Genomic DNA, 60,948 nt, shown 5'->3' with positions numbered 1-60,948 from the left:
TATCCTCCCTTTTATAGTGCCTTGCAATAGACTTGCTTAGAGAGCATTAACCCATGGGACACCAGGAGGAAGTGTGGTGCCTGGTGACAGACAACAGCCCAGGAGCAAGGGCAAGGACGTTGTCCCACTCCAGCGCTGTACCCCACACCCTCACCACCTCCTAAATCTTCCTGCACCGTCACCTGGCATTTCACACCGTGTCCCCCAAAAAAGGCAAGCTAACCACAGCCTAAGGAGGTCCCAGCACCCAGGATCAGCAGCAGCTTGGAGCAGAATCAAGACTTGGTGCAGAAGCTCTTGTCACACCCACTGCACGAGGGATCTGCCTTTGAGAGAACAATGGCAAAACGTAAGAAACTCGAGGCACCCTCAGCCACTGCAGACTGACTGTTCCGTCCCATTCCCCGCTTTGAGTAAATGCTTTACAGCGGACCGCAGGAATAGCGATTAAGCTGAACTAATATTTACGGTTCCACAACACCCAAAGCTGTCACTCTCTTCAAAACGCAACTAAACAAGACAACTGCCTTTCATCCTCACCTCTACTTAATGCCAACTATTCCCAAAACACGGATTTAATTTGCAACCAAACATTTGATACTCCTGGGCTATTGCGCTGAGATCACCGAGCGTCACAAGGATCCACATTGTCTCATTAGGCTGTCACGCAATCCCCATACCATCTTCAGTGTTATACTTAGAAACTGTCAGCTCTCCAGAGCAGGAACTACTTGATCTACATGAGCAGAAGCATTTGGAACAACCTGTGACTCCTCAAAAAAAAATAATAAAGGTAACAAATCATTTGTAATAAATTTATTTTATATATTGGCTTACAAAGCTAAATTGAACGTGTAATAAACAGCACCAAGCCAGTTAAATTTATTCTACAAAAACAATTGTAATACAAAAACATGACTGCAATGCTTAACCTTTCACTCCGGGTTTGGACGGTTAAAAAAAGTTAACCCAAAACCTGCAAACATTAAAAAAGGCTTAAGAATGTAGGCACTGGTGTTTGGAAAGATGACAGCAGTGAAGATCTCGTTACAACATTTCAGAAGAATCAAGGCTGCCTTCGCTTTATTCCCTGTTTAGTGGTTAATGCCTTGAAGACAGCTGTCGATTCTCCTCTTTTGGTCAAACACCCTACCTTTGCAACCAAAACCGAAATACAGGGATAAGAATCAACTCTGTTCAGGACACCTCCCACGTAATGCACAAGACCTCCTGTGTTTTGTTCCTCTCTCCACCCATTTTGGCTGATGTCTAGCAGGAGGCATGCAAGGAGTCTCTGCCTTCCTTCCGCTGCAGCCTGCAGGATGCACAGTGCAACACCCCACCAAAACCAGCAGCGGGGGGAAGAGGTGCAGACTTCATACAGGGAGGTAAGCAGGGATTGGCACAAGGAACCAGCCTTCCACGTGGCATCCCCAACCTGTAAACCAGGCAGGAGAGCTCTGACAGCCATCCTAAGCTTACCTGCCAGCACAAAGCATGGAGAGGAAGCTCTCCACCCATCCAGCATCAGAGATGAACGCAAACATTCACATGGTACCCAGAATGGTAAGATTAAAAACATCTGCTGGTTACATGGGTTCAAATATCTGCTGGCTTCTCTCTGCAGGTTTTACCAGCTTATGCCAGAAATGAATTTGGTCCCTGCTGTCTCAGTGGTGACTTGGACAGCAGTTTTATAGCACTGGGAAAAGTAGATTAACAGTATCTCTGCCCAGTCTAAGCTGCCATGCACTGGAGCTGTTTTCTTTGGAAGAAAAAAAAAATAAACACACACACACAAAAAAAAACAAAACACAAAAACAAAAAACAGTCCTTTGCTGGATATAAAACCAAACTTAAGTAATTAAATTATGGCAGATACAAAAGACAATGCCTGCAGCATGCACAGAGGATTGATCGCTGCTCCTTGTACCGGTCGCGAGGCTGCAGGAACATTGACTTGGCAACCCCTGCACTGACACTCCAAGCATTGTAATAGCTCTGCTCTGACACACAGCACACACATTGCAGCTGCCCAGGATAAACATGTACATTCAGCCCTAATAAACTTTCCAAAGCTGCTCTTCAATAGCCCACAAAGCAGTCCCTTTGGCTGTAGCCACAAGAAAGCGCTTTCTGATACTTCCTATATTCTTTGCTTTCCACCCAAATTCCCCCCACCCCCCAGAAAACATAAAGCACAGAGATTGCAGACTTAAAAAGTGAAGCAGGATCACAAACGCTCCTCCATCCCTCCCTCCCCAGCCCAGCCCAAACCATCAAGGCACATCAAACTGCCCTCCCTCTACGACGACCTCCACCTGATTTTTTTTATTACTCATTTTCCCCATTTTTGAAGGGTGAAGTGGACACAAACATTCTCCCTTTAAGGAAGCAGCAAGTGCTTTCATCACTACCTTTGTACTGATAAAATCAAATTCTAACAAAATGTATCTTTACTGCCACCCTAATGTTTCCATGGGAAATGTTAATCTCCTTTAAACACATTCCTTGATGGATGTTGCCACCAATTGGCTTTTGCAAAATTGAGGTCAAATTTTAAAAACCTAACCATTGTCAGAGAGATCCTAAGTCTCTTGATATCAAGTATAAAAATTTGTTCTTTTTAAAAAATTGTTTTAGGCATGCTTGCCTACAGAAGCCAGATATCTGCTGGAAGGCTTTGGTGTGATTCTAGCTTCCCACCAGCTCAAGCCCATATTCTTTCCGAGCCAACATTATTGCCCTGAATTTTTGTGTGTGAAGATTTTCAGAAAGAAGAGCAAACAGATACGTGCAATCCCCAACCCAAGGAGAGTAGGACCGTGACCTGCTCTTTCCCACTACCAGAGAAGGGACTGCCCCCTTGCAGAGGAACATATCAACAGTTGCTCAACTTCTGCTCCTCTTTAGTGTTCTGAATCTGAGACGTACGAAGGCTGAGTCCATCTCCATACTAGCATATCCTCTCCTGCTACCCTGTGTGACTCTGTCTGAATCCGTGACTCATTTGAAGCCAGAAACTCCACAGCTCTGTTCCAGACCCGCTTCATTTTTTTTCTGCAAGAAACAGCGACAAAAAGAAAATAAATTAGAATTGTATCTTTATTGTGCTTTCCTGCTCACAGCCATTGTGGCTGCTGATCAAGCTAGGGCTGGCTTCCTCCTGTTCCCTTTGCAGACAGCAAAGGAGATTAAACCAGAATTCTAGTTTAGAGGTGATTTCAGCTCAGGACATGAACACACGAGTCCTGCCAGTGGGGAAGATGAGACCCTCTGGCAGCACAAGCAATTGATGACTGCCCTGGATTTCCAGCCCGCTTCATGTTGCAGAGGCACTCGATCTGCAAGCTGCCGCCACCCCCTTGATCTCTCCCCTGCAGAGATCTCTCAGACCAAGGAGAGCAAATTGGAGTTCACTCCAGTTTCGAATCAGTTTTCTAGTAATTCTGGGCACCACATACACAGAGATCAATTAAAACCAGCTGAAATAACTCCTTTTCCTACTGGTTGTATTGTGACTAATACAGAGGGAGAGCATTTAAGACTGCAGCGCACACAGCATTCTGTGCTGTCAGGCAAACAAAGCAACGCCATTTAACCAGAAGGAAAAAAAAAAATCCTGCAAAGATGAAATAAGTGGCATGTAAACCACCAAGAGCCAGGCTGCAGCCCTCTGGCCTCACCACCACCTTGACCACGCTTCCTTTTCAAAAAGGCATCAAAATCACCTATCAAAACCACCATCAAAACCAACCACTTCAGAAGAGCCTCCCAATACCCTATTCAATTCATGTAAAGTTTTGCCCTAAGAAGTGCAGCACCTTCTGCAGAACAAGATACAACGGCTCAGAAAAAGGAGAGCACCCTAACACAGATCGGATGAAGGAGAGAAAATAAGATGCACCATGCCCAGAAAAAGCAAAATCCACTTACTGTGTAACAGAATAACGACAATAAAACCGTGTGACTGCACAAAATATCAGCCTCTGGACTGTCATATTAATCTGCAGCAGGTTGAGACAAAGCCTGAGTTATGTCAAAATCCTTTATGAAGTGAAAGGCCAGACAGACTTCTTGCAGTCCAGCTTCCCAGCAATTGTCTGCTCATGGTCTCTTAGCCAGGAACTGTAGTTTTGAGCTGAGGTGAATAACATCGTGCTGACAACGCTCCTTAAAGAACAAAGTTCAGCTCACCTGCTCTGAGGAGGGATGAGGCTGTCCCGAACGTGGAGGATGCCGACATAGGGGTAACGCTCCAAGTTACGTTCCCATTCCTTGTAATGGTCCTGGACAACGGCTAGAAGGCAGGAGGACAAAACAATGAGAGACCTCAATGCTGCAGAGAGGAGAACAGTGCTACCTGGGTTTAGAAAGCTACTGGATTCTACCTATGATCTTCTTCACCATCTCATACATGGCTTGCTCCTCTTCCTCCATCTTCCGCCAGCGGTACCTAAGGAAGATCAGGATTCCCCAAAGAGTTACCAGACCTAGAAGAATAGAAAAGAAATAGAATTCAATACTGACATCTGCGTACATGCTCAATGCTAGCAGTTTTATTTTTGACACCTCCCTGGAAGCAGCATTCTTCCTGCCAGCTACTCAGGCCTGCTTGGAACTGAATCCAAGCATTTCATTTTGTTCACCACGGCCGCTGCACCCCATAAAACTGTTGGTACTGACAACACCTGCAGCAGCAGAACATGCGTGCATGTGGGAGGTGGTCAGAAGGCCTCATCACAGACTTTTTCTCCCCTACTAGAAACCTCAGCATGACCACAGGGCTGTAATTGTCTAAATCCCAGAGCTCTCTCCTTGCTAGAGGCCTCCCCCACAATAATCACTTAGGAAGACTGTCAAGCTCCACTGCTCTGAAGATAGCTTCTTGATAAGGAGATAAAGCCTGGGGCTCCAGTGCCAGCCTGAAATTCAGATCTATAGTGAAGGTTTAGCATTGACAAATGTCCCTGTTACAACATGAGCTAACTTTAGCATCTCAGTCTCTACAATAAACATAACTATCCCCTTTCACCCCCACCTTGTCTGGCTAGATTATCAACTATTCAACACTCATCTCTCGTTATCACCTTGCTCAGTAAGACTTCTGTCTCAGCTGGGGCATGACAGACTATTCCAATAAAACCTGTAACACTGGAATGCTACAAGTCATTACTAAAGAGTCCAGAAGACTTTGTAGCCTTGTGCACAAAGAAAAAGAAAAAATGAACCTTTCAGGTAGGTTAACGTACTTATTTTGCAGACCACAGTAATGGGTACTTGAGGAATACTCAGAGAGCTAATCAGCTTGCTGATTTAAAGTAAGTGTTAAGCACTCACAGCACAAGAGCAGGTCCACAGGTCTCTCTCTATTGCCAGAACAAAGGTTAATTAGAAATTAACTCATCAGCAGATTTATTTCACCTCTGTTAGTAATTTCATACAGCTGGAAAAATGTGTGAGCACATGCGTGTTCATCTCTACAGCCAGCAAGGGGAAAAGCTGATTAGAAACACTGACAACTTACTCCAGAAAAACAGGAAAAGGTTCATGATGGCAGTGACCACTGCCCGACGGAAACGGCAGCCAAGACCCATCTGAGGATGGGCGGATTCGAGACAGACCACTTGCTCCACCTTGGTAACTGGTTCAGAAAGGTCTGTGCCTCTCAACCTGATGGGAAGAGGCAGAAAATCTTCAGTGAAGAGAGAACACACTCCAACTGCAGTCTTTAATCAAGAGAGGGAGAACAAACAGACTGCAGATGCAGTAACTCGTTCTATACACCACAAAGAAAATACACCAACATCCTTGCAACTTCTCTTTTCCAGAACATTTTGGGACTGGCTGCTTAGCAAGGAATGGATATGGCTTTAGAAAAGGCAGCAGGGCTGGAACTCCCACTGGTAAACTGAAGTCTCCCTCTGCAGACTCTTTGACAGCACCTCTCAGCGTGTAGAAGATTAAACTTTAAATTGGATTCCCACCTCCCAGCACAGAGAAATGGAAATGTTTACTGAGTCACTCATCAGCAATTGCAGAGAGAGCAGTTGAGGGAGACTGCAAATGTCCACAGAGGTTGCGCTGTTTTCCTCAGTACAGATGAGCATAAACAGTTTAGCTAGAAAAGTGACAACACATCAACTGTATCTGCAGTGAGAAACAGACACACCCTCAGAAAGCATTCACGGCAAAATCGATAACACATCCTCCTGCAAAATCACTCGTCCACACCTGCTGCGCTAGCCGATATGCTTTTAACTCCCTTCTTTATATATAGATCTACACTGATGTGGTTTCCTTATTAGATACTCTAAGCCAACAGGCATCAAGCAAACCAAGTGAGAGCCATCAGATTCAGAGGAATTAGACTAAAGGGGATTTCATTTTTTTAAGCTACTAATTCATTCTAGGTTTGCAATGAATAACCTATTAGACAAAGACATTTTCTCAATTTACTAGCGCACAGCTCACAAACTGCTGACAGCTTGTATTTGGTTACTGGATTCTACAGTAGCTGGAGACGCACAGTTGTTTCCCACCCCTTGTCTTATTTACAATCCAAATTCCATGAAAATATTTAAAATATGCAGGAGAATCACCGAGTGCAGAGCTCATTTTCAGTTCTGCCTCTCAGACTAGCACCTAGAAAAATAACCTCACGTAGCGTTTGCTAAAAATGCCACCCGCAGGTTTTTAAGCATGCTGAACACTCGTTCTGCACGCTACGCAGACTTCATGAAAGTGGATCCATTTGGCGAACAGCCGGCAAAATTGCTAATTATGAAAATAAAAAAAATGGAAATATATCGTACCACAAGGCTCCTGACACGAGCACTGCTCCCGTATGAAAATATAAATTTGAAAACTCTGGATCCCAGCCCACCCACAAATCCGAGCCTGCCACCAGGAAAGCAATATCCTGTCCTGGGAATTTGCCACACACCAGGAATCAAAGTAGTAGACACTGTCTGATCATTAAATCACAGCAGCAGCCACCGAAATTTTTTTAGGGAAAAAAATAAAGCAGTGGCAATTCATACAAGCTATGCCCATAAGCTCTAGCATTACTACTGTAATGCTACAATTCATTTAATCAGAGATACATTCAGCAATATTAAAACGCAAACAAATGTTCAACTTCAGAGGTAACATACAGTGGAGGCAGCCCACACTTCCCAGAGGCAGATAATAATGTCTGTGGACTCTGGATAACAGTCTTTCATTAGATTATGGCCTGAATGTTGTGTTTTTTCACCTGAAGAAACTAGTATTTCTGCCATTTCTCATGTACTGAAGTGGGTGGTAGCCAAGAAACCCAAAAGAATAAAGCCCCACTGGTGACTGACCAACCCCTACATAGTCCCAGTTTGTTCCTTTTAACATGTACTGTGTGTTCTGCCAGAAAGACAACTGACACTAAAGAAAAGATACCAACCATTCAACAATCTATTTCCTCTCTTCCTCACAAGAACTTCCTCCAAAGGATCCCAAAGCATGTGGGCTGTTACCTACTGAAGAGAACGTTTCACTGACCTAAATAACTCGATCCCTCTGGTCAAAGGATGCAGTTCTACACAATACTGAAGCTCTGGCTACAGTAAGAGTACTGAAGGAATGCATTATTTGGGCAAAAAGTGGGTACATGGGCATGTTTAACATGAGTACTGTAGTCAAAAGACTGTGAGCAAGACACCAGGACCATTACTTCTAAACCCTGCAGTAAGCACAACGTAGCAGTTGAGAGCCACAAGCAGCCATGACCTCAGATTTCTACTTCATCTGCGAAACAGTGTGTTCGTGAACGCAATGTCCCCCAGCACACAGGCTGGGAAACACGCTCAGAAGGAATGTCTGCAGTTGCCAATCTCTGCAGCAGGACCGTACGTTTTATTTGGAATCTTGCCTACCAAACACTGACAAAGCCAATCTCAGATTATCTTTGGAAATCTAATGAGGAATGGAAGCATTTTGTGCACACCACACAGGATGTCAAATTACGTAGCAGCCAACACCAAGAAACGAGATTTTGAAACAGTGGGTTTCCACTTACCATATTCCTAAATCCTTGTTACTGTTCAGTATCCAGTGCAGGGCAGCCTCAAACTTCTGCGGGGAACTACCAGTTATATTCTGCACAGAAGAATCCATAAGAAGATTGGTTCTCCATTCATTTAAAATACCAAATAACATTATTTTATTACAGTAGGGGGAGAATTTATTCTATACAGTCTGTCCCTAGGTTAATTCTTATCATAATTCTGCAAACCGAAGGAAGGAAAACTACGTCTGAAGCTTGGTCTGGACTAAAATCTTCTGACTCTGGTAGATGATGCATGAAGCACTCTGTAAAATAACACTATCCCAGACTGTTAAGACTAACCACTAAATACAACATAATCTTACTGACAGTTTACCATGAAAGAAATGGAATGCTAGATCAAAGCAGTCTGTCTTCTGACACTTTTGGGTATAGAAAAATCTTTCTTCTGCCCAGCCCTCAATCCAGGGAAATTTCTGGTTTCACAAGACTGATGACTATGGCGAAACAACAAACCATTAAGTTAGATTTACAGGGGCTGAATCAGAGATGTAGGAGAAGATTATTTTCAAACGAACTGCTGAGAACAGGACTGGCCAAAGGGGAGACTAGAGATATGGGAAAGAATCAAAACAGGATGAGGAAGTAAAACAGATGGTGAATTGCTTTAGTGTCTATTATTTATTGCCTTGTAAGAGACTAAGCACTACGTTATAACAATAGCTGTTCACAGCCTACTCACCACCACGTGATCCCTTGCTTCACTAACCCAAATGCATTTGCTTTTTAGATTCTCAGGGTTTCCGCATTCAAAATTACCTGGTAAAAAAGTCAAAGAGAAATCATGTTTTTTTAAAAAAGCCTTCGAACACTTCAGAAGCACACTGAACTGTCTATAAATGCTACCCTTTAAATTCAACTATAGCTCTGGGCAAAATGATTACAAGGTGGGATTTATATGGTAGGCAGATAAGATTATGACTATTAATAAAACCCTCAACCACTGCATATAGGTTGGAAAGGGGCAATCAAACCTCATGTTTCAGCGTGTGAACTACTCTGCGCAGAACGAGGGGAAAAAATGCCATTTCTTCCCTTTGAGGAGCATGTAACTGCCTCTCTGACCTAAAGCCCTGCAGAGGGGCTCTTTCCATCAAGCACCAAAGACTGCACTGCTGAAGTTCCAGATTAACACACAAAATGCTTCTAAGAAGCCTATAGCCCAGCTCTGCCTTCTACACAGGCAAAGGAATATTGGCCAGGAACTTGGGTTTCTACATCGTGCTTCACAAAGCTGACTAAACAAATGTGCTAAGAGACTATGTAAAACTGGTGGGCATTTCACAATACGAAGTCTGGTTTGAAAAGCTTTAGCAATTCTATGAAATTCCAGTTATCTAAAGGATTCAGCCCTGCTGAGGTCTGAAATCTGAAAAATGGAACTTATGCACCATCGCTGATTAACACTATTATCTAAAAACCACCACCAACAAAAAGGTTTTATTTGTCCACTGAACTTCTAGCAGCCTTCTCCATCACAAAATACTAGTAATGGATTGGACTGGCACATATATGGTAGAGACTGGCTAACTACTGCGTGGGGTTAGCTCCTCAGCCAAGTGAACCTGCCTTACTCAAGACCGAGAAAACACAGAAGCATTCACATAGTCAGCTACCACACTTCAGCAGAGAACTGGCAAATTTCTTAAGTCGCTTCAACTCCATTTGTAGGAACACGCTGTAAGTTTATACTTACTGGCTCTGAGTGTCTTGAAGACAATTTCAAGATACTTGTAGAAAAGAACCATAAAGCTGAATATTTGTACCTCAAGTTCCCAATACATCAAGTGCAAGGAACACTTGCTCCACAAGAGCACAGTGATATAAGCGCATTAGCTAAGCACTGTTCAGATTAAAAATAAACACATCTTTTTCTATTTTTCTATTACCTGACTTTCTCAGAGCTCCTCAAGTGGAACTGACTGTTCTGCAAACCCCTCTCTTCAAACTAAGGTTAAAAACGTCCAGACAGCTGGGAGAGGCAGTTTGTGGAACGTTCACAAGTGCTTTATAATGACAATTGGAACTCACCGGCTTGTATGGACAAGTAGTTATACAACTCATGCAGTATGTTCATTATTATGTCCTTGTGCTTGGCTTGACAGAACTGAAAGTCAGAAACAGGTAACGAACATGAATAAACTGGCAGCAACAGGGCAGCAGTCAGACTAGCTAAAAAACATCAAAATGAAATACCAGCAGTGGGGTTTGGCTCAGTTCTGCATCACTAGTTCAAATTAAGCACGCCTACAGCAAAGAGCTGCAGTTTCTGAGTCAAAAGTGAGCTTGCACATCCTGTACAAGTGCCACTGACTCCCCCAGCTCATTGCCCAGGCTGCACCACAGACACCCCCTCAGACAGACCGCAGATCAACTCTGCATGCCCCAAACACCACAGGAGACCAACCATAATGCTGAATCCAACACATTTTTTTTCTCTCAAAATAATGCATTATGATAAAAAAAAAAAAAAAAAAAGGCTGTACAAACAATTTGAAATGAAGTTCAGGGAATTGGATTAAGTCTTGCATTGTTGAAGCTGAACACAGGTAGGGCTTTGTCTGTAAACCAATATTACTTCTGTTACAACTATTAAAGAAATTGATTCACATAATCAGGAATTTAATTTTTTATCTTTCAGAGTCTCATATACAATCCCAATTTAATCTGGCCCATTAATTCCAACTCATGAAATCAAAAGATAGAACTAATAATTTTATAGTGATACTGATAGTGGTGGAAGCTTCCCAGAATAATTACTCTTCTGTGAGAATCCCCAATCCCCAATACTTGAAGATAAATAAGTATATGCTTACATCATCTGTTCTTTTGTCACAATCCACATGCAAAAGATTAACTACGGGAGAGAAGAAGGGGAATAAAAGTTAGCTGGCTGCAAAACAATAGCTTTGATCAAGAAAGCAATTATGTCTTTTAAAAAAGGCTCTACTTTCAAGTCTGATTCTGCTGTTCTTAATTTACTTTGCACAGTACCTTGCACATTCAAAGCACTGCTTTGGTAGGCAGTGCTGAAAGCAAAACAAATAGAAGTGGTTTTGTATCAGGGTGAAAACAATGAACCCCATTCATCTGCAAAGTAAAAATTGTGGCCCAGGTGTTTTAACAGCTCCTGTTTAAGTAGATGCGAGTAGATGAGAACTTGCACTGATCTTTTGCAATCTAGTAATGCCACCCACTGTATGCCACGGTCACCTGACATATCACGGTAGTAACAAGGATTTAAACTGAGACTTTGCAAGGCAGAAGCAGCAGGTCTATTTCACTCGGAGCTGTTAGTTCTGCAGCTTATGGCCTCTGGTTTAACAGCTGCCTCCTGCCCTGACAATTGGATACGGACTGGCCACGGGTTGGTCATACACTCCCTTCTAGCACTGTTAACTACCTGTGTACTTAAAAGAGTGCTCAGCTGTGCTGTATGACTTCTTGCTTTAAAGTATCACTGGTTTAGCAATTACCTAACAACGTCCTAAAGGGCCCATCAGAAATTCAGTGACATTGGATAGCTTTATTCTGGCTTTGAGGAACCAGGACACATCCTGGCACACACAAAGCGCACAAACATCTACAAGCAGTACGCCCAGTTTCAGTTCCAAATCAAAACTCCTCGTTCAGTTCAAAGCCATAAAGCGTCAGTATTTCAATTTGCTTTAGCTGGGGAACTCTGCTCTATAAGCAAGGCAATGGGGAAGCCCGTTGTCATATCCCACTGAAGCTCTGCCACACTCGAGGTGCAGAAGTACCAATTCCAACTCTGTACTTCTCTGCGGTCAGTGCTTTGCAGAGTCTAACATTAAAACACGCCACAGGCAGTTACACGGGCATTATGTGACACAATGGACAGTCATAAAATACTTCCTAGCAGGAACGTTGCTCTCCATAAAACCTGGGGTTTTGAAAAACTGAAGGCCAAACTCATTTGAGCGGGGAAAAATAAGCACACACTTGACTGACTTTCAATGACACTAACAAGGTTTCCCAAGGACAAGGGGAAAGGGAAATAGGGACAGAAATAGAGGTGTCAAGTTATGGCACTGATAATGATAAATCTGACGGTGATAGAAGTAATAAAGGGAAATCATGAAAAGTAAAGTTTAAAAACTGGATTAAAACAGTGCACGTACAGTTCTCCTCTCCCTTGTCAAGCCAGCCTGACCCAATCATCTTCACCATGAGGATGCCCAGAAAAATCATCAGCAGCACAAAGCTGGCAAGGAAAAGGAACTTGGAGAGGTAGTACTCGAGGCCTTTGCCCTTTCCTTCCGTCCGCTGCCTGGGGGTTGTCCGCAGCAGCTTCGTGCGGGGCGTTATTCCCTGTCCTGCTGCCGATGCATCCCAGCGGCTGCCCGAGGCCAGCCCTGCATTGCTTGCAGAGCTCCAGGGGAGCCGCCGGGCCAGGCCCCCTGCCCAGCCGCCAGGCTTCGGCTCCCTGTCCTCCTTCCTCCGAACACTGGACAGCAAATCCTCTTCCCCTCTCCCAAACTGGTGGCTCAAGCCAGAACGTGCCGCTGCAGATCCCCAGTGGGTGCTGGGCGCTACCTCGCTCTCCTGCTTCCACCAGCTGTAGGAGGACAGACCCTTCCTATCTCCTGCTGCCTCTGACAGAGACGGGGAGCTCTGCCCTGTAACTCGTCCTAGCGACGCACCCCAACCGCTCCTAGATGGCAGGTACCCGCTCCCATCGCTGGAAAGGGGTTTGGAGCTCAGCCCCCCACTTCTGCTTGTGGATGTGCCCCAGGAGGATTCGGAGCTCAGCCCCCCGGCCCCATCCAGGGATGTCCTCAGTCCAGCCCTGGCGCTGAGCCCCCCACCCCTCTCCACAGATGTGCTCCACTGGGATGAGGAGCTCGACTCCCGAAACCCATCCAGGGACGGCCTAGACACTTCGCTGAGCCCCCTGCTTCTCTCCACTGAGCTCCCCCCAAACACTGAGGAGCCCGAAACCCGAAACCCATCGGTGTCCAGCGCTGACCCCGCACTCAGCGCTCCCCCTCTCTCTGCAGACGTGCCCCATGGCGACACGGGGCTCAGCCCCCCAAACCCATCCAGGGCTGGCTCTGGCCGAGCCGTGCGCCCCCTGCTCCTGTCCTCGTCCAGGTACCACTCGTAACCGGAGCCGAGCCCCCGGGCCGAGCCCCCCTCAGCCCTGCCGCTGTACCGGGCCCCCCCCCAGACCAGCCTGCCGCCCTTCCCTGAGGCCTCCCTGCGGGACACTGGCGGCTGCCCCCTCTCCTCCTCCTCGTCCTCCTCCATCTCCTCGTCCTCCATCTCCTCCTCATCCTCCTCCTCCTCCTCCTTCTCCCTGCCGCTGGGGCTGAAGCCGAGGCGAGGCCGGGAGGGCGAGGCCTGCTGCGGCCTGCCGGCGCTGCGGGCCGGGCTAGGCGGGGCTCCGCGGCCCCTGCGCTTCGCCGCCGCCACCTCGGCCCGCAGGCAGCTCAGCTTCTTCACGTAGACCTTGCGGGTGGTGTCGGTGATGGGCCCCGGCCGGTAGCCGAGCGCCACCAGCTCCTTGCGGAGCTCCGCGTCCGTCAGCTCCGCCATGGCCGCGGCCGGGCTCCGGGCCTCGCCGGAAGGACTCGGCCGACGAGGAAGCGCCGCCGCCATCTTGGGGGGGGCTCGCGGCCCCCTCCGGGCGGCCATGTTGGGAAGGGCGGGAGGGGGCCTCAGGCGGTGTCCCTCGGCCCCCGTGGGTGGCGCCGTATGAATAGAGTTACCGAGGTTGGGAGAGACCTCCAAGATCATCTGCTCCAACCATCCCCTGCCACCACTGTCCCCACTGAGCCGTGTCCCCAAGCACCAGCCCCAACCTCTCCTGGAGCCCCCCCAGGGACGGGGACTCCCCCACCTCCCTGGGCAACCCGTCCCAACGCCTGCCCGCTCTGTCTGAGCAGAAATGGCTCCTCATTGCCCACCTCAACCTCCCCTGGCACAACTCCAGGCTGTTCCCTCGGGTCCTGTCCCTGGTTATCTGCGAGCAGAGGCCGACCCCCAGCTCCCCACAGCTTCCTCTCAGGGAGCTGCAGAGAGCCATGAGCTCTGCCCTGAGCCTCCTCTTCCCCAGCCCAAACACCCCCAGTGCCCTCAGCCTCTCCTCACAGGACTTGTGTCCCAGGCCCTTCCCCAGCCTCATAGCCCTGCTTTGGGCACACTCCAGGGCCTTGATAACCTTCTTGTAGAAGATTGTGCAGATCGAGTGAAGGTGCTTCTCACGGAGGGAATGGTGCTGCCCACTCCAGGAGAGGGGACAGGGGGAGGAACGGGGAAAGCAAGATGAGAGCAACCTTATCATTCCCAGCCGACCAGTGCCACTGCCCCATCACGCTGGGAGCCAAACTGCACTGGAGCGAGTAGGGGTGGTGAGCTCCTCTCGCCTCGCTCCAACCAAGCTGTACCAATTTTTGACACTTTTAGGGACATTTATGGAGTAAGAAGTGTCTTTCCCTGCCACCTGCCACCCCCCTACACATGTTTTCCTCATCCCTTTCCTCTCTGCCAAGTTACAGTCGTTGAACTGGCACCTGCCAGGCGGGCTGGCACTTTGCCACCGCTTTGGGCAGGATCAGGATCTGGGTCCTGGGGATTTTTGCCGGGGAAGGAGGTTCCTTACGTACTTGAAGCCTAAAAAGGCAAAACCAAATGTCAACTCAAAAATTTATTTTGGCACAGCAGTGATGTACAGTAATTGCTTTTTCCTGCTGCCGCCTGTAAAGAAAGTAATGAAAGTGGCTGAAATACTGTGGCTTAATATCAGAATTTAATTAAAGATAATGAAAAAGTGGTGATGAATGCTTGCAGACTGTCTGTACATTGCTGTTTTTGTGATCGACAGATGATACCAGAGCCGTGGAAACATCGCAGTGCCACAGGAGTGGGACCTGTGGGGAAGGGGCTGTGGAAGAGCCCTGGCATGGCTGCCTGCCACTCACAACTGTGAGGATGGAGTACAGAAGGACACAGAAACCTCCGCTGTGTCCTCAGCTTAGATGTTGCATCTTGTACAATTCCAGCAAGTGAGGGCATCTTTGATTTTAATGAATGCCTTAAATACAAGGCAAGTCAGCGAGGCTCTCAGCTTCCTCTCGCCCTCCTTTCATGCTCACTTTGCTGTCGTGCCCTTCGTCTAATTCAGGGCATCAGACAAGGCTTGCCTTGCTCTTCCTGATTTATGTGAGAAAGCAGCAACGAGATACTGAGATTTGTTAATCTGGTTAGCAACAACAAATATACACTTAGTAGAGGCCAGGGAGCCCATTAAAAGAGCATACTCCGTTCCGATGGGAAGTGTGAATGTGCGAAGCCGAGCCTCCCCTGCTCACTAAGTGGAAAGCACAACTGACAGCTAATAATTTGGAGTAGTGTCTAATGTAAATACAGAATTAGAATATGCTCTTAGTACACAGTTTCTGAAAGCTCACAGCTTGCAGACAGTTTGGAGAAGCTCTGCCTAGACTTGCAGATGCATGCTGGTATCTAAGCATGAGCTCATACAAGCTCATGAATTAAGTGAATTTATCTTGCTTGAGGAGAGCGGAGCAGAGCAGAGAAGAGCACCACTCTTCATCTTCATTTGCTTCTGGAAGTCAGGGAAGTTGCAGCAGTTGGCCCAGCATTGGTGACCTTCACAGTGGAGAACATGGAAGTGGTGTTTGAGAGTTGGAGGACTGGGGAAAAGTTGTGATTCTTTTGCAGAAGGGAGGTTGGCAGGACCAATGCTCAGCAGAAACAGATGTCTCCTTGTGGAGAGAAATCCACTGCCCCTCTTCCTTCTTCCCTAGCAAGCCAGACCCTGGGAACATCACTGCCTTCCCTAGACGTACCTGGACACCATGGAGAAGGAGGCAGGAGAAGACAGCCTCTTGGAGATGACAGAGGGCATAGCCCCATGTACAAACACCTATTTGTTCCCATTATCTTGCCAACAGTGCTGCTGGTGAGGTTGACAGTGGACCCTCTGTTTTGTGCAGCCCCTCCATCAGCCACACAGCTCTGGGCAGCAGCAAAGGCTGCCGGGGCGAGCACAGCCCTGCCAGTGCTGCAGATGGGCTGTGATGCTCAGAGATCCTTGGCTAAGGAAAGCCAGTTCCCAGCCCACGGTGGGAATATCTTGGCTCTAAATATCCTGAGCTGGCTGTGGGAAGATGGGACAGTGAGGACGGGACACCCTCCACCTGTCCTGCTAGCCCAGAAGCTGTCTTAGGCCAGCTGGCAGTGACTCAGCTATCGAATGGGAAGAGCAGGAGTGCCATGCTGTCTGCTTCTCCTCCTGAAGCACCAAGACAGGAGTGGTAAAAGCAGAGGGGTAGAAATAGATCTGCACCATCTTTACACAGTGCCTTAAGAGGGGAGCGTGCTGCATCCCAAAAAGCAAGTCAGCAGATGACTGCCCACCCCTGACAGAGGGGCTGCCAGAGAAACCGCCATCCCACCCCCACCTCTTATCCCATGGTATTTGGGTGACAGTCCTGCATATGCCACTAGGGGAAGTGTCAAATCTTACTTGGGAGCCGACTGTGCCGATTTAACACCCTGTCACTCACAGCCGCGGCACAGGTGTGACCCAAGAACACCACTTCTTGTCCTCCTCGTATGTCGTGTCCTCAGCCTGACAAGCTTAGGTTAGAAAGGGGGTGCCACTTTCATCCTTTTCTCTCATTCTCCTCCTTTCCAGCCTCTCTTCCCCCAGCTGTTCATCCTGCCATGGGACTTGTTTGGTTTCTGGAGCAGCAACATCTTCCTACCTGCTTGCAGGCATGGACTTCAGCGCTGCTGGCTGAGCCATGCCAAAGCAGCCTGCTGGGGGCACTGTGCATACAGATGTGTCCCGCGATTTGGAACCCCTTTTTCTTCTTAACCAGATACATCCCTGACTGCAGGAGTCATGTTTGGGAGGGTGGTTGGGGTGAATATCTGCTTTGTTCCCACTACTCAAGCCTGCAAGTTGGAGGGAATTTTATTCCGAAAGCTGAAGGCCCCCTTGCACTTTGGTGTAAAGTTATTGCTGCAGAACAAGAGAGAGGGTTCATATGGTTATTGTCACAAGCTGCCATGCATCCCACAGCTCATTTATACCTTGGTCAACTGGGAATAGAGCACAACCAAGGACTGGGGTGAAAGCAGAGCTTGCTGCTGCAGCCCAGCAGTGGCTTGTGTGGGTCAAAATCGAAGATCAGAGGGAGACATCCCAGTAAAGGCTCGTTTGTGGATCTCCTTATAGAAGGCTCTGCAGCGCCAATCTGCATGGAAATGGTCCAGGAAGCAAATCCCAGAGGCTCACGTTCACTTTCTTATTTACTTTTGCCACTTATTTACTTTTGCTTGCCACTGGGTAACATTCCTTCCTACACAGCATGGGGAGCCAGGAAACCCCCTCAGTGAAAGAGCAGGGCAAGAGGGATGCTAGAGAGACAGCTCCGACCTGCAGTAGAGCTTCTGTAGGGATCTAAGAAGCAGCTTGCACTTCAGGTGGAAACTATCCATGTTTTTTTTCCACCCGCCATAGCAGGGCAAAATTAAGCCTAGGGTAAGGATTTAGGTCTTTCAGAAGTAATGAGTGCCCCTTCAAAGCAAACAGCCTCGTCTCTGACCTTGCTGGACACTGGTGTAAACACAGTGCAGCTCCTCCGGTGATTTCCATGACAGATTTCCCATGGGTATCACTCCACTGCAGACTGATTTGCACTGGCTGAGCTCCGAGCCCAGCAAGACATACAGTTGCTTTTATTTCCAGCCTAATGGAATGTATTATTTTCCTCCTGCTCAGACTCCTTTATAGTGCTTCCATAGCTCAACCTGCCTCAGCAATAATCCCTGCAAACTTCCAGTTACACCGAGCTGATCAGTCTATTCAGTAGGAGTATACCTTCGAATCAAATATTAAAACCGGAATCCACTCTGTGCTGGATGTTGCATTATACATCGGGAGATTTCATTTCTCCTAAGGGATGGCTTGCAGCAGACAGTGCACCAAGGAGCTAGAAGCGTGTATGTGTTGTTCTAGCACAAACACAGCTATTTAAATGAGCCTCAGTAAGAACAGAATTTGCGTTAGGTTGGGAGGATAAAATTGGATTGAAGTCGGATATATTCACATACGTACCATTCATCTCATCAGTCCTTACTTTACATATGTTGGATTTCCTGCTGCCAGTAGAGAGGAGCAGCTCTAAAATAAGCCAAAGGTATGTAAATGGAGAGCAATATGTTCAAGTGGAATTACGATGTCACATAGAGGTTTGTTTGAGAGCCAGAAATCGGGCCAGAGCTCTGTGTCATTTCACACTGTGTCTGTTCACATCATAGCTACGGGTGAGGTGTTCCCTGCAATGCTGTTTAGATGCGTGTAGCCTGGCTGAGCAACAGGGAGTTAAGATTGCAGGTAGAAACTGCACATCAGGACTCCGGTATTCTCCCAGCCGTGTAGGAGAATTGCCCTGCTGTGTCTGGAGCATTGAGCTGGGTGGGAACCCACACCCAAGCTCCTCAGCCTGTGCTTCTGTCCCTGGTTTGTCCCTGTAAATGTTCCTCAGTTTCCCTCTTTGCCAAAAGGGAAGGTTAAAAGCTATTAGTCCACGAAGATTAATTACTCATGTGCTGCAGCATGCTTTGTGCTTCTCAGAAGGACGTGATTTCTCTAGAACTGGAAACCCTCCCTCTCGTCTTTCCCACACTTGCTGCTTGCCATCTGGCTGAGATGCATGCAGAAAAAAAAAGGCACAAATCCTCCATTTAATTATACTGCGCATTTTATTATCTCACCTCAGATTTTGTTGTTAATCTCTTTTACAGATTTCGTTTACATAAGTGGAGTCTTTCAGCTTTAGCAAGCTGCATCGCTTTCTCTTCTGATGCTGCAGATATCAGTCAGCTAAAAAGCAAAGAGGAAAGAACAAGTGTCCTTAAATTTATCATTCAGTCTTTCCCAGGCTTTCTATATCATTTTCTCCTTCTCAGCTCCTCACCTGAAAAACAAGGAGGCTGAAATCAGCACAGGCCAAAGTAAAATAACTCCCCCAGGGATAACAGGGACTCTGTTGTCTGGGGTATTTAAGCCCAAATCAGACAAAGGTTCAGTGATAATACTAGTGATAATCATTCCATCACTCCTGAGGCTGGAACAGATGCATCCCCCCCCGCCCCTGCATTTTTCCTTTTGCAATTCCTATACACTAAGAGAAAATCCCAGGGCTGGATTTGTTAGCACTCAAGACCTTGAGCTGCAGCCAATTCACCCAGTGTTAAGCCCCAGTGCAGGGAGCAAGGTGTCCACACCTGCCTGTGGGTGCCAAAGTGCCTCACAGCTTGCATTACAATTCTAATGCAGCTAGCATTGTAAGTGTTGTTGGAAATTACACCCTAAAGACTGAGGACTATTGGGGAGGACTAGGGAGGTGGAAAGCAGGGCTGGGGAGAGCTGCTGGGAAGTGTTGCAATGCTGCTAACAGTCAACAGTGGCTCTGGGGCCAGGACAGCACCCTAAGAGAGTGTATAACCTTCCCAGAAGGGAACCGCGTGCATGTGAGTGGGTGGGGTATCTGAGGACTCTGTAAAGTGAGCAAACATGACACAAAAGCCCTTCTGAGGAATATAAATATCTCGGTGATGATGAGCTGCTGAGAGGAGGGAAAGGCAGAATTCCCAAGGCAGGAATCAACCTTCTGACAGTACCGTCTGGGGTGTCCTGTAACACCTCCGCGAGCAGTTTCTCCAGGACATCTTGGTATTTTTCCAGCTGCCTCGAGATGAGCCACATCCCGGCTTTAACAGGAACAGCTAGCTGTGGAGGAAGCAAGAAAATCAGGAAAGGCTGAGGGGAGCAGAGGCAGGCAGGTTTGAGTGCTTCGACCCCACTTTGCTCAAGTCAGTAAAGGGTCTAATGCTGATGTGAGATGATCCTTGCATGGGGAAAAGCAACATTAAGTCAACCCCACGTACTGCAGTGCAATCTTGTGCTGGTGAAAATGCCAAAGTTTTCATGCGTTGGAGCATCTATGGTCTGACTCAGAAATACAGAGAAAGGCACCTACCGGCAACAGGCTGCAAAGAAAAATCATTTCTGCATCTTAAAATCCCCCACTATCTCATACCTTTACCCTTCAAGACAGCAGCTTTACTGATGCTGGCGAAGCATCCTGCCTTAGAAAGGGCTGAGGAGGAGACATCGCCCTGCCTCCAGCCTGACTTTGAGCCATGGCTCAGATGTGCTAGAGGTAAATAGAGCTGCTCCACTCGTGGCTGGAGGCACGGGAGGGCTGCAGCGTCTGGGGAGCATTGGACAAGGGATGTGCCAGCTGTTTAATGCTTTGAACTGCAAATCTTTGCTGTTTAAATCCTATTATTGATCATCGGTGTACCGCAGTTATGAGAGCACTTGCACATCGACCTGTGTCTTGGCCAAACTCCAGGCTGGCCCCACTGCCCGTCCTGCTGCTTGGGCTAGACCTAAAAGCTCCTTTGGCTGGCAGAAGGCAGCTGCGCTGAGCACAGGAGTGGCTGCATCGACCGGGCAAAGGGCTCCCCGTATTCAAGTGGGAAAGTGCAATTTTCGGACTTAGCTAACCAAGTAAGCGTGCCTTTGAGGGCTTAGACTGGCACTTAAATCCCTAAAATTGGCAATTTTCTGCTCTATATACAGGCTTTGGGGGGTGCAGCTGTACAGACCCAACTTTATAAATAAGATCCTGGCAGTGCAGAGGACTGAGATGGGAGGTGAGTGACACCAGACAGCTGATCCGGAGCTGCCTGAAAGAGTGACAAGTTAAAACCAGACCTGAAGCAGAGCTGCAAATTACTGCCTTGCAGTTGGCTGGCGTTCACTGAACGGCGGAGACAGACCTCATGTTGTTTCCATCTTCCCATGCTAAGGGAGAGGCCAGGCAGGTCTGAGGGGTGACCAGGCTGCTAAACCTCTGAGATAATTTATGGCTTGGAGGTAAAACCTTTCTCTGGTGCATCCTTGCCTGGTTGCCTGGCAGAGCTGGTAGGAAATGGGTGTTATTGCTTTACACAGGCTGTGAACTCCCTAATAACACCCTCTGGCTTCTCTTGTGGCACCTGGTGGTCACCAGGCCCCATGGAGCAGCCCTTGGGCTGTCAGTTCTCCCCCACGTGTCCCTATGAGCTCTCAGAGTCGCAGGGTTCAACGTACCTGGATTGTTGTGACATCTGCGCCAGCCTGCTCAGCGAGGCCTTCCTCATCCAGCTGCTGCAGCGGGGTCAGGGATTTCTTCTGCTCTCTGTTCCTCTCCTTTTCCTGCAACCCCACAGCAGAGAGCAAACAGGGAAGTGGTGCCGTGTGGCAGCTTTGCACAGGTACCAAACCCTCTCTGCATCACATCGACAGCCACGGAGCAGGGCAGAAAACCAGAGGGACTGGCGGTCTGAGCGCTGCCTGCAGCATCCTACCCTAGGGCCACAGCTCATGGGGAACAGAGCTGCGGTCATCGTGGCCTTGGGGATTGTAACTGTGATATGCAGGAGGGGCTGCAATGCTCAGTGTAAGGCTGGGTTATGGGACTGCGGGTAAAGCTCTGCAGCAAACCTGACACTCCTGGATGACTGCTTTGATCCGTGCAAGACACTGCTGGCAGCAGGACGTGACAGCTGAGCACACCGACCTCACGCAGCCATTCCATAGGCTCAGTCCTGGTTCTTTTCTGTCTCAGTGGCACCGAAGTTTAACAAAAACCTGCACAAGCTCATTGCAAATGGAGAGCTCTGTGCAGACAACACATATGGCCAGACTTTCTTGGAAGTCTGTAACATCAGTTCTTTCCCACTTATGGGGCTAATCTTGGCTTCAGGACCCTTCCTTTCTTCCTACCCCAAACAGAAAAGCCAGAGTTGCTTCGGGGTATGACCGACAAAACAGGATGAAAGATACAGCGAAGGCTGTGCTCAGCGCCATGCTGACTGCTTGCTGTGCACTCGCTTTGGTTTGAACACGTGCTCGGAGGAGAAGAGGCAGCCTCTAGAAGAAAGCTGAGACTGATTTCACCCACGTACCTCCAGAAGCCCCTCAATCACCATCAGACACATAACTAAAAGGGTGACGATGTATGAACTGTCTGGGGACTGTGCGTGGGTCCCCATCTCCTCCTTCAAGGAGGCTGAAGGATGTCTGTGCTCCCCATAAGAAGAAATCACTATCCAGTGAGCAAGTAGGTGTTGGGAAAAAAAAGATTCCTCCCCAGTATCAATGGATTGTGTCGTGCGGGGGAAGCTCCCTTTGGCTGTGTTTAAGGAGAAGATGCAGTCTCTGAGGCTGCCTGCCTGACACCTTTCAACAGTATTAGTTTCACATCAAAAGAAAAAACATTCTCTCTGCACATCCCAGAGGTGACAACCATCTGGAGGATGGTTAATTATTTGTTACAACAAAAAGACCCATCAGTATGATGATGGGAGGCTGCAGCTTCTCTATAGGAATCACAGCCACTAGCATGGAGGAAAGAAAAGCAAGAGCTGCTAGCAGCAGATGATGTCCCGCACGGGTTTTTTAGTTTTTATGTAAAGGAGTCCAGGCTCTTCTTTAGTCTCAAGTCTTGGAAGTGTTCTCTGCCATCTCCTACCACTATGGGATGAGGAGGGACTGCCACTCTTAGATGTTCTGTCCTAACAGAGGGGGCAGACAATGGGATCAACAGTGGCATGGTGTACACAGGGCTTGGGAGCAGAGGGAGGAAGAAGCCTTCCTTATGTTTTTCAGGGCTCCTGCCACTGCAGGACATCCCATGAGTTACCTGCATCTTTCGGAAGTCGCTCTGGGTGAAAAATGGCACAAAGCCTTCAGTCTGTTCAGCCAACATGGACACCACGTACACCAGCAGCAAACTGGCCATCGCCTTCTTCGAAACCATCGTGAGAGCCTGAACAACACAGGAAGGAGGGTGCCGGGGTGATAACAGAGAGGGCCGTTTGACAAGAAATCCCTTCGGCTTTTCATCAGCTGCAATCTAATTTAGCCACCAGCTAACTAAAGGTATATTTACTCATCCAGTTGCTCCTAAGCTGAGAATAGAAGTGCCTTGACTGACAGTTCTCCTCTCAAACTATTTCTTGTAAACAGATTTGTTCTTGAGCAATATCTCTGGAGACTGAAAGCCCAGCCCTTCAGTACGGTTAAAGACTCCCTCTGTTCTGCAAGCTTTAGCCCTCCAGCTGTAGTGGTTTAAGACCTCCACACATCCAGAGCAAAACACACGCGTCAATCGCACTGACAGCAAGGGAGACGGTGATGCTGCAGGAGAGAAAGAACTTACTACAGCTGTTTTGTTAAATTTTGTTTTTATATCCCTCACCCTTGAAAATCTGCACCGATAGACCAAATCCTTTAATAAGCCTCACTGGGTTCAAGAGAGCTGGGAAGGGTGTTTGCCAGCCCTGCTGCATAAAAGTCTGGTATAAAGGGCTTTAAAAACTACCTTCTGAAGTGATTTAACAGTGACTTTGCATTGGAAGAGAACTTATATAAACATTAAATGCTCTCTTTAAATATTAAAATATTCTCTCTGGACGCATTTAATGAAGTCTGCTCTCACAGCTTAACTACTCTACCTGACTGGAGCCTGATCCTTAATTAGTTTCAGAAACCTCTCGGTTTGGACATTATTAAAAAGACATTGTTAGGTCAAATTTGACCCCTAAATTAGATTTCCCATAAATATCAGCTAGTATTGAGCTGGAGGCCAGTGGAAGTTAATAAATATTCCCTTCCTGCAGCACTTGCCGGTCACATCCCCCAGCTTCGTGCCAGGCCAGGGGAGCTCCCATAGCAAGTGAAGGTGGCTGCAGCCCCACTCCTCTCCCTCGTCACTGCTCTGCACCCAGGAGAGGGCATCTCATCCCTTACCACTCACACCAGGACAGAAAGCCATCAGGAACGCTCAGAGATCACCCTGGGAGACCTCGCGAAATGGAGCTGTTGCTGGAGTGATCAGAAGGGGAATTTCTCAGGCTCTCCCCTTGTAATACAGCATGTCAATATGCATATGTGCTGATAATGCGGTGTTATCTCCGCAGCATCAATCTTTTGTGTGGTTTCATTTATTCTAACGCTGCAATGAAATACTACCACATACAAAGAAATAAACTCAGTCACCTCCTTCATCTCGTATTGACTAGCCCTTTGTGAATTGATTCTCTCCCTCTTCCTCCAGAGAAACACCCCCGCACATTACTCCAGTCAAAAAATATCTTTTCTGAATGTCTATTCCTTATTTTGTAGGCAGGACATGTCTGTCAGACCCGAGATCTCCGGCTCAATGCCTCTCCAGGCAGATATGTACCTTGTTGTTTGTGAATTTGCTTCCCAGCTACAAAGAGAAAGCACAAAGCAGGAGGATCCCAAGTTCAGCATCAGCACAACAAAGCACCGAGGTCACACGAGGCTGGGAGCAGCATTGCCCAGCTCGGCTTATGCCTGAGTAAAGCGGGAGTGAAGTGCCAATTTGAGGGCAGGAGGGGTGAACATCCACCTGGTACTGGTGTGAGAACAGTGACAAGGAAGTGGGTTTATCAGCCAGGCTCTGTCTTCCAATAAATAAATAAATAAATAATTAATTAAAAATGAAGTTGTTACCATCAATAGGAGCTGTACAAATACATGTATTTTTCTTCTTGGTCTGTTTAAAGCAGTTTCCCAAGTGCAGAGGGCACCCAGGGCTTGCCGTGCCTCTGCAGCACTCTCCAGTGTCTGCTGGGTGCTCACGGCAAAACAAGAAGGCAGAAGGTGATGGAATCAATGCTTCCACCATGTGTTAAGAGCCGAAAGCACCTTTCCCCTTATTTAAGCATTGATTTCCTCCTTCTTTGTCAGAGCTCTCTCACGTTTAGCAATTGCTGCTGAAGCCAACGGGTTCTGGTGCCACCAGCACCCACCCGAGCACCCACGGGTCACCCCACCGAGCTGGGGAATGGAAGCACAAACCACACACCTACCTGGTGAGCGCAGCCCGGGTGCTGGAGGTCAGACCTCTTCTTGTTCCCTCTCACACCTGGATGCTCCTGCTGTGCTCCCCACCCTTTATATACCCATGCACACACACAGCTGTGCACACACCGGTGCCCCCACTCCCAGCAGGGCCAGGGAGCAGCTACCTGGCATGCATGGAAACGAGCATGCCAGATGGGCAGCACTGTTATCTGCATCAGATTTTTAAGAGTTTCTCGTTTCCAGGATGATCCCCTGGCAGCTGTTCTCTGTGCATCCCACAACTGGATAGGGCCCCTAATGCAGATTGCTGCCTGCCTCAGTTTCCCCATCTGTAAGGTGGATAAATTCTTCTCTCAGCTTGTCTACGTAGGCTGTGAGCCCCCAGGATAATGTCTTTATGATGCAAGTGTATCAGCAGTCAAATGATGCATGCACCGATTGTATTTCTACTGTCGTGTTAACAAATCACAGTAACAACAATACCAAATGGTGCCAAAACCACAGCAGAATGAAGTTTGACCCACTGGCATTACAGAAGCATCCGTTCAAGGCAACAAATCCCCTGGCAGGATCTAGAGCTAAATATTAGTATAATAAATAAAACGATATATGCTAAACCTATCACCAAAAGCTTTAAAAACTGAGCAGATGAGTGGGGAGATGCCAAGGCAGCCCGAGCTATTTATCTGCCCGTTTTGAGACCTGTGTGGCCCCTGTTACCATAATAACCACACATCTCACAATCCCGGGCACAGCACTACCCCTCAGGGACTGAACCATGCACTAACATCTCCCTCCAGATAAATGAGGTGCAGAAAGAGAAAGCGATTTGCTTAAGATCTCCCAGGGTTGTCTCTGGAAGCCATCAGACAGGCGCTGAGGCTGGAGGGTTTGGGATCAGGCCAGAAACGTCCCGGTGCTGCTCACAGATCAGCGGCTACACACCAGGAACCTCGAGAGCAAGCAGCCGCAAGTGAGTGAGATGCAGGAGGAAAAAATGAGGTGGAGAAAGCAATGAAAGCCTCCTGCATCAAATGGCTTCACGGGGTGTTAGAGCAGGGTTCCTGCCCGGCTGGTTGAGCACTAAGCACTGGTGCTATTTGCTGGAGACAAGAGGAAAAGAGCTACAGCCCAAACCCCTAAAATGACTTTTCTCACCCATCCGCAGCGCAGCTGATCGATGCGATGTGTACACACCGTGCTGCATGGTGCCCCTCGCAAGGCGATTGCTGCTGCCACCGCAGTCAATACTGCTCGATTTGGGCCAAATCCTGGCTTAAAATTGTGGCAGTCGCTGAGATGCTTCCCAGATCCCTGTGTATTTATTACTGTTTATCGCTGGGCAGTGAAGTGGTCCTGGCTATAAAACTTCTGGGGAGCTCAACATAGTTTTTCTCCCTGGGACCATGGGTATGTGTGTTGATGAAAAGGATATTATAGAATAGGTTGTTGGGCTAGCTTTTATTTATTTATTTTTTTCCTCTCCCACCTTTGCAAAAGAATTTGTGCAAAGCCCATTTGACACTGGTCCTTGTTTTAATTGACTTTTTCAGTATCTTTTTTTATGGTTATGATGGATGCAGCTGACGAGTCAGCAGATGGTGTTGGGAAGTGACAAATTAATTACCAAGAAAGGTCACTTTTGCAAAGCACTAAACTTTCCCGTGTCTTGTCCCCTTTTACCTCAAAAATGTGGCTGGCTGGCAGCTTTCCCATCCATCTGTGGTGAAGCTTTCTGCATTGGAGAGCACAACCTTTAAAATAAAAAGGAAAGATGAAAATTAATCATATCTGTATTAGCTGGATGCTGTCGGCCAGCTTCACCTCATAATTATGCAAAGGTACAAAAAAGGGAAAGGAAACAAAACTGGAAATAAGGGACCTGACTCCAGGACCTCCACAGTGGAAGCACCAGAGCAGGTGGGAAAAACGGGCACAAACGGGCACCCTTTTGTCCTATTTTTCCCAGTCCATAAAGGCAGGCTTGGCATGCCCTGTCAGCAGTGCAGAACGAGGATATGGGAAAATAAAAGTCACAGCTGGAAGTCTGACCCCTAGCATCACAAGGCAAAAACTCTGCCCTGCTGCAGTCCCTGTAACAACTCGCAGTCTGCAGGCTCCCTTAAACCCTCCAGGTTTTATGAAGCAAAACTACAGCAGAGGTTAGAAGCTTAACCAAAAAAAATGATGTGCAAAATGAAGCCGCTCGCAGTCCTGCTTGTACCTAAAGTTAAACGTTTGCCATAATTGGGAGTAATTTTAACAGGCAACTGGCAGTGGTAGTGCAGTCCGTTAAGCCATGCATCAATTGCAGTGTCAAAGAATCAAGGGAAAATGAGTTCCTTGTGCCAGCACCACCAAGCATTTGTCTCCATGTCCTGTACTTTTCCCTCCAAGTCACTCCGTGCCTGGGGTATTTTGGCAAGTGGCTGGCATCAAAAACAGGAGCTAGAAGCCAGCGCTGGTCTGAAGCTGAGCTTCGGCCCCAGGCTAAGGCAGCACATAGAGAGCAAGGGGGAAAGAACAAATGGCTGGAGCCCTGCTGCCGCTCTGCCTGGTGCGTGGTTGGGAATTTGTGTGCCCCAAAGGCTGTAATTTGGGGCTGTCAGAGCCATAGCACAGCAGGTCACCCTCTTTTTCACCCTTGTCCGAAAATCTCCTTGAATGGGGCCAGCACATACAAGATGGAAAACCTTGCCTTTGTGCTTGGAGGAGTTCAGTTTGCTCTCACAGCTCCATCAGACCCACAGTAGCCATCAGGTTTAGGCAAGTTCACAACCCTCAGCCCCTAATTCCCCTTCCTGATTCCTACAGGAGTATCAATCTCACCTCCCTCACATTACAGTGTTTTTACTTGGAGTCAGATGGGTCAAGAAGCCCGGTGCGTGAACTGCTGAATTTAATGTCTGCAGTCACAGCTGAAGTCAACGTGGGTAAGGAATTCATTTTAGGCTCCTGCTCTGGAAGTGGGAGCAGAAAGCTCTTTCTCACAGCCCAGGCACCATCCTCCAGCTGCTGTCTCTGCATGGACGCGTTACAGATTTAGCAGGCACTGCTGTCTGTGGCTGCTGAACTCTCCTAATGAATAAAGCACCGGTGGCAAATTTTAATGCAGTGTTCAAAATATTAATGCTAGATAAATATTTGAAGAATCACAGGCTTAAAACACATGTTAATTTGCATCATAAATATTTTAAGCACGCAGGCATCCCCCTCCTATCCCCACGCTTGCTTTGCACCCACTTCCATTTCTCCCCGCTGCTCGGCAGTGTAATTCATGGTAATGCTCAGCCATGCAGCTGGGCCGGGAAAGAATCAATAGCAAGGATTTAACTCCTGCTGACTCCCCAAAACAGTTCGCCCTCCTGGTTCTGGCAGCTCATAATGATCTTTTGGATTAATGGGGAATTTGCCTTGTGTCGTTCCTCTCTCCACCCACTCCACTGCCTGGTTCCTGGTGCTGAGGAGCTGTGAGCTGTGGAAGAGGTACAGGACATGGAGAAGGAGGAGGAGGCTCTGGATGTGCAGCAGAGCACAAGGAACATCCCACCACCACTTTCCATAGGTGACAAACTCATTTGTACCTGCAAGCACACAGCTCTGTAGCTCCTCAACACCAACACGCCCAGATGCCTTCACAGCAGAGCCATCTCCATCAGGATGGCCTCGATTTACATCCCAGCACCTCACTGAGCTCCTCTGGGCACTCAGCACACCTTTGAGAGCCTCCAGCAGACATTAAAAGCTAATGCGTCAGTGCTATACCTTGTAACTCCAAAGTCTTTCTAGAAACCAAGCTTAAGGTCACCTAGAGCAGATACCCCAGAAGTGAGGACACCTGGAAATTCTGCCTGCTGCCTCAGTTTCTTCAGGTCTGCAAAGGACATACAAATGGAAGAAAGAGGACAGCACATCCATCTGGCTACAGCCTAGAAAGATTTAGGTTCTCCACCAGAGGCAGAAGAGACAGCCACTAGTCAAAGGACCCCATTTCCTAATCATTACATTTCATCTAAAAAAAAAAAAAAAGAAAAAACAAAAAACAAAAACCAAACAGGTTTCCATGCTTATAAAAATGTTATGGTTTCTCAACTGAAGAAAAAAAAAAAAAAAAAAAAAAAAAAAGATAATTGATTCCTTCCTTTGTTTTTCTTCATTTTTGGTCACTCCTTTGCCATTCTCTACCCAGTCTGGAACAAGTGAAGAGAGAAAGGAGAGGAGGTGAGAAAACAAGATGGGATACAGCTCATCTGTTTCCATTTTGGTGTTCAAATCCAAACCACCAGTTTTGCACTAGAAGGCTCAGGAATATTTTTAGGAACAGTGGAAAATGCAGTCTCACGCGCTGTGAGGGGCTGAGGTTGCCTTGTCCCTCATCAGTCACTGCTGTCCCTTTGCACCAGGGCTGTTCCTTTTGCCCCAGGGCTCAGCAAGATCTGGGAGCCCCTGCGTGCCTCCAGCACCCCCAGCCCTGGGCTGAGGCACTGGAGGCAGGGCAATCACTTAGGAATCCTTCAGGAAAGGAGCTCCCTACCCAACTCACAGGGAATATTTATTAGATTTGATGAAAGAGCAATTTAGCCTTTACACACACCAGGCACCCATTGACCTTTTATTTTCGTATTACCTCTCTTTACACCCCCTACTGTTCCTGCATCAAACAACAATATATCAGGTTAAGCATAGCAAGACGAAACACTAAGGCACCAAGAAGTGCATTAAATCGCTGCTTTGCAGGGCTGCTTGTGCTGCCAAATCAGCAGGAAGGTGATGTATGATATTCTTGCTCACAGGCGGGATGCAAAATGCAGCCCCACAGTCCCCTTTGCAGGCGAGGTTTGCAGGTACAGCCTGCCTTCCTGCAGAAGGCAGCAGTGGTTTTCCTGAGAAGGGAAGGGGAATAAAAACTGAAGTAAGAGTATTTGAGATCCAGCCCCCAGCCTTTGCTGCTGTTGGCCACGGAGATTATCTGTCCATGGGAGAACTGCAGCACAAAAAGACATCGCTGTTCTCAATGCTGCCAGCTCCCACGAGATCTCCTGATACAGCAGGCCGGATTATGCTGGATGCCCAGGATTTATCAGCGCTTTCAATGGAGAGTCACCCTTTTCATTCCAGAAACCCTCAGCTTTTAATAGCAGTTTATCTGCAGCAGGGGAGAAGAGTTTGCTGCCGCTTTATCTCCTTTCAGACTTTCAAGACACCAATTCAGTCTGCGAGGCAGCAAGGAAACGGGGTCAGATGTCTTCAGGGTGAAAAAGAGACCATGCACATGGCAAGTTAATGAGCATGCTGAGCATGGATGGTGAGACTCCAAGAACCAAATGGATGATCAGGGAAATATCCCAGGTGGGACATGGGAACACCAGCTGCAGGTGTCAGACAACAGCAGAAAGATCTGCAGAGACAGGCGCATCCGTCCAGGCAAATCTGGTTCCAGCACAGGACACAAATTTGATAAAATGCCTGCTTAATCCAGGGATGTTTTGCTTAGGTGATGAATAGCAACCTCAGTGAAAGCCTCTCAACCACAAAAGCTTTAGAGAGCTAAAGCAGTAAAGACCAAGAATTAAGGAGAATAAATATTAATGTAAGGAGTGAGAAATTAATCATTTTTTCCAGGTGATCCTGCCATTACTTGGGCTGCTGCATTTCCCTCTTTGCTCACGCCGTGTGGGGCAGGAGCACGTGCCCAGGGTTCATGCAGAGCCCAGCCCTGGTGAGAGCACGGAGATGCAACAGTGGCACGAGACCACAAAATGCACATGGAAAGGAAAAAGATGAAGTAAATGGGAAGGGAAAAGGAAGTGCAAAAGAAAAGGGTCACTGTACCAACACAGGATTCAGCCTGCAACAGGAATTGGTGCAAACCCTCTGCTGGTTTCAGTGGCTGGAGGTCAAGTAAAGCGCCAGGCTTAGGTCGGCCAGGCACAGCCCAGAGAGGTGTCGTTACGTAAAGGGATGGGGAACGCCAGGGTGGGCTGGACGGAATAAATGAATCCAATTATGGGATGAAGGGCAAAGGGAGAGAAGGGACACATTTGGTCTGGAGCAAATCCCTGCAAGGCTTTAAAGCAGGGACAACAAGAAAAAGACAAAATGAATTCCAGTGAAGGATGCGCAGCCTCGACTCCAGTCAAGAGGAATAGCAGCCTCAAAATAGGGCAATAAGGTACAGAATATGGTTGTTCTGGTGAGAGACCCAAAGCGTCTTTGCTGGGAGCTGATGCACCAGTTTCGGCTGTCCATGGTCCCATAGGGATGTTGGAGCACAGAGGCGTTCCCTCCAGGTACCAGAAGCAGCTCCTCTGAAAGCAGAAAACAAGCAACCCACCTCCAGATTTCCTCCACGATTTTCCCAAAAGATTACATCCCAGCTGGCCAACTCGCAGCAGTCTCCACAGAGAAAACCAAGGGCTATGGACTGGAAATGAAAAAAAATTGACCCAGTTATGACAAAATGAAACAGCATGTATGAAGCATCACTACAGAGGGCTACAAACATCCACAATAAGGCCCCGAGGAATAACAGTTCAACTTCAAATGAGATTTACAAATTAAAAATAAAAGATTATTTCTGTTTGCCTAAACCCCGTTATCTGACTGCTCAGCCATTCTCAAAGCCAGGCCACGGCATGTGATACTGAGCACTGCAGAACAAAGGCTGCTCTTTTGCATCCCTTCAGCATTCAATGAAAAATCTTTCCTTTTGCCTCTCAGGCATCGCAGTTACGTGTCTGCTCCTGGATGGGCAAAGCAGAGCTTGGAGAGAAGAGCTGCACAGAGATCTCAAGCTCCCAGCTCTCCTTGTAAACACCCCTTATCTCCCACCTGCCTCAAAGAGCCCCTAAAACAGAACAAAATCCAACCAGAATTAATTTATTATTATCTTTTTAATTTTTTTTTTTTCCAGTTTGCAAGACAAAGAACTCACAGGAGCAGGCAGCATCTTCCTGCTTTCGCTGGCCATTGCCCTCATCAGAGGTTGGTTTGCGCCATTACGTAGCTGCTAACGTACAGAGAGAAGTGGTCGTGATGCTTTGGTTTGCTGGGCTGTGCTGCCTGCTGGTCCTGGTGCTACGTGGTTGGTGAGACTGTCTTGCAAACCGCTGCAAAGCTCTGGTTTATCACTTAGTTAAAGGTGCTGACAGCACCACACTGAGTGGTGCAGGTCTGCAGCTGAACCGGGATTGCTCAGCTCGCTGGCAAGAAAATGACAGGTCCCAGGGACTTTCCGTCCCTCCAAGGAAATCCTATGGTGCTTGCAGAGATGTTACCTAGATCAGTGGCAGGAGGAAAAGCCAGGGAGGTGGCAGGGGCCTGCTTGCTTGCACATGAGATGTGGTTGGCAGCAGTGAAGCTCTCCCACTTCCCAGCTGCCTTCTGGCTCTGGTGCATCCACCCCCTGCAAAGCTGCACTGGTGGGGAGAGCCCCAAGAGCTCCCTCAGGGGAAGGAAGGGGAACCTGCAGGGAAAGCAAGACCTGGGGGGTCCTCCTGCACAAAGCTCATGCATGCAGTAAGCAAAGCAGGAGATAGACTTCTGTGAACTCTAATTTTTGGGGAAAGAAGCAAGGGCATGGCATAAAGAGCCTCTCTGCACCACCAGCTCCTTGTCCTGGGTGGATGCAGCCGTGTGAGCCCGGCAGAGCCGTGAGCAGCCAGCTCCACCAGCCACAGCCGAGTTAATCCACGCTGAGCAAGGAGCAGCCAACCAAACCAAACTGCAAATACATCTGTGTCCTCCTTCTCCCTGCCACGCATTTAAATCTATTTGATCCACTCTAACGGATTGATCCACAAGTTTGTGCACACACATCCTGCTTTGGACGGGGCGGCTGGCAGCGCCTCACCCATCACGTCCTGTCAGCTCCACTCAGCCTCACCTCCGCCGGGAGCCGCTGGGAACGAATCCAATTACAGGATAAAGGGTTTTCTTCCCCTCCATATGGTCTCCATAGCGCTCCAGCTTTATCTTGCTTTAACCCCTTTCCTGGCGAGGGAGCTCACAAGCCCAGCATAAGCGGCTCAGCGCAGTGGCCGCGCGTGGCTGCTATCTGATATGGGGAGGCGAGGTCTTCCCAGGGCAGCTGGAGGACTGGGAGGCACCATGATATTTGTGTCTCCCTCCCCTCCTGTCCAGGAGGGCGGAATGAACCCCTCCAGCAGGTATATTCAAAGCAGCTTGTTGCAGAACCTGCCAAGAGCACAAAAGCAAGCTCAGCATCACTTTGCATTCAGTGTTGGTGCCTGGTGCTCGTGGCTGAGGTTTAAGGTCCTGTACATGAGGCCATCACCAGAATTTAAGCTCAGACATTTGCCTCAGGAGTGATTTCTATTACTTTTGCATTTCTCTGCAGCTTATTTCCTGTGTGCCCTTGGGCAAGTCACTCCTTCGTATTTGTCCAAGCGGCCGTGCTCCTTGCACGGGGGCAGGGACAGGGACAGCAAAGGGCTCCCGGCTGCCACCCCCACGGAAAAGCCACCCCCAACACGGCTGCATGGCTCGCTCTGCTTGCCACTCAAATCCCAGAAACCAACCGTATCAGCTTGGTTATTTGATTATAATTATCGTTTCTTGCTTTACACAGGACATGAAAGCCTGGAGAAGCTCAGGGCTCCTTCACGCAATGTGCTGACAAACAATGAATAAGAGACAATCTCATCTCAAAGAGCTTAGCAAAGCAGAAAAGCCTGTATGAGGGAAGAAAAACCTTCCTTCTCCTAAGGACAAACACAAAGGAAGCAAGCTTCTCTTCTTGCATTAAACAGGGCCTGAATTTTGCTATTGCTTTCTTTGCCATGGAGTCAGCATAGAAAGCAATTGAGAGCTCTCTGGGAGACAGTCCGTAAAGTTTCCCCGCTAAGAGACACCAAATTAAAGCCATCACTTTCCATTTCTGTGACAGGGACACAGAGGGAAGAGAGGTTGCATTCAGGGCACGTCCTGGAGGAACCAGCTAACCTCCCTGGTGTCGTTTTCTTCTGCAGAGTTGATTCGAGGCCTTCGGCATTGCTCCGGCTGCCGCTGACCTGCGGAGAGCTCTAAATCCATGCCAACAGCAGCCTTGGGATATCGACCAAAACGCTGCCCTCAGCCTGCCAGGGGGAGAAGCTGAGTCCACGAAGACAGCTGGGAAGGGACAGCGCTGTGTTCAGCCCTGTTAGTGTAACACAGGGGACTCAGGCTTACCTGCTCCACATTCAGGTCTCCAAAATGGGAAAGGGGCAGGTCCAGACCTAGTCCAAGATGATGTGAGAGTCCTCTTGGCCCAGGTGTTGGTAATCCTGTGTATGAAAGGCTGCTGGGTGCCAAGCATGAAGCCGAAGTTGTGCCATGTGTTAGCTGGAACAGGGAGAGGAGAGGATCTGCGCTGATCCAAAAAAAAAAAAAACCAAAAAAAACACCTCCGGACCTTTTCCCCCAAACTTGGTGCACCATCTAAAACAGGCTTCCATTTTGCCTCCTCCCCCCTCAAATATGCTTCATTTGTACAACGTTTTTTACTCTTTAGGAGAAGAGGAGACACCACAAAGTCTTATGGAAAGAAATATCAGGAAGTGAAAAGTCGCAGTCCATGGAGATGACCATGTTTCTGTGCAAAGCCCTGGAGACACACCAGAGCTTTCAGATGCTGCTGGCACTGGCAGCAGGGTCCAAGTCTTATGAAGGTGGACAGGCATAGTGATATCTTTTAGGTGAAAGGAGTTGTCTTGCACCATGAAAGATTCCACAATGGAATTGAGAAGCACATCTGCACATGCCTCTTTATGTGTATTAACTTTCTCTTTTAGTACTCAACTAATTCTGCAAAAACACGCTTAGCTTTTGTACATCCAGAAGCCTGACTATGGACAGGAAAGGCACGAAACAGCTCTGGGGAAAGTTTTGAGATGTAGGGCCAAGGGAGTTCTGCCCACAGAAGTCTTCTCCTCAAGGAAAGCCTTGTGAAAAGTCTTGAAAAGGTCTGGGCTGGGAACTCCACGGCCGGTGGTTCCACAGGACATGCAGAGAGATCGCTCTGAGAGGCACGGACATCCCATGGGGATTGCTTATCCCAGGGCACCTGAGGCTGCTGTGACCCACTTACTCTTGCCATGTCCTACTTCTGCTCCTTTCAGACCTGTGCAGATGGATCAGTGGGCCAGCGATTAGGACATCATTCATCCCACCCACACCCCTTAGCCTTCCGCTCCTGCCCTCTAGCTCTGAGAGACTGCAGAATAGCAGGAGACCTCATTCCTCCAGCAGGACAGCATTGAGTTTTTCCATCCACCTTGCCTTGGTGGAGGGCAGCTGTGGGAAAGAGGCTAGCAGCTTATGGCATTAACAGATCAGGGCCATTAACGCCACCAGATGTCAGAGATTAATGGAAGAGCTTCGCTAAGGCGCCTTAGGCAGGTCTCTTGGAGAAGGAGTACCCCTGACCCAGAAGGAAGAGCTTGGCCAGGATGGAGCTCTGGTGCTCCAAGCTAGCACCGATGCTGCTGAGAAGGGTTTCACAATCTTGCGTGCACTGGCATGGAGGTCCCACACCTTAAGATGAGCACCACGAGACCAGGAACTTCCATCCCAGTGTGGCTACAGGCTGGTGCTGGTCTCTCTGCACCATCTCTGGAGGGAACTGGGGATGACAGCATCACCAAAGTTTCCCTTCCCTCCCCAGGGAGCTGAGGTTCTGCTTCTCCAGCAAACAGCAGCACCGTCAGGCTGGTTTCAGAGCTGTGGCCAGGGATCCTCCCTAAGCCCTGCCAATCCTTGCAAAGCCCCAACCCAGAGTGGTGTCCAGCTTCCTGGGACTGGGAAGAGGCGCGGATGGGAGACACTGGATGGTGTACTCCTACCGGAGGTCCTTGGAGGGTCAGCCGAACAAAATATATCCTCCAGCCAGGAGAGGAGGCAAGACAGAGGAGGAAATTTAGCTCTTTTCACTCTAGCACAGCCAGGATGCAACACAGCCAACCTGTCCCCCAAATGCTCTTTTTACCAAACTTGCAGCCTTTGGGATGGAAGCAGCTTCCCCTCCTGCCTTTGCTCAGTGCCATGCATGCAGGTGGCCCTGATCCACATCAGCAGAACCTGGTTTTGCCCTGTGACAGCAACACGGGCCCAAAACATGCAGTGCCCACGTTGAACCAGGCACGGGAAGCACAGCACAGCCAAACTCTCTCTGCTGCTCTCCTAGTGATCTGCCTGAGGATGGCGGAGCAGGGCTGGGCACCCCTTGGGCTCCCAAGGCTCCGATGGAGTCCCTCAACCACCCAGGGACTCCCCAAAGGCTATGGTCCACCATAGACTCAAATACAGACCCATTTCCCCCATTGGTCACCCAAAGAAACTGCTCCCCAACTCACCATCTCTTCTCCTGCCTTCACCCCTCTTCCAAAGGGCTCCCCAAGCCCTTCCCTTCCTTCCCCCAACTCCTTAAACAATATTAAACACTTAATGGAAATTAATACGCTTTAATGCAGGTTTTGGGGCCAACTGGCTGCTTAGAGGGTTCTTAAACCATCAGCCCCTCTCAATCCCGTTGCCCTTGTCATACAAACTTAGCCTAGCCCCTAATCCGGCCTCCCCCCGCACTCCCTCAAGGAAGACCAAGGGTATAAAACCTCCCTCGGCACCGCCAGCCCTCGATGTGGTGCGGGGCCAGCGCACCACCTCTCCTTCCCTTGGGATTTACTGTTGTTCTTAGCACTTAATTCAGTTTTGGAGTGAGGGGAGGGGTCTTTTATTTATTTTTTATTTTTTAAACATTGGGTTGGGGCTCCCCCCCCCCCTTTTTTTTTTTGTAATCAGGGTTGAAACAAAATTAATTAAAAAAAGAAAAAAAGAACATTTGCTTTAAAAGTACCCTTAAAAGCACAGCAGCTGCCATAGTACTGGCAGGATGAATGGGACAGAAGGTATCAATTTTTACGTGCCTATGTCCAACAAGACAGGGGTGGTGCGAAGCCCCTTCGAGTACCCCCAGTATTACCTAGCCGAGCCCTGGAAATACCGCCTTGTGTGCTGCTACATCTTCTTCCTCATCTCCACCGGTCTGCCCATCAACCTCCTCACCCTCCTGGTCACCTTCAAACACAAGAAGCTCCGGCAGCCGCTCAACTACATCCTGGTCAACCTGGCGGTGGCTGACCTCTTCATGGCCTGTTTTGGCTTCACAGTCACCTTCTACACGGCCTGGAATGGATACTTCGTCTTCGGCCCCGTTGGCTGTGCCGTGGAGGGCTTCTTCGCCACGCTGGGAGGTAAGGACTGCGGGGTGGGAGCCTGGGTCTGAGGCCAGGCTTGGCAGCGGGTGATTTTGCTTCTTCAGGGCTTTAGGAGCCCAACTCCATGCCTTTGTGGTGCTGTTGGGATGGTCCCACTGGCACAGGGCTCCTCATGCAAGATGCTTCTTCCCTGTGGCTTGAAGATGGGGAGGAAAAGAGATTTATGCAAGTTTGATCTTGATGCCAAGATGCAGCCACCTCACCACTAGCAGGGCAAGGAAACGAGCAGGCCTGGGAAGGGATCCTGGTTTGCAGGATCAGGCCTGGGGTCATTTGGCCGAGCTGCCCAGGGCGCATTCAGGGGTCTCGCGTCAAGGTCATGCAACTAGCAAAGACCTGCTGGGGATGTAGATGCGGTGTCTTTGAGTCAGTGCCAAGCATCTTTACCAAAAGGCTTCCCTTTTTGGAACAAGGTGAAGCATTTGGGAGGGTTCAGAGATGGAAGAGACATCCCAGGAAAGGAGAGGGAACCTGCAGAAGGGGCATGGGCATGGAGAGGAGGAGAGCAAGATGAGGAGAGGGGCCACAGCTCATCCTGGAGCAAAAGGAAGCTGTGGCAGCTCTTAACCAGAAGAGAAGAGCAGCAACACGGAGGGGAAGGAGGATTCCAGACTTTGTAGCAACTGCTCAGCTCTGCCCCAGTTGCACCCAGTTTGGGTGCCTTTGGGAGCTTCCTTATTCCATTTCTCAGGGATGCAAGCACTGCTAATGCTTCACCCTGCAGAAAGCCCCCCTGCAGAACAGGGAAAATCCATTTTACACCCAAACCCCCGCAGACAGCCAGGCCCACACTACATTTTGCGATTTATCTGGCAGCCGCTAATCCTTGCTGCAGACACTCACAACCACTGCAAAGACTTTAATTTTTTCCCCCAAGCAGGGTATTTCCTGCTATGATGTGGATCTCAACAAAAGAAGGATCTTCTGCTAGGCAAAAACAAAGCTAAGCATCCTGATCCAAGCCACAAACCAGGGAATGGCTTAGGATCGGAAGACCCTGTGGGTCTGCAGCGTTTCCAATTGAGTGAGCCTAGGGGTTTTCCAGCAACATTATTCGCCCTTCCAGGTTTCCTATCTACTAAAGCAAGCAGTGGCTCCTGAGCACAGGGAAGAAAGTTTGATAGGAAGCAGTCACTGAGCAGCAGGTCTCCAGTGAATCCTAGCACAGGGTGTAGTTATCAGCAGATTATCACAGCTGGGGGCATTAGCAGGCTTACAGCACCGACTAAACGCTCCCAATCCCCTGAAGTTTAATTATCCCTTATAAATACATGTGCATGCACGCTCACCCACACAGCCTCCCCCACATGCCTCCCCCCGATCCAGCACTGGCAGAAGACTCCTGAAACACACATTTAAAGGCATCAACAGGTCTGAATGCATCTGGCATTGTTGCCGGAAACTATGCTTCCTTGCACCCTTACTCCCTATTTGTTGTTTGTTTTTTTTTTTTAATGATGAAAAAACACAACAATCCCCTCCTCCATCACCAGCATCCCAGCACAATGCAGATGCTTCCTCAGCTCCCAGACCTTTTACATGTCTGAGAGAGGTTCTCAGCTGCTGCATGGGATGCGGGTTATCCCTTGCTGATCCCCCACCCCTCCATCCCCGCTGCTCTTCGCTGTGACCACGAAGGGAAGCACAAGCCCAGAGGAGCTCTCACCACCACCGCATGCCCTCCTTCCCTTCCTCCCTCCCTCCCGCAGGCCAGGTTGCCCTGTGGTCCCTGGTGGTCCTGGCCATCGAACGCTACATCGTCGTCTGCAAGCCCATGGGAAACTTCCGCTTCTCCGCAACCCACGCCATGATGGGCATCGCTTTCACCTGGATAATGGCCTTCTCCTGTGCTGCACCTCCCCTCTTCGGCTGGTCCAGGTAAGTCGGGGGATGCTCGGCATCTCCAGCTGCAATTGCCCTTTACACCCTGCAGGGAAAGAATGGCTTTGCTAGGCATGGCTCGTCCCACCTGTGCCGTGAAGGTCTCATTTCTCTCTGCAGATCATAAAGGGCGTTTGAGCAACCAGCCCCACAGACAAGGTTGCTCTGGGGAGCAAGCGTGGCCTTGCTCATGTGCTGCTGCTGTAGCGTGGCTGCTGGGAGCCCTGCAGAACCTTTACCAGCATCCCTGCCATGTTCTCCTGCAAACCCATCTGTTCTGCTCCCAGCACTGCAGTGAATTTCAGTCCTGGCTCTTGCACGCACCCACAGCCCCTGCCAGGAGCTGATGCATCAGCCGAAGCCCACCCAGAACATCAAGCAGTGAAAAGGAGGAGTGAGACAGAGGTGATTTCCCTAGAGCTGCAGCTCCAACCCTAGCTGCCACCCCTAGGTCATAACAAGCCCCTATCACCTCTTTGGGCACAGGCAGGAGGTGGCTTTGGAGCAACAAAGTCCCTCCATCATCCCCCTAAAACACGGCATGGGCACACAGCTCCTCTCTGGCTTTGGATAAAGATTCGGGGCCAGGCAGGTCCTTGGCTTCCCACCCAGCCTGACCTGTATTGCACCCAGGATGTGAGCTGTGCATCCCATTGCCCGACACAACGGCAGGGACCAAGCCCTCCAGAGCTCAGACCCACCGAGCCAGCAGCTCTCGTTCCTGCTCAGCTTCCCTCCATCTGCAGAGGGAGAGAGCAGGTGGCTCCTGGCAGGCAAGTGCTCAGCCACGTAGGAAGGAAATAAATAGCCCGCTGCCCGTGGGAGGAAGCAGTGTCACAACAAAACGATGCTATGCACCCGAGCGCAACGTGTCAGCACAGTGTGAGCGGTGCTGCAGGCTGCTGGTCCCACGGGAGCTGTGCTGCAGAGCCAGCCAGGCCAGGGGCACGGGGTGCAGAGAAGAAGCTGGGGAGCAGCTCCCCCCAGACACGTGCCACTCTGGGAGCATCCCCCTTTCTTTGGGGAATCCAGTCCCCAGGCTGAACCCCTCCTGTTGTCCCAGGGAGGGTCCTGGTGATGGTCCTAACCTTTCTCGCTGGCAGATACATGCCTGAGGGGATGCAGTGCTCCTGCGGCCCAGACTACTACACCCACAACCCCGACTACCACAACGAGTCCTACGTCCTCTACATGTTCATCATCCACTTCATCATCCCGGTCGTGGTCATTTTCTTCTCCTACGGGCGCCTCATTTGCAAAGTCCGAGAGGTAACAGCTGGGGTGGGGGCACACGGAGGGGTGAATGGGCACCGGGTGGGCAGCACGGGCAGGAGAGGGGAGGTGATGCTGAGGAGGGGGAAAGTTGGGGGCTGCCCCTCACTGCCCCTCACCCGCAGGCAGCTGCGCAGCAGCAGGAGTCGGCCACCACGCAGAAGGCAGAGAAGGAGGTGACACGGATGGTGATCCTGATGGTGCTGGGCTTCATGCTGGCCTGGACGCCCTACGCCGTGGTGGCGTTCTGGATCTTCACCAACAAGGGAGCAGACTTCACCGCCACGCTCATGTCAGTGCCTGCCTTCTTCTCCAAGAGCTCTTCCCTCTACAACCCCATCATCTATGTCCTCATGAACAAGCAGGTGAGACGTCCCAGGGCACAGCTTCTCCCCTGTGTGGGGCTTCCCAGTACACCCAGTGTCACTGTGGGCACCTTGGTCCTCCCCAGTTGCATCTCAGCCCAGGGGAGCAGCAAGCTCAGGGCTCTCAGTCTCACAGCTCACCGCTGCTGCCCTCGGGTGCCATTGTTCTCCTTTTGTCTCCCCCCTTCAGTTCCGTAACTGCATGATCACCACAATCTGCTGCGGCAAGAACCCCTTTGGGGACGAAGATGTCTCCTCCGCTGTATCCCAGAGCAAGACCGAGGTCTCCTCCGTCTCCTCCAGCCAAGTTTCACCTGCATAGACCATGGACAGTTTGAACTGGGGTGACCACCGAGCTCGGGGACCAAGACAGACACCCTCACACCCACAACCTGATCCCACGCAGTCACTCCCTTGCACACCAGCAGCCCCCTCCTGCCGTCCTGCAGAGCTCTGTGCTCCTGCCTGGCAAAGCAGCCTTGTGCACACTGCCACAGCTTCCCCTTGTCCCCATGGGTACCAACCTGGCATGCTGAGCCCTTCCATGCTGCTGCAGTCCAGCACCAGGGCACCCCCAGGTGCAAGCAGCATCCTGCCCCCTGCAAACACCAGCCCTGGAGCACCTCACTCCCTGCACATCGATGCTGTGCTAATCCCATACTGGGCAGCCAGTCTGCAACCAGAGCTGGGGTGCAACAGCACGGGGGAAAGAGCAAGCTCCAGGCTGTTTGGGGTAGGGGGGTGTCCTTTCATGGCACCTACTGGTCCAGGAGGGAAATCTGCTTTAAAGCATCTCTTGCCCCAGGATTTGCATGCAAAACCTTTCCTCATGGCCTCCACGTGCTTGTGCAGAGCTGCAGGGTGGCAGCAAGGAGGGTGGATGCTTCTCTCACTGTGGCTTCACAAGCAGATCCACTCCACAGCACCATTTCCATCCCCTGCTCTGCAGCCTCTGTAGCACCTCTGCAGGCACCAAAATCCACATCCCATCCCCAGCTCCCGGGAGCTGGTCAGGTTTTGGGGATGCTCCCTACTTGCCCCAAGTGCCAGCAAAGACCTCAGCTTAGTTCACATCACGTTAAAACAGCAGCAGCCAGTGGGAAACCCTGAAGAAGAATATTTGCCTCCCATCCGCTCAGAAACACGCTCCCTGCTAGCATCCTCCTCTCCCTGGTGCTCAAGGGAGTGCCTCAGAAGCATTCAGCCCTCATTTGCAAAAAACTAATCATAAACAACGACAGCACCGCTGCAAAATCCCCAGCAGCACGAATCTGTGGCTGGAGTGGTCTCGGCTGCCCCTTGCCAGCACCCGAGCCTGGGTCTCACCGGGGCTGCGCACCCCGCTGACAGCACAGCCAGCAGAAATCAATACCCGTAGTCTTTATAAATCAATATAACAAATGGAGCTGTGAGCAGGCTCTACTTCAAGCCTGACTCCCTGTATCCCCAAGACAACACTGTAGATATATTTTTTTTTGTGTGTGTGTCTTGGAACCTGTAAATATTTGCTCACGTACTTTGAAGTCTCTATCTTTCTCAGCCCTTTCCTTCTCCTCCTTCTCCCAGCTCCAAGGCACAGAAATCGTCTTTCACCTTCGCTCCTGCTGGCTGGACAAGCACGGCCAGCCTTGGAGGGTGGGACCGGTACCCAAGCACCTTCCTGTACATATTTTATAAATAAATAACATCGTGTCAGCACAAGGACTTCTACAGATGAGAAGTAGGGATTAAAAAGTAAGAAATAAACAGAAGCAGCACAGAGAAAAATAAAGACGCTCAGTCCTTTTCCTTTCTCTTGGGCCGTGTCGACAAGACGCTGATGTCCAGCTGAGAAAATACCACGCTGCTGTTAGAGACCAGCCCAGGGCTGCCTCAAAAGCTGGGAAAAGGGGACCTGGGAATTATCAAGCACAGGTCACAGAGGTGAGACCAGTGACTGTCCCCAGTGAGGTAACAGCCCCATCAGCTGAAGCACCAAAAGGGGTTAGGAGCAAAAAGAGACAGGGAAAAGGCACAGGGCAGCTGCTGTGGCTGTTGTATCATGGCCACAGGGGCAGAGGTGCTCGCTGCCCAGCCTAGCACCATCCATTATAATGGCTTTTTTTTGGCCTTTAATATCTCGGCGTCCACCACACAGCCTTAAATAAAGCTGCAGCAGAGAGCTTTTTGCAGAGTGCAAGTTCCCCTCCCCACGGGGCCCTTAGAGTCGGCAGTGTTAAGGAACTGGCAGAGTCAGGGAAAAATTGTTCCCTGTGTCAGGGAATTTGTTACCGAGCCGGCTGGAGGGCAATCCCAGCCACGTTCACTTCTGGGGCTCTCACCTGCAGCCACCCCCCTCCTTTCAGCACACACGTGCCCCTTCTCAGCCATTTTTCCTCCTCTTTTGGGCCAAAGCAACCAAAGCCGATGGGAAGTTTGCCCCCAGGCTTGCCCCCAGGGCAGGGATGCAGGGAGAGAAGCCCTCAGCCCCAGCTCCCCGGGCTCCCTTGTGCCTCTGCTCCCAGCAGGACTGAGGCTGCATCGCCCAAATTCAGGGCTCCTGGCCAGAGCCTGATGCTGGGGTCACTGCCGGAGCGGGTCTCAGTTCTGCTCTCACACCGGCAGCCACGCTGAATAATTCATGGCTCGTCCTCCCTTCTCCCCGGGTCTCAGGAGCCTCCTTCCCTGCACTGCCAGAGCACCGAGCCCTTTTCCTTCTGTTCTTTGAAGCGGAGGAGTGGAAGCACCGGGGCTGTTTTACAGCAGGTGACTGAACACACGGTGTACAAAGGAAGCAAAGAAGCCCCATTGGCATCACTTATCCCACCCCATGGACTTTTAAGTGCAATATATTGTGGGAATGCAGCCCTCCATAACCCTCCTTCCCCCTTCCCCCCCCCCCCCGAAACACAACACTGTGCTAAGCTGCAGACCCCTCTCTCTTTTTTCTTCTTGTACAATATTGCAGTTACAAAGGCTGCTTGGCTTTTGCTGCGATGCAGCGATGCCAGCAGAACCAACAGCACTGCAGCAGGCCCTGGAGGGGGAGAGCAGCAGACCATGGGGCCAGGGACCCTGTCGGAGGTGGGCTGGGGGCTTTGCAGGAGAGGGAAGGAGCAGAGTACCCCAGCCCTGCACTGTCTCTGCTCGTGATGCTGCAGCTGGCCAGGCAGCAGATGCTTGCAGCAATCCCTTCTGGCCACCCCCAGCCAGCTGCCTCGCCAGATGTGCAAAACCTTTGCAAAAAGTTTTGTTGTTGTTGTTGTTGTTGTTGTTTTTTAAACTCTGTAAAGCCAGCAGAGGTCACAAGCACCTGGCCTGCCCCTGCAGTCTCAGGGATGCTTCTCAGAGGGAATTCCTTTTTAGAATAGTTTTACCTCCTTGCTGCATCCATCCCAATGCAAGGAGCCTTCTCGAGGTGGGTGCTGCCTGCACAGGTTGCACGAGCAGTGCTGGCAACATGCTCAGAGGTGCAGGCAGCCTGCAATCATCCACGAGGCAAAGGAGGAGCTGCTTTCCTCAGGGACGAGACTGAAGATGGGAATAAATGGATAAACCCACCCCAGGAGAGCAGCCCCGCAGCAGTGGTTAATGATGCTCACCTCCCCTTTAGCAACCCCCTTCAAGAACTCCAGGCAGCCAAGCAGCAGCCCCACTTTCCCCAAAACCACACAATTTGGCCCATGCAGGGACAGGGCAGAAGTGCAGCAACCAGGCAATCTGTGACTACAAATTAAAGCCTCATCGATTCTGTTTTTTTGGTTACTGAAAGCATCTCACTGAAGGGAGCTTTCCTTTTTTTCTTCTCCCACCTTATTTTGAACACTGTTGGAAGTGCAAAGTCATAATTTCCTCACAGCTGCCTTCCAGGCCATGCACCCCTCATTTTTCAAATCCAGGGGCTTTTAAAGATATTCTTTATTGATCCCGCACTTATAAATAAGTGAACAATAGGAAAAGATGGTTATTTCAGTTATTAAATTTAAAGAGCTGACAAAAGCAATCAGAAGATATATCACTTAAGAGGAGATTAAAAGGAGGAGCAGCAGGAGCCCAGATTCCTGACCCCATGTTTCAGATTGGTTTAGATGTGTTTATCTGTGTATTTTTACTGCTCAGATGGCAATATAATAAAACAGTACAGTTGTGTGCATTGCCCAAAGGGGTTTTAATCACTCACTGATTTTGCAGCAGCTCATCCAGTCTCTATGCCAAAGGCTTTCCAGGTGGGCTGCAAGAACGGGGCTATGCTGGGGGCTGGGACCCAGGAGGTGCCCCCAGGAGAGGGAATCCTGGGGTGGGGGGCTGCAGCCAAACCGGGGAACACAACAGCTACAGCAACAAGCTGGGGACCTGCTGTGTTTGCATGCCAAAGCCCAAACTGCCAACGGCTCAGAGTTTGTGGCAAACTGAGCTGGTGCAGAGGCAGTGCAGGATCCGACCTGTCCCCGTCCTGGAGGCACCCGTGTCCCTCCTTGCTCTTTCTGTTGGGAACACGATGCACTGGCACAAATCAGTATTTCCCAGGCTTTGGAAAGGCAGACAAATGGGAAGCTGATTTCAAGATTCCTTAACTCATTTGCACACAGTTAAGCTCGAATTCATCTTCATTAGGTTTCCTTTTCACCGAAGCACCTTGCGTGGCAAGGACAAGACATCCAGTGGCAGGTTTTTGTTCTTTAAAGTTTGATGAACTTTGTGTGCAGATAGGATATGAAACCAGCACACCAGGCGCTTGTAGCTATGAAATAAGCACTTGGTTAAATAACCTGGGGCAGGAGGTACCCTTTTGGAGCCCATGGACACCCCACCTTTCCCACACAGGAACCTCCCCATGCACAAGCACCAAGGAACTGCCATGCCAAATCCCCCAACCCATCCTCAAGGCTGAATAAAAATAATTCAGGTGTTATTTCTTTCTGCTTTTCCATAACTACATCAATATTTTCAGGCACTGCTTGCTTGCGAACAGCAAGGATCATTGCAGCATCGCTCATTCCTAGCAAATAATTGCACAGAGAGCAGACACTGTCACCTTCTGCAGCCTGCGGTGGCTTAGCCCAGTCAGCAGCCCCTGGCTGCTGCTGCCTAAATTCACATGCGATTGAGGAAAAGCAGCTAGACATAGACCAGAAAACCGAGACAGCTGGAAATTCAGGCCCAAAGGGCATTTCAGTGTCTAACTCTTATCCACGCTGCAGCCGGGATTGCTCCTCCTTACCAGAGGATTGCCATCATCTGTTTTAGGAAAAACTGCAGTAATTGGCTCAATTCATTTTAAATCAGTTATCGTTTGTGCAAGCAGCAGTCGGGGGAAAAGCAGCTTGTAGTTAATAACGTCCCTAATTTGGAGACATCCTCACGGCCGAGGGAGGTTTCGGCTCTGGCAGGGACAGGCATGAGGCTGCGGGGCTGGAGAGCAGGACCTGGCCCGGTGCCACAGTGCACAGCACTCATCCTGCCCCGGGCTGAGCCCCCTCGGGCCGGGCTGTCTCAGGTCTCTCCCGGGATGAATTTATCACATCTGAGCACAGAAGCAGCAGCCAGGATGCCGCAGGGTATGGCTTTACCTATTTATCTCTGCCAAAGGAAAAGCATTTCATTGTCCAGCCAAGCCAGCAGCTCTGGAAGCATCAAGATTAAAAAAAATAATAATAAAAATCCGTCCTCCCCTGTGTGCTGTCACATTCACAGGGCTGGGGGGTGAAAATCCCACTCCAGCCCTGCTCTGAGATGCACAGACCCTGGTACCCAGGGGGAGAAGATGCCCCTCAGGCTGCTTCAAGGAGCTTCTTGGAAAAGCTGCAGGTACAGCCTGGTAGGGCCCTGATTTCCCCAGAAATGGCCCCAGAAGCTTCTCCTCCATGAGGCTGAGCCCAAATAGACCTGGGCAGCATCTGCACCCCCAGGAGGGTGCACAAGCACCCACGTTCCTGCTACGTGCCTGCACGGACATCCCAGCCTGCACAACGGCTCTACAGATCCGTCACTGCTGCATGTGTCACGTTAGCAGGAATAAAAAGATTCAAACAGCAATTCCTTACTTTTATGAGCAAATGGCCCTGGATGGATGATTCAGGCAGCATTCAATTCCCAGCAAGAAAGTGTCAGCAAAAACCCAGCCTCTTTCATGTAGGTGGATAACCGCAAATAAAAGCGGGGAATTATTAGCACTTAATACTTGGTGGGTTTTTCACTCCCTAGTGCTTTTCTCTGGTAGATGCCAAGCACTTCAGATAAACTAACAGGCAGAGCCTCACCGAGGGGAGATGTGCAGCCTTGTGGTGACAGCTCCAGGCACCAACACCATCCTTACCCAGGCTTCTCCTCCAGCCTGTCCCCTCCGCAGCCCATGAGCTCCCTCCACAAGCCCTTTCTGCCCATCTCCCACCTCCTGCAGTCCTCTTTGCCCCTGCCCTCGCCCCATGCTCACAGCTTTCTGCCCCAGCATGGGGGGAGGACCCCACCGGGATGGTTCCAGCCTTGGGGTCTGGCCCCAGTGCAGGGCAGCTGCCCCGTGAACCCAGGGCTGCTCATGGCTTTGAACGGCCACGGAGGCACACACCAGCCTCCTCCAGACTCTCTCTTTCTCCTTTATCAAGGCCACCTATATTTTTCTTGTTCATCAGACTGACAAATGGGCAGAAAACAGACTTCTGGCTATTTCCTGCACAAGCTGCCCACTCCTCCTCTCCCCTTGGCAATGACTGAAAGCTGAAGAAGCAGGAATAGCATATAAATTTCCTCCCTCCTATAATAAATACCTCTATTACCTAGCACTTTCTCCCAGCTCTCCGGCTGGCTGCTGCAGGCTCCCTCTCCCTTGCTTGGCAGCTCGCTGCCCACTGGGCAGACGTGATGAACTGAAATCCTCATTTCTATGGGGAATAAGCAGCGGGACTGAACCAGGTGGGATGCAAAGGGCACAGGGCAGCACCAAAGCCTTGCTGCAACAGTGCTCAGGACAGGAAAAAACCTTTTCCTTGGGTGTCTGCAGCTTTGCACAGAGAACCCCATGATTTAATTCATCAGGGAAGGTGGGATTGGGGCTTGTCCCCTCTCCAGCTGCTCTGCCCCAGTCCTTAGGGGACTCTGGCACTGCAGGGTGCAGTGGGGCTCGTCCCAGGTCCCCCTGTGCATCTAAGAGTGGGCATGAGAGTTAATGCAGGAAGGGAATAAGGATAAACTGTGCTTAACATCTCATTAAGGTGTTGCAGGCAGAGCAGAAAGGTTTGGTCGCGGTGGGAAGCCCATCACGGGAGTGATTTGCTCCTTGGTCAGCAGGGAGAGCAGGCTCTAGGTGCAGCCTGCTTTCTGCTCGGGAGCAGCTGTGGTGCAGGTGGCTGCTGCTGGAAAAGCGCTGATGGCAGAAAATCACATTGTGTTGGGAAAGATGAAACACCTCTGCCACCCTGCAGAAGGCTTCGAGCATGGGGAGAAACCAGAGAGCACAAAGGGAAAGGCTTCACTGAGTGGGGCTATAAGCAGAGAGCCCACACTGCACTGGAGCAGCCACATCCAGCTCAGGGGCTCCAGGTCATGCAGAGGCTGGTGGCAGGGGACAGGGCTTTGTCACACTGCACCCAGACAGCCTCCTTCTCCAAAACCAGGGTGCACCAAGCTCCCAGCCCACACAGCTCCCTTCTGCTGGGGGCACAGAGTAGGACAGGAGAGCAGCTCCCACCTCCCACCACAGTGTGATTTGCTGTGCTCAGGCAACATAAAGCAAACAAAAAGCCCCAAACACAGAAGCAGCGTGAAGAAGTGAGCTGCAGACCTCGGGGCACAGGGCAATCTGTACGAGTTTCAGCCAGACAGGAATGTCCTTGCAGCGGGGACCCCCACGGGTGTCACTTGGCATCGGCACAGCTCCGCTGGCGCTTTTGCATCTCTGCTACGGAGAGCTCCCTGCCCAGGACGTGGCAGCATGTGTGACAGCTTGTTTACCCACAGTCCCTGCCCAGAGGCAACTCCTAAACACATTTCATGCCACGTGGTGCTGCAAAGAGACGTCCCAGGGCCAGGATTTGTCCCCTGCTTTGCCTTGCTGAGCAGCTCCTGCATGCATGCCTGAGCAGGGCTGCTGCCTTGCTCCAGCCTGGCCATGCTGCTGCTGTGGCTGGCATCCAAAAACACCCCGTGCAAAAATCACAATCATTGTCCTGCTGAGATCACCCAAGTTTCCATCCTCAGCTGAGATGCACAAGTGAAAACAAACCACGGGGCTGGCAGACTGACCCAGCCACCAGCTGGCCCCTTGCTGGGTTTCTCCTCTGTACCTCCTTTTGCTCCCAATCTTTTCCTGCAGCTGCTGGGGACACCCAGGACAAGGCTCGCTTTGTCAGACTTAGGAAATGCCACTGCACGCTGGCCACCAAACCCCATGGACATGCAGCTTGAGCACCGCAGTGGGACAGACACCTTGCGCCATCCCTGGCCCTGGTGGTCTGCAAGGAAACAGGCAAAGTGGTCAGAGCAGCAAGCTTGGGACTATAGGGGTTTTTAGCAGGGCATCCTAGGGGCAGGCTGCAACCCTGGAGATCGATGTGCACCCTCCTTACCGGCACTGCAGAGCATCAGCACCCACTCTGTTCTTCCCTGCCAGTGTCTCCATCACCCATGTCCTGAAAAAGGAGCAGGAGAGCTCACTGCCACCTCCAGCCCCAGCTGTGGTTTGGGATCAAGGTACCCCCAGCAGCAAGCACCACACCTGCCCTAGCACAGCTTCACTTCTGAGCCCCTTTCCCAACCCTAAATCCCTCCAGACCCCAGCACACGGCCCCCAGGAACATCGCTGCCCCCTTGCCCCACAGCCGCCCACGAGCAGCCCTGGGCTGCCGTCACCCTCAGACGTGATCGATGTTGGTGCTTTGCAAAGCCTGAAAAAACCCACCCTGAAAAGGAGCATTAGGGGTGGCAGCCACCCAATTTCCCCCGTAGCCAGCACTTGGCATGTCGTATCTATTTCCTGGAGTCTATTTAACTCCTACATTTAACAAGCTCCTAAACAAGTAATAGCAGCAAGTGGCAGCACCCAGCTCCCAAACTGCGAGTGGCATTTCAGGGGCCAGGCCGCCATCAGCACAAGCAATGGGAAATTTCTCAAATGTCTCTTTGATTTATGGCTCTAGTTAATTCTCCAGGAGGCCTGCAAGCTGCCCCGAGTGCACAAAACCTCGGAGGGATAAATAATTTAACAGGTGGTTAAATATTCTTTAAGGTGCAGAGAACATCGGCAGGAGCAGAGATTTCAGGGGATAACACAGAACTACAAATTGAGTGGAAGAGGTGGGAGGAGATAGCCTGAATTGGGCACCAAAGGAGCAATACAGCACAGGCAGCAGGACGGCAGAGCCAAGGCTGCGGGAAGGAAAGGACCAGGACTTCCCACTGCTGCTGCTTCCAGCAGGGATCAGCGTGGGGGGCAGGCTCGGCCAGGGGGTGTAGGAAAAAATCCCACCCAGGTGTGGGGTGTGCTGTCTGCGCCAGAAAAATGATGAAATGGGGAGCACGGAGGGAACAGCCTGCTGCCCTTGGAGCTGGAGCAACAGGACATTTTGGTGGCAGATGCTGGGTGAAGCGGGATGTCTGGAAGCTGGCCTTCCCACCTCCTGGTCTTTACTTCCCCCAGGCACAGAGATCAGGAAGGCAGCACCCCTCATGCTGGAGGGAAGTGAGTAGCATCCGAGGCTGTGCTGGACCAAAACCGTGGTGCAAGAGCCACCAAGGGGGGAACTGAATCAGAGGAGGAAGGTGAGGACGGAGGGGAGGACCAAGAAGCCCAAGTGCTGCCATCACGAGGCTCCATCTGGATCTCAGTCCCAGGCCAAGAGGTGCTGGGGCTCCCAGGGCAGCCCCCCAGAGCCCACAGCCCACGGCACAGCCTCCCCACGGAGCCGGGCCAGCTGCAGGGAAGCCCAGGAGAGGTAGATGGCAGCAAAGACTTTTTTTTTTTGCAGCAGCAGCCAGGATGCAACAGCCCTGTTACAACCCCCACCCAGGCACCATCCAGCCGTGGCACCGCACCAGTACTTAAAGCTGGTCGGGTCCTTCGCTCTGCCCACGGTCTGCTGAGTTTTCCCATCTCGTGGCTCTTTTCCCCTAGGGTTCTCTCCTTGAGCATGATTCAGGGCTCAGGATGGATCTTAATTTCTCCCTGGTGAGGTGTCTGTGTCTGCTGAGAGCCAGGAAGGAGAGCCCACGCGCAGTCCCTGGCCCTGGAGGGTTTATCATAGCCACCCCTGGTAAATGGATAATGAATAATTCACCGTTGGCTTTGGCTTTATGAAGTATTCATTGCATTCAAGCTTCTCAGGGTAATTAACTATCCTACAAGCCCCATGTAACACAACCCAGCCACAATCCATCTTCAACACTTCATTAGCGGGTCTCCGTGCCACTTAAATAAATTAACGGGGAATAAACACACAAACAAAGCTTTTCCCTCTCCGAGAGGCTCAGCCACTCTTTCTCACGCTTTCTCATTCAGATAACACAAAGTTTTACCCCCTCTCCCCTCCCTGCTACAACGCTGCTGGCTGATCGCTCCATCCATCAACGCTGGGGGACCGTGGCACGCCAGCAGGCTGTCACCACTCCAGCTCCATCCCATCCCACATCCAGCAAGGCATGGAAAGGTCTGATGTCTGCTGCAAACCCGGTGCTGTGCATTGAGCTCTGCCCTGCTTGGAGCGGCTGGGACAGGCGTGGGACACCCGTGCCACCACTGGTCCCAGCCCCGGATCGAGCCCGCCGCAAGGTGACACAGCCGCCAATAAACGCAGACAGGAGTGGGACTCGTCGCTGTGATAGATGTGCAAAAATTACCTCCAGCCTCCGTTGCTGAGTCAGCCTTTCTGACTTCAATACTTCACAGCAATAAACAGGGAGATAAGAGCTGGCGCGAGTGGGACGCAGCAAACCTGGGCGAGATGAGCGATGGCTCTGCCGACAGCCCGGCGCGCTGGGGGGGGGCACTGAGCACAGCATGTAATTAAAGCTGATTTCTGGAGCAAAGCTCTGCTCCGGAAAACATCCTGAAACTTTGCACCAAAACTCTCAGCCCCATGGCCTGTCCTGGTGCTGACTTGGCAAATTTTGAAGGTGCTTTTTAAGCTGAGAGCACTCACCATGTTCCCATCGCTGCTGCAGTGCTCCCAGGGCTCATCAGAGGGGACGGGTGCCAAAGCCCGGCTCACAGGTCTGCACAGTGAGCATCCTGCCTGCCCCAGGGGCCTCTGCACAGCTTCACAAGCTCCTCTCCCTGCAAAGCCTCCCCCTGGCCCAAGCAGCTGTGTATTAAAGGGAGGGTGCAGGGCATGAGCTGCCTGCTGCCCACCCCCAGGTGTCCCCAGCTGGGGCTCATTTCCCTTCCTCCTCCACTTCGTGCTGGCTTTTCCTTGCATGTTTAGGGGCAGGTAGGGCTGCTGGGCTTGCCATCCCCACTGCTGATGCCTCTTACCAGGATGTGGACTGTGCCAGATCCATCACAAGCATCTCTGCCTCTCTGAGCACATCCATTGGGGAGCCCCAGCCCGTCTCATTTTTGCTTGCTTTGTTGGACACCTGACTGAGTTCCTCCCCAGATCCCGCTGACTTCTCCCTGTGAAGCCTGGGAAATTCGTTATGTGCTGCTGTCCACGGGGCCCAGCCTCATCCTGGTGGTACCCAGGCTGGCTTCTTGCACCTGGCATCATTGCTGGGTGGTCTGCCGGGCTCCCAAACACAGGGACAAGGCACGTGCTGGTGTCACCTCCACAGGGACTGCCGAACAGCGCGAACCCCATTGCTAAGAGTGGTGGTGAAAGAAACCCATCCCCCTGAGCTGGAAAAATGCCGTCTGCCCTGCTGATGGATGGGGTTTTATAAAAAAAGTAACCAAGCAGCTCAATGGAGGGCATCCTCTGCACCGGGAAAAGCAGCTCGAACCCTCTCCATCACTGCAGCAGCCGGGCTGTCCCCGGGGAGCCGCTTCCACATCAGCCCCGGCTGCTAATAGGGAGAGCACGCGCTCGCCAGCCAGAGCCATGTAACCTGGCCCCAGGCGAGGCCATAATATACCTTCCTAGACCCGGTACATGTGTTCTGTCTTGTTATAAACCGTGTTAAGGACAAGGAAAAAATTTAATAAAACTACTGTATTGGAAAGAAAAGGCAGCGGTGCTTGGTGGGGATGGCCATTGAGGCAGCGCAGCCGAGGTTTGCAGGGCTGGGTGGCTCAGCTCTGCAGGGCGATAGGGACCCGGGTTGGGGTTTCCAGACACCCTGTGCCATGGCCACGCATCCTCCTGGCTGCCACAATCAGCATCACATCGAGGCACTGTGCAGGGTACAAGCTGCTGAGGTTGGCATTTGCTTGAACGCACTGTGTTCATGAGGCAGGGCCAAAGCATGCAATTTTCATTTTGTGGTTTCAACATTTAGCTCCAGCGTTGGCAACATCAACCCTAATTATTTTCAAGAAGTCTTGAAGGCTGTGGGGATAAATCAATATAAACAACATGTTCATAAGCTCTGAATCATGTTCCTAACAGCATTATGACTTTAATTTGAATCTGAGAAAGAGGGGGGCTTGGGTTTGGTGTCCCCCTCCCTGTTTCTTTGGCTAACTAATTTTTGCTGTTTGTCTGCCCACATCACCCACATCCCATGAAGGACGATGCTGTGGGGTGAGAGGGGAGCAGGCTTGGAGCAGGGACTGTTTTGTGGCCCCAGCTGTTGCCCATCATCACCACTTGGCACGGCAGCAGAGCTCCCACAAGACTAAGGATTGACTTTCCTCAAAGCCTGAGTTCTGCCTCCAGTACATCACCAAATTCAGGTCCATATCCCTAAGGATATCACCACGAGCTGGAATTGAAGATTGTGGTGTTTTTTCATGCATCCCATCCTGAAACCTGGCACAGGGCGCAAGTGAGGACAAGGCACAGGCTCGGGCATCCTCTCGCCCACGGGCTGCGGTGCCGGGGCTCCCTCGCCTCTCCTGCTGGTGCTGCAGATGGCCCACCAGATGGGCAGCCGCCCCTCACGCCCGCACCTTGCAAGCAGATTCTGTCAGGTTGAAAAAGGAAAAGCTTAATTAAGCAGTTGCGTGTGTACAATTACGGATAATTAAATCTCCGCATTTCACTTCTTTGTTGTTCGGTGTTTGCAAAAAGTTTCGTAACAATTCGAGGCAACCATTGCCCAAAGCAGGATCTTTTCTTCCTCTCTCTCTCCTGCTTGATTTTAGGGGTTTCTTTTGGAGTGCATCAAGCGGCACCAAGAGCCTCCAGATGGGCAAAACCCTGTGAGCCCCAACCCTTGGTGCCAATCTACTGGGGCAGGGTTCACAGAGCTCGGCTCCCACTGCAGACCCTAAACCAGAGGCAGGTTTGCAGGAGTGCAGTGCATGCACAGTGCAAAGCTGCCCGCTGCCACGCTGCTTTGGCTGCCCTGTGTGGTTTCACACACTTGCATTACAGCAATACCCGTGCTCCGCTCTGGCCCCAGCACAGGGCTGGCTGCCAAGAGCCAGTCCTTGCTCCATCACCTTCAAGGGCTCAGTCCCAGAGCAAGGGGAGGAAGACCCAGCAAAAGCCCCCGAGCACAAGGGTGAACCTTTTTCAGCACCCACACCCAGGAATTTGCATCCCAGGTCCGCTCTGCCTAATTAGTGCCTGCAATGACTCCTTGTAACCCATTTCCCAGTGGGGACCAGCCACCAGCCCTGGGAACATCATGGTCACTCCTCACCAACACCCTGCTCGTGGGCACGGGTCCCAGCCACCGCCTGAGAGCCAGACAAAAGTAACTGGCTTAATTTGTGGTGGTGCTTTTGTTTTATGCAAGGAGCATAACAGTCATAAAGCTCTGGAGGTAGGTACTGGAGCTGGGGCTGCTTTTATTGTTTGTAAGTCCTTGAAGTTTTGCCATGTTTATGAAGGTTTATTAAAAAAACAAAAAACACATAACCATCAAACTCTCAGTTCTCTAATTGAGTGTATTTCAAAGACACGTGTCTGCTTCTAATATGCAGGTATATTTATATCACCATCCATTAATTTTTATTTACCTTGTAGTGAAACTCATCTTCATCCTTAATTCCCAGGGTCACATTTGCTTTGAAATCAGAATTGGACCTAACAATCAGCCGTATATTTAACGTGCCATTAAATTCTCAGTTCTGCTTTCACAGTTTTCAAACCAGTCGGCTTAAAATACAGCAGCGGTCCCATTTTTCCCCAAGTACCTGGAGGCCAGACAGCAAAAATGAATCTTCGTGTGGCTGAAAGATGTCAAGCGCTTGGAAAGAGCCCTGAGAGAGCAACAGAAATGATTGGGGGGCTGCTAAGCGAGACCTGCAGGCAGAGGCTGGGAGCTCTGAGGCTGAGCAGTTCAGAGGAGGCAGAGGGGAGACACGGTCACAGTTTTCAAAGGTGTGAGCGTGCTGCGGGAGAGGAAAGGTGTAATCCTTCCTTGTGTGCACAGAGAGGTTAGGAAAAGAAATAACGGGTGTCAGAGCCGGAGAGATTTAGGCTGGGCAAGAGAAGCTCTGCAGGGCTGAGCTTGTGAAGGGGGTGAAGCCTTGGGTCTTTAGGCAAACAGACGGGCTTGTCCCCAGTGTGGGGACATCGGATGGGCAGCACCGGGCTCCCCATCATATTGAAAAGTCCCGACCCCAGCCCCAAACCCACACAGGGCACCTCCACCCTCCCCTCTGCCTCTTCCAAGGCAAAGCCTCCCTCGTTTCTCATCCTCCTGCATGCAGAGATCGGAGACGCCAGAACTTTGCGCTGCCACACCTTTGCAAAAGTAAAGAAAAAATGAGAGGAAAGAGGAAAACATCATTCCTGGTGTGCTGTGCTGAGCCCAGAGCTGGGAGCAACACCTCCCTGCCGCCCACCCCGTGACACCTCCCCGCGGAACAGCAGCACCCTGGGGGCTGGGTTCTGCGAGCGGTGCCGAGCGGGGCTGTGGGACCTGGCTGAGCAGTGCCTTGATGTAGCAAAGAGAAGATTAGGAGACAAGTGGATCACAGCCTGTAATTAAACACCCAGGGAGGAGGTCTGTGATGCCGGAGAAGCCTTTAATCTAGCAGTCAAAGCCCAGCTTCCCAAGGGATGCGGGCAAGGCAGCATTGCTTGGAGGCTTCCAGTGAAATCTCGCCCGATCCTGCCTCTGGTTCTGGGCACAGCTCTGTGAGCTCTGTGCTGGGGTCCATCAGCACCAACACCGGGGTCAACACCACAAAGCCAACCTCAACACCGCTGCATAAAGGTGATGTGGGGTGCAGTAAGATGCTCACAGCCTGAGTGTGGGGTGGAGAATTGCACCTGAATGTCTGCACCCTGCAATGACAGCCCCTAGGATGCCGAGGAGCTGGATTCAGGGAAGCCAGCATGACCCTGGGGTTTCACCTTTGCTCCTACACTGGTCACCAAACTCCTTATTGCTCTCTTGGGCTGAGCACGCTGTGGAAGTTAAACCAGGCAGCACTGACAGCAAAAAGCAAATGCAATATTTTAAAGCCCTTCCCAGCATAACAATCTCAAGTACTATTAATAACACTTGTAAGAAGTTTTTCTTGAATAGATATGATTTTTATCTTGATGGTGTCTCTTTAAATCATTTTTATCCCCAAGAAGTTTGCAAGGAGAGTATTTTCTGTGCACCATTTATCTTGCCAAATATCCACCACCCCTGTTTATTATTCACTCCCGCTTCAGCAGTTACCAATGGGACTGGTCCCCACCCTCCACTTGGGCTCCTGTTCCCAACCCGAGATGATTCCTGTCCCTCTCTCCACCCCACCATTCCCTCTTGACACTTGTTTTATTGGTGGCAGCAAAATGAAATCAAGTGCTCAAATCCCCATGGCTGAGAAGCCATCAGGAGGTAGGAAGGGGTGTGCGCTCAGCTGCCAGACACCCTCACTGTCTTAAGTTAACATTAAAGTTAATAAAACCCCAGAACATTCCCTTAAATTCTCCATTTTTCTCTGCAGGAAAAAAAAAGGAAGAAGCCACGTCCCTTTTGCTACTGCCAAGGACTCTTCCCAAAATAAACCAGTGCTTTGCAAAATCCTCCCCCTCCACCTCTCTCCACCTTTCTGCAACCTTGCAAACAGATTTTGGATGCTCTCCTTGCACCAAGAGCCTGTGCAGCCCCCGGGAGTGGGCACCCAGAGCTGCAACAAATATTGGCTGATGCGCACGCAGCCCATGGCTGTGATCCATGGGAAACAGGTGGGCTTGGGCAACTTCTTAATAATTTCTGTATGAACGCAGCCCCATGGCTTTTAAACCAGCCCCAAAAGGGCTGCACCCCACAGGGATACAGCCCTGATCGCCTGGCAGCAAGGGGAGAAAGAGGATTGCAAAAGGACTCACAGGGGGCTCCTCTGGCAGCGGCTGCTTGGAAACACCTTGCTCTTTGCAGCTGGATGTGTGGCTGTCAATAAATCGATAGGAACATCAGCGTGCACGCAAACAAAGAGAGGAGCGAAGTGGAAACACAGCTGAGCCGGTGAGCAGCCGTGCCTCCCATGCTGAGTGGGCAGGGAACAGGATGGAGACACGTGCAGGTCCATCGTGGTGCCAGGGACATGCCTCCGGGGACCCAGTTGGGTGGGGAGAAAATCCCAGCCACGACAGCTTGGGGATGGGCTCTGGGTGGGCAGGAGGTGGTGACAATGACAGTGGCAATGTGGAGAGGAGCTGCTGCTCACTGCAGGCAGCAACAGCCCAGGTGGGTCCAGCACAGCCCCAAACATAAGGCTCAAGGGACAGCTCAGCTCCACCACCTCCTTGCAGAGGGATGGATCGCCCCTAATCTGCCCTCCCTGCATCCTGCTCACTCCCCTCTTCACCTGCTGTTCCTAAACCTTTCCCCCCAGGCACTGGTTTCTGAGACACTGCCAGGAGGAGCGCTCTGAGCTGGCACACTGCTCTGTCCCCTGCACTCCATGGACACTGGTCCTTGGGGAAGGGCCACAAAGACAGCGAGCACTTGATCAGCAGCTGAGTTTCCAGCCACAACAGTGTCACTGTCTGTCCCCAACAGCATCCTCAGTGCGAACAGATGGACGAAAGCACGCAAAAACCTTGGGGCAGGGAAGGCAGAGCTGGGCAGTGAGGCAGGCTGGGGGGAATCCTGCTGTCACATCCATCACTTGCTTAGAAATAAAGACTTTTTAAGAGGAGAACCATGGAGAAAGGAGCAGATTCTCTTAGAAAACAACTGATCTGCTTTCAGAAGGCCCTCGGCAGGGCTGAACTTACTGCAGTGGTCACGCTAGCACGGGGAGCACTGGGGTGGGTGAGAGTAGCCAGCAGAGCAGGCGTCAGGATGCAGGAGATGTGGGCACAGCACCAGGACACTCAAGGATGGAAAGGCATAAGAGAAGAGCATCTCTACCAAGGACCATGGCTGGGAGGGTGCGACACGGAGCCTTTTTCTGAGCACAAACCACTCTGGCCGGCATCGCGTGCCGAGGCAGAGCAGAAGGTGGAGCAGCCCCAGGTGAAAGCAGGAGGCTGCAGCACATAACTTAATTGGAGCGAGAAGGGAGGAGGCAACGAGGAGCGCCGCGCCGAACAAAAAGCAGATGAGAGACGGGAGTAATAAAATATTGCAAACTAGATTAAGAAATTACAAGAGGGGAAGGCAGCGCTGGGCGCGTGGTCCTGCTGCAGCTGGGGCCGGTGCGCGCACCTCCCGGCGGCACGGCGTGCTTTTATCGGCTGCGGCAGCCTGCCATCCCGCTGTGAAAATGAATCTGCTTTTGGTGTATGATTAAAGCCAAGCACTCCCGCTCCCCTTGTTTCTGAAGGCTTCGGAGGGCTTTTTAAAGGAACACCTGTTACCAAGACCTGGTTAATGACTCATTTGGGGAATACTCGAGGCTCTTCTGTGCTTAATAGGTTTTGCATGTGCAGAGGAGGCAACTGGTCACGGACCGGGTGCTGGGAAGCAGCTGGTCCCCAGGAGGACTTGCTGCTCAGAGCGGCTTTCTTCACTCTCAGTCCCTTTCTACCCTGTGGGAACAGGGACCACAGCCACAGCGGGGCTGCAGAGGAGCTCCCGGGAGGGTTTCCTGAGCTGGAAACTTCCAGATGCCACCAAAGCCCAGCCCCGCTGCCAGTCCAAGCAGGCACGATCGGCCAGCTGGCAGCCTGCAGCTCATCCCTTTTGCAGCACTCAGATGGAGTGACAGAAGTCAGATTCATTGCCTCTTTCCTCATACCATTTTTTGGGTGAAAGACAGGAGCCCCCCAAGCCCCGGCTACAGCGTTTTCATTGCCAGGCACAAACAACTTGCTGGGGCAGTGAGAACATTGGGATGATGCAGCCCCAGGGTGCAGGCTCCATCTGACTTCTCTTGTCCTGCCAAAACCCCCCCCATGGGGATGTGGGAGGCACTGTGACAAGGCAAACCTCCCTGGGAATAAATCCTAGGGGCAAGGAGGGCTGAGCAAGGGCTGGAGGTGGAGGAGCGGACACTTGTGCACATGAAACAGGACCAGCTGCTGCTGCAGGAAGTTTTTCCTTCCCAAGGTGTGGGCAGGAGGCACCTCCCTGCTGTCAGCAGCCCTGCAGTGCCTGGCAGTGGGTAATTAAAGCCTTTTATTCGGTGCCTGGAGGCACGGAGGCATCAAGGGTTCTCATCAAAGAAGAAACCCAGCGGGCTGGCTTTGTGCAGAGGGGAGGGAAGAGATGCCAAGGCTGCCTGTGCAGGTTTAAAGAAAGTTTTGGCTTCATCTTCATTCTCCTTTCCTAGCTCCGTAAATCCACCTTTGCGAACAACTAATCCACATTTATACACTGCTCTGCAGCGCTCAGCTGGGGGAAGGCCAGCACCGCCACCGAGGCCAGCACGAGCGGTCAGCCCCAGCCCGTGCTGGAGCTGCTGCATCCCTGAGTGATGGGGGAATTTCTCCAAAGCCCCTCAAACAGGCACAGGGCTGCGATCCAGGGGTGATCCTGGGGTTCCTCTGACATCCTGAGATGCTCAGACACTGTGCAAAGGACACAAGCAGCTGCTGGAGATGAGCAGGAGGAGCTGCATCCCGGGGCTGGGAGGGACAAACAGCTCCCAGGGAAGAGCTCAGACGTTGCTGGATATGAGCAACGCTGAGGCCATGCAAAACTCACTGCGTGCTGGGGGCAGGCGTGAGTGCTGCTGAGGGGATGTGGACAGAGCTCTACGGTGGAGTGAATGTTCCAGCTCTCAGAGACACCAGGAGAGCCGTAATGTCATTTATCATCTTTAAAGATATGTGGAGTTGGCGAGAGAATTAATTCTTCTTCATAACCCAGTTCCCGGTATATTTTTTACTGTGCATCATAAATTATAATACCTTTTTATTTTTGTTTTATGGCCTGTCCCCAGCCAATTCTGGTGATCTACATTTTCATTTCCCTGGTGCTTTAGGAACCATCTCTGCCTGTCTCCCTCCTCCTCCCACCAGCTCCCCCATCTCTTCCCTGCCTTGTCCACCCATGCACTGCACTGAGACAGGGCTGGAGAGCCGAAAGCAGAAGTGACCTGGCAAGGAGCAAATGCTTGGCACCCCTGGGCTGTCCTGCTGGGGTCCTGCTCTGCTGCTCAGAGCCTTGTGCAAGCCCCTGGCTGCGGCTCCAACCGTACCTGCAGCGGGGCAGCAGCAAAAGCCCAAATGCAGCAGCAGGGAGGCTACAAGGAGACCACAGCCGCCTCCTGGTAGGGCTGTGCCAGACAAAAAGCTCTCTCTGGGCTTCCCCGTGGTGTTGAACAGACCCTGCCCCAAACACCTTGTGTTACAGCACTGCCACACACACCTCCAGATGCTCCAAGGGTGGGATGGCTCTGAGCTTGCTCAGCATTGATTCAGGGTTCTTGCTCCATGTATAGGTTTTGAGTTGTGTTTGGTTTTCTGTGTTGGTATTGGCAGAGGTGGGGATTTCAGCTCCTCCTGCATCTGAAATTCAAAAGGGTGCACCAGCAAAATGGGAGAATTAAGGTAAAACTGAACTACCCCTGCCAGTGCCAGCACAAGTGATCCCAAATCCTTGAAATGAGCCCTCAGAAGTGACGCAGTTGTCTGGGTCAGCCTTAGCCCCAAACAATGTTTTTTTGGGGGGTTACGGCAGTGCCCAGGTGAGAGG

General features: G+C 50.7%; 3 protein-coding genes across 3 annotated transcripts; 1 reads left to right on the top strand and 2 right to left on the bottom strand.

The window, feature by feature from the left end:
* Positions 1-204: 204 nt before the first annotated feature.
* On the bottom strand, positions 205-13,686 carry LEMD2 (LEM domain nuclear envelope protein 2). The gene is made up of 9 exons (XM_082778291.1): positions 12,244-13,686; positions 10,918-10,958; positions 10,133-10,208; positions 8,784-8,860; positions 8,054-8,133; positions 5,528-5,673; positions 4,392-4,493; positions 4,198-4,300; positions 205-3,060 (listed from the first exon to the last, which is right to left on the bottom strand). Exons 1-9 carry the CDS (start codon positions 13,658-13,660, stop codon positions 2,910-2,912), a joined length of 2,193 nt encoding a protein of 730 aa, XP_082634417.1. The 5' UTR covers positions 13,661-13,686; the 3' UTR covers positions 205-2,909.
* Positions 13,687-19,002: 5,316 nt separating this feature from the next.
* On the bottom strand, positions 19,003-22,974 carry MLN (motilin; the record flags this gene model as incomplete). The annotated part of the gene is made up of 4 exons (XM_082778494.1): positions 19,003-19,077; positions 19,784-19,892; positions 21,264-21,368; positions 22,858-22,974. The coding sequence occupies 4 exons, from the start codon at positions 22,972-22,974 to the stop codon at positions 19,052-19,054; spliced, it is 357 nt and encodes a 118-aa protein (XP_082634620.1). The 3' UTR covers positions 19,003-19,051.
* A 13,965-nt stretch (positions 22,975-36,939) lies between these two features.
* On the top strand, positions 36,940-41,164 carry LOC309886969 (green-sensitive opsin; the record flags this gene model as incomplete). The annotated part of the gene is made up of 5 exons (XM_082778317.1): positions 36,940-37,300; positions 39,034-39,202; positions 40,309-40,474; positions 40,603-40,842; positions 41,033-41,164. The coding sequence occupies 5 exons, from the start codon at positions 36,940-36,942 to the stop codon at positions 41,162-41,164; spliced, it is 1,068 nt and encodes a 355-aa protein (XP_082634443.1).
* Positions 41,165-60,948: the final 19,784 nt, after the last annotated feature.

Source organism: Aythya marila, assembly GCF_965140915.1.
Source record: "Aythya marila genome assembly, chromosome: 24".
Classification (NCBI taxonomy): Eukaryota; Metazoa; Chordata; class Aves; order Anseriformes; family Anatidae; genus Aythya; species Aythya marila.
Note: the sequence above shows the minus strand (reverse complement) of the source record. Positions and strands in the feature narration are given on the sequence as shown.

What these genes read in the sequence shown, in the direction of transcription:
- LEMD2 (XM_082778291.1), bottom strand. Translation starts at nt 13,660, where the DNA reads ATGGCGGAGCTGACGGACGCGGAGCTCCGCAAGGAGCTGGTGGCGCTC. An exon ending in CTACTTGTCCATACAAGCCG is followed by an intron (nt 8,861 to 10,132) that starts GTGAGTTCCAAT and finishes CTTTTTTACCAG; the next exon opens with GTAATTTTGAATGCGGAAAC. An exon ending in AACAAGGATTTAGGAATATG is followed by an intron (nt 5,674 to 8,053) that starts GTAAGTGGAAAC and finishes TCTTCCCATCAG; the next exon opens with GTTGAGAGGCACAGACCTTT.